General features: G+C 36.2%; 1 protein-coding gene and 2 long non-coding RNA genes across 3 annotated transcripts; 2 read left to right on the plus strand and 1 right to left on the minus strand.

Annotated features, from left to right (window-relative positions):
* Window positions 1-6,522: 6,522 nt before the first annotated feature.
* Window positions 6,523-31,306, plus strand: HPGD (15-hydroxyprostaglandin dehydrogenase). The gene is made up of 7 exons (XM_014883984.2): window positions 6,523-7,045; window positions 7,168-7,291; window positions 11,164-11,270; window positions 20,898-20,994; window positions 27,050-27,126; window positions 29,114-29,277; window positions 30,319-31,306. The coding sequence occupies exons 1-7, from the start codon at window positions 6,953-6,955 to the stop codon at window positions 30,455-30,457; spliced, it is 801 nt and encodes a 266-aa protein (XP_014739470.1). The 5' UTR covers window positions 6,523-6,952; the 3' UTR covers window positions 30,458-31,306.
* Window positions 25,636-49,356, minus strand: LOC148223941 (uncharacterized). Its single transcript, XR_015803157.1, has 8 exons — window positions 48,834-49,356; window positions 48,450-48,556; window positions 34,825-35,058; window positions 32,087-32,237; window positions 31,558-31,581; window positions 31,308-31,393; window positions 28,344-28,460; window positions 25,636-26,151 (listed from the first exon to the last, which is right to left on the minus strand). It is a non-coding gene; the product is annotated as an uncharacterized LOC148223941 (long non-coding RNA).
* LOC148223942 (uncharacterized) lies at window positions 39,474-55,454 on the plus strand. The gene is made up of 4 exons (XR_015803158.1): window positions 39,474-39,584; window positions 40,624-40,755; window positions 51,335-51,510; window positions 53,148-55,454. It is a non-coding gene; the product is annotated as an uncharacterized LOC148223942 (long non-coding RNA).
* The last annotated feature ends 14,495 nt before the right edge of the window (window positions 55,455-69,949 follow it).

Genomic DNA, 69,949 nt, shown 5'->3' on the forward strand with positions numbered 1-69,949 from the left:
ATGAGAAAGGTAAGACAGCTTCTTAGGTTGTGCTACCAACCCTGCTTATAGTTGCCCTCATAATTTCTAAGAAAATACTTTATGTTCTCTTTCATGAAGATCTTTGATTGTGAAAATGTAAAATATTTTTTGAACATGACTTTTTTAAGAAAATGGTTTTTACCCTCCATTAAATTCAGTTGTGAGAAAAATGAAATATTTCCTGCAAATATTTTTTTTAAATTTTCTCAATTTCAAAAACATACCGGAAATCTTTTCAAACAATTTTTCTATTTGCATACATAAAATAAAATAAGGTTATCTACCTTTGCTGCCTGATTTACCTCAGGATGGAATGAAACCAATAACCATTGAGGGTGTTGTAACTGTATTGTAACTACTAATAGGAAAATATTGAAACAGTGTATCAGTTACTTCTCTGTCAGAAATTGTTTCAACACAATTTTCCTTTGCATGTGGCATTCTTTAATTTAAAAGAATGAACTTCCTACAAGAAAAAGTGCCATGGTGTTTGCATCCGGGATTTTTGACTCATTTCTTCATTTCATTTAATGTGATAATATCTAGCAAGTATACATCAATCATAAAAATTTTACATCCTTTCTCATACCTTTTCTTTGGCTTTTTGTTCATTTTCCTTATTATTTCTGGGTGTCACTACCTCATTATTGTGACCAGTTGTTAATCTATAGCATACTACAAGTTTTATGTAGCACTTTCAAGTTTTTGCATTGTTTTCTTTACTCTAAAACTTTTCTTTCAGTAGTAGCAGATGTTCACTAAAACACGCATCTCACAATCACTCTTCAGCACAAAATAATCTGCCCCAACTCAAAAAAAACTCTGAATGTGATAGTTTTTTTCTTTAAACATGGCATTCACAAAGTGATGCACTTAGTGACTACCTTTATAGAAAAATGGAGGGAACCAAAACACTAGCTTGAAAGCTAGCTATCACTATCAGACCATACATAAAACTGGAGAGCAGAATAAGAGGATTGATTGATTGATTGATTTCATGGTTCCCCGCTAATTCCTTATTTTAAAGATTTGGAATGAATATAATCAAAACAATATTTCTTCTCAATTGGATAGTACTCAGAGAAAGAGAAAGTCGTATCTGTCAAATAAGATAATTAATAAGACTCCAGGATTTCAACAAATATCAAAATCCATACAACTCTGTGGTTAAAATCCTTTAAAGAAATATACAAGTCACTTGCACTAGAATTACACAGTTCTAAGAAACTCAAGTTACTTTACTGAGTGGCTTGAGTGGTTTTAATTGCTCACCCTAGCTTTTTAGGAAGCCCTTTACAATTTGAGTGTAAGAAAATGTACAACATTTTCTTTGCAAACATATAGATGTTTGCAGTGCTTGATGGGTTGATAATCAAAGTAGTAGGGAAGACAGTCAGTCCTGCATTATAGTGTGTTGCCAAACTTGCGAGAGGCATGGGAGGGGTTCACATATTTTGTTTTGGATTTGCTGCCAGCTGCCATACTGCTGTGGTGTTTAAAGACAGTGCCAAATACAGGGTTTTAAAGGTTCTCCTATAATTATATCAGATAGAGAAAGGGCAGGGCATGCTTTAACACTGAATCTTTCCTTATTCATTTAGAGCCGGTCTTGAGCCTTGAGAAGTTTTAACACCTTGCAGAACTGCCTTCCTAACAAGGCCTCATGCTCATGTTCTTGTTCTTCCAGCAGACTACATTTTTTTAAATGTTTTATTGATTTTCAAGCATGGGATTAACCCCAAATTCTCCTATCTAGTAACTTTATAAAAGTGATTTTATTAATAATGCTTCTATCCTCACTGAACATTTTGTTATCTTAATTGCTTTAAGCTTTTTAATTATTTTTTTTAACAGAATTAAGTATCTAAGGGGAAACACAAGTAGCTAAGTGTTCCCCAATTATATGCCTATATGCAGGACAATGGATTGAAAAATTTATCACTGTGATGCCTGAGACTGAATTAATGTTGAGCATGGCAGAGTAATTTGATCAAGGAAAGGTATGCTGGAGAGCTAGAAAACCTCTCTGAATAGGTACTCAGGACAGGATTTCTAAATCTTTTGTCCTTAGCTTCCTATGCAGCTATTTTCTTCACCTCTTTTCTAGATATTTGACACTACATTACTTTCTTTATTAAAAACTTTTCTCTCAGTAGTAGTGGATGTTTCCAAAATGACAGGAACCTCTCTCTCTTAACCTTTTTTCTCTAATGTCAATTAGAAGCAATCTAAAAACCAGTCATTGCCTCTCTTGTGTCTCATTTACTGTCACATCCTCCCATATGTTCTGACTCATGTTTTCACAAAAAACTGTATACATTTTAGACATTCTAAGGAATCAGGAAATTGCAGCGTACAAGTTTCTCTTTCTCTTTTTTATCATCTCCAGTGACTTCCCTTTTTTACTTTATAAAGCAAAGTGATCTAGTCTTCACTGTATGGGCATCCTTAAACTAATTAAAAAAGACTTTTTTTGTTCTCATCAGCTACCATTTTTATTATGACAGTACTACTAACCTCTATTGCTTGTATCTTCAAAACCCCCACATTACTTTTGAAAAGACAGACAACAACAGAACTGTTTGTTTTAGTGTCTTACTCCAAATCTCACCATGAAAGTCATGACATCTTGAGCATATAGAACAAGCACTATGAAAAAGGATTTTTGACAACTATTTTCTTGTACTCTACTTCGATGTACCCTGTTTTCTCTGATTTGGCCAAGTACATTACGTTTTTGTGCATGTCCTGCTGTTGTCCTGTGTGAACAAAATAATCTATCCACTCACTGTCATAAGCTGATATGATGCTGTCCTCTAAAAATCCATTTTGGTAAAATATATGAGACTGTAATTCATTCGTTTTCTTGCCCTCTGAGTTAGTTAGATACTTCTAGCAACCAGTCTATATCTTGAATTCTTTTGTATACACAGCTAAGTGTAATATCCGAAATGTAGCATAGCTGCATCAGCTTGTCTTCTTATGCAGTAATTTATGCCTTTCAACATAATACATGCAGAGAGAAAATACAGAAATTGCATTTTGAATAAGCCTCTTGGAGATGGAAAACTGTTTCATACTCACTGTAAGTTTCTTGTTAATGAAAAAAAAATACACCACATTAAGTATGTGGCCTTAATTACCCCATGCAAAGCTGGACATTTGTGGCATTTCTCTAGTTTTGTTTTCCACCTGCTCTTCTTAGTAGAAAGCTGGGAAAATGCAGTGAGCTACATACCAAAGCTCACATGCTGATTAGCTGTGCTTGTATGCCCTGCTACACACATTGCCTGATAATTCATTCACAGGTGTGATACCACTTAGTTTTTATAGCAACTTGGGTAACACCTTGCAGAGAATGAGAAGATGGTAACAAAAAATGAATGAACAGGGTGAAATATGACTAAGAGGTCATATTTGTGTCTACTCTACAAAAATAGATTAAAACTACCTGAAGCTCCTTCCCTTTGATGCCACTGTGGTCTATAAGGAACAGTGCAGCATAAGCCACAGACTTAGTAAATGGAGGTAAATGGAAGAGGAACCACAGACATAAAAGGAGAGCAAAAAAAGACTTATTGCTAGCCAAGAGGGTTACTAGAAAGCAATAAATGAAATTACATTCTGTACATAAACAATATGCAAAGGTTAATGAACATTCAACATTGCACCCTTGTGTAAGAGTTTGTATGGAAGATTTGACCTGAGCAGCTTCAGCATCTAAGACAATATCTAGTAGTATTATTATTTCTTAAATTTGAACAGAAAATGCATGGAATTACCTTTCTCTCAATGCACCAAAATCAAACATCATGGACTCATTTAGTATCTTTTCTTGCCTGTGATTTCAGATAAGAGTTGTATGTGATACTTTTGAGTCTAGCTAATGTATTACACAAAAACTCATTAGGACAAGTGTTAGTGCAAAGTTTCACTTTGGTGAAAAAAATCACAAATATGATAAGATTTGACTCTTGACCACTGAATAATGCATCATTATTAACTGTCTCACATTTCTTAAATCAGCATACCAGCTTAAATAAGCATATCAGTATACATAGAATAAGGTACCCAAGGCATATACTCAGTCTTCTGTAAATGGGCCACTTAGGAAGACTTATGGTGTGCTTATGGTATGCTACTACCTGATGTGACAGCTCTTCCAATTTTTTATGTGAGGCTGGGGACTTTTTTTCTTAAGGTTGGGTTATTTGAAAAGATGGACCACGAAAAAATTGATAATGGAACTCCTCATTCTTCCATGAAAGTTTTCTTTAAAATTGAAGGAAAGGTTCAAAAGTTCTCAATTTATGAATAAGAGAGAAAAATATTTCATAACTACGCCCTACCCCCCAAGTTTCACCAAGAAGACTGAGATGCTAACTCTGGATTTCTAACAGAGAAACAATGAGATTTTTCCTATAGTCAATATTTTATCTTTTATGCAGTTGGCCAAATTAAAAATTTGTGGTGGTAAAGGACTATGTGGCAACAAATTTCTTAAGAGTATCTGTAGTAGGCTGGCAACAAATCCAGTGCAGTTTGAAAGAGCAAAGCACACATATCCCTTACAGCCAAGCGATCTCTGCTGGCTCCCGGGGTAAATCACAGGGGTAAATCCTTCTATCACTTCCTCCTTTGGAGGATTGCCACATCCTGTTCTAGATAGGATATATCAAATATATTTCTCCAAAGTTATGGGTATCAGTGTGGATCCTTTTTTTGCCATCTTGGATGATGTGTCATTTAGATTCTTGAATGGAATAATGACAAGAATCTGTTCAGCCAACAAAAACAGGTTAGAAACCCTGGCTTAGTTTATCAGAATACTTCTAAACAATTTCAACCTATGATACCCAGGATTGTATTCAACCAAGCTGATCTCTGGACCCAGAATTATAAGCTTTTTTTATGGAAACAATGTGTGCACTCAGATCTTAAAGCATTCCAGCATTTCTAAAGAGTCCAGATTGTTCTTAACATTCATGCCAAATTATCAACAATTTAGAAAACTGTTGCCAAAGGTCATTCCAACTACAGCTGTTTGGAATACAGAGGAGTTTATTGATCTTTTCCTTTGCATAGCTCTTTAAAAAAATATTATATTATGGAAATAAAGACCGTGACAGATGTTGATCATTGCCATAGGGGAAGGAAGTAGTAGGAAGAAGGGACAGGGGCGTATCAGGGTTAAATTGAGGGTGAAAGACTCCATTACAATGCTATGGTTACGTCCCTATGTGGTAATACTCTTCTCATGATGTGACTTTAATCTGGCACTGTACTTGTGTCCCAACAAATTAGGGAAGCTGGCTCAGCTGGTTGGGACAGAGCTCATTAGGCATGGCACTTTAGGTGGCACAATTTTCACAGCTCCAAAGCAAATTGGAGTCCTCCCAGAAACACAGGTATCATATTCTAACAAATCACTTATCCCAGAGGCCATCTTTGACTGCTCTTTTGAAGTACGGTGAATCACGATCTTTAGGAAAACTTCATGGCATGGATCCAATTTAGCAGCTGGATTATATTAGTTCACATTTTTAAGGACAAAGGTTATAATAATGAGATCTTGTGTTATTTGATTTATTCAATTAGGTAACATAGTTACCTTAATGATTCTGTAACAGTTTGCTGGGTGTTAGGAGTGATGTAATTTCTTTCTTCTAGGTAATACAAAAGAAGGGAATTCCATAGATAAAGGCAGACTAGTAGAAAACAGAAGCGGGATAAGAGACAGGGCGAAATAGGAACACTTACTGAGAAACAAGGGGAAGTTACAAGACATTAATGATAGAGATGCAGTCTGAGTCAGAGTACTTTAGGGCCTTGAAAGCACAAGTAAAAAGTTTAAACCTGATACACCAGGCAAAAGAAAACAGAGAACATAAAAGACAAGCGAGTGTGTGTTAATACACACGCACACTTGCATGATGTACATGTTTATAGAGCTTAGGACTGAAACAATGGATTTTTCCTGCCTACCCAAAACTCCACGACATTGCATTTTCTATGGGACGACATTTGTGAATCCCATAACAAGCTAATGAACAAAGAGCATTTATTTCAGCTTTTACATGGTTAAGGGTGCTCTTATTTCTACTATATGGTCATATATATTTGTATTGAAGAATTTTAGTTGCATACAGTTCACATTAATAGCATACAGAATTTGACTTACAAGCTATAAAAGCAGTTAAACATGTTTTAAGATACAAACTACATTATCCGCAGACCTGAACATTTCTCAAAAGCTCTTATCTTGATATGTCTAATATCTGTAACGTTAAATGTTTCCTTTTTCATGCAAATAGATCCTGCTTACTAGGGGAATGAGAGGGAGAATGGTGGGTTGTTTTGAAGTGAGAAAAAGTGGCCTATGTTTGTTTTTTTGGAGGCTGTCCTCACCCTGCTCCTCATGCGGTTTGGGCCAACCAAAACTCACACAGCCTCAGGAGCTGCCAACAGCCCTTATCAAAGCTTGCAGCAGCTTCTCACGCGATTTACACACACACGCACACACAAATCCCCCTCTCCACCGAGCCGAGCTGTAGCTGCCCTGGGACCCTTTCTCCGGGGAAAGCGGAGAGCCTGTCCCCTCCAGAAAGCCTGGGGGTGGGAAGAAGGGATGAAGCTGGTCTTCTCTCTGGCTCTTGCTCTCCAGGGTTCATCCAGACACTCGGGAGGACGATTTAATGACCCGCTCCGCCCCTGCTTCCCCCCGCCCAGGCAGCTCGGGGAGGCTCTCGGTCACACGAGTGGGGAGCGGGAGGGGAATGAGCCGCTGTAGCGGCGGCAGGGGGAGGAGGAGAGAAGGAGGGAGGGCAGGAGGGAGGGCACGAAGGAGGGAGAAAAGAAACCGGGCAGGTGACACGGCGCGGTCTTGCTCCGGCTCGGCGGGCGCGGAGCGGGCGGCAGGAGCGCGGCGGCCATGCACGTCAATGGGAAGGTGGCTCTGGTCACCGGCGGGGCGCAGGGCATCGGCCGGGCTTTCGTCCAGGCGCTGCTGGGCAAGGGCGCCAAGGTAAGCCCCGGGAAGCGCGTCCTCCCTTTCCCTCCCTTTTGCCTCCAGCAGGCACCCGTGGCCGGGGGATGGTGGCAGCCCGCCCGCCATCCAGCCACTCATTTTCCTCCCTCCCCGCTTAGGTAGCCCTGCTGGACCGCAACTCCGAGGCCGGACAGGAGAGCAAGGCGGCCCTGGACGAGCAGTTTGAAGCGCAGAGGACGCTGTTCATCCCGTGCGATGTGACGGACCAGGAGCAGCTGAAAGGTAGGAGGGAGCCCTGAGCGCTGCGCTCCCGCGCAAGGCGCAGCGAGCGAGCGGAGCGCGCCCGGGCTGCAGCGCCGGTAAGCGCTCCGCCGAGAGTTCTGCGGGACAGCCTGCTCCCGACCGCTCCTGGCACTGACTCACAAACGATTTGTTCCTGAACCTGCAGATGTGAAATATTGCTACCGGCGTTAGTACCACAATTTCACTATGTTCCTTGGCGCATCGGAAAGAAAAGCCAAAGAAAGTCATTTCCATTGAGGGTTGTGTGTGATACTTTTGCATGAAAGCCTCTGCAGAAGATAATTGCTATTTTATGAGTAATATATATAAGCTTTAAAGCTCGGACTTGTTTTTTATGAGGTTTCAGTACAGATTCCAAGCTGCATTCCCTCGTAACAGGAGTAATAAATTCCGTGCTGGGTTGCAGTGCTCTTTCCATACAGTGCACTTACTTTCTTTGTGTGTTGCCACAGCTGAAAGCAGAACTGGCAAAAAGTGGCACACTACCTTATCATGGGGTTAGCTATACGGTGATAACAGTTCGCACACATTTTGTGAATGCATGGAATAAAAGCATAAACGATTCCCTCACGAACGATTTGCATTTCTGTTTTCACTTAGTGGATAAACTGTTCCCTACTGAGTATCTGTAACATTGATGTACCTTCACAAAATTTCATAACAGGCACATCACTTCATCAAAGTTTCATTATTAAATGGTACATTCATAGGTAGTGACTCAGATTCAGATTTTGACATCTCTTGTCGGTGCCCTTTCCCCACATTCATTTCTACCATGCTAGATGTGAGCAGTTTTGGTCTATTTTCATTCATGACACTTCACTGGTCACTTTCGCAACAGTGATCATTGACCATAGCCGTTCTTCTTTCAGAAAACATTGATGCTATTCCAGAATTCAGCAGTACTGTCCACTGTTCCAAGCTAGCATGATTATTCCTAATTCTATAGCTTTACTGATTGTAAGAAAGATGCTGGACTTTAAATCTGGGATCTGCTGTAATCAGCGAAGTTTTTATCAGCTAGGTTGGTTATTGACTTTTTCTCCAAGTGGGAGGAGTAAGGAGCAAGAAAAAGCATCCTAGGGGTAGGAATAAAATGTGCTGCTGCACGGGTGTTACCTCAGTGTGCCTTGTCTCCCACAACTCCTCCTCTCTTTAGTGCCAGGCGAGGGCAGGACCAACAGGGTGTGAACCGGGAGCTGGAGTGAGTAGGACAGGTCAGCAAGGGAGTTTTTGAAGCCAAGTTAGTAGGAAAAAAGCAATCGGAGTAAAACGGGAAGTGGTTCTTGCAAAGAAAAAGAGCAAGAACAGGAGGCTGCTGCTGCTAATGCCTCTACAATCATTGCATTAGTCCTGCTGCTGGTTTCTTACCATAAATTTGCAAGCATGTCTCACAATCCTTTGGGGATTCTGAGCTGGTTTTGGTGTTGTTTTGTTTTGTTTTGTTTTTAAGTGCTTTATTTTCATATTTTTCCACTTGCAATTGTAAACTACTACTTAACAAATTTAGATTAATTTCACTTCTAGGGTTTTAAAGGTCCTATCAGATGAAACAAGTCCTGTACTTTATGTTAAAGGTCATGGGTATGAATGAAGTTCCCCTTTTTTTTAAACTTTAGCCCTTAGATAGGAAGCAAATCTCAGTACTAGAACTAGAATTTCTGAGTACATGAGGCTTATGGGCAAGAAATCATCAGCTTAATCTACTTTCAGGTCTTGCCTGTACTTTTTTCACTGGTAGTTCTTTCACCTAATCACCATGCTTACTTTTGCCTTCCAGGGACATTTAGGAAGCTCACATATAACTGGTGTTTGTGCTGACTTTGCATTGTTTTTCTTACCTTTCCTTTAAAATTGATCCTTCTCTTAATTTTTCCTTCCCCACTCAATATTTCATACAATCATCTGCTTTTATTTTTTTATGGTTCCATAAGTGCTAATTAGTGTGCAATGCAAACAGAATTATTCTACATTTGAAGAGGGAAGAATAAATCAGCTTATACTGATGTGTAGGTGACAACTTTGCTAAGAATTTACAATAAGATTCTTCTTTTTGTGGATGGGATTACTGTCAGCAGATAAATTTTTCCCAGAAATATTCCAAACACAGATATGCAAAAACATTTTGTCTTTTCTCAATATATAAATTAGAAAACTCCAATTAGTCAAGTCTGTGTAAATTTAATTTAAAAATCATTGGCAAAATTGCTATTAAAATTACTATTATTACTGTATACTATTATTAATGAAAAAGGGAATTAGCCAGTTTCCAAAATTTGGAAGCTAAGGACCCAAATTGTACTTATTTTACTCGTTGGAAATAAGTTAAGTACTCACTTCTGCTTCTAATAAAGCCAGAGGTTTTCATTTGTCCTTGCTGATGCAGAATTAGGAAGATAAGTGACTGAAGAGTTGAGAAACCAGCGAATGAATTGGCAACAAACAAAAGAAAAGAAAAAAAGAGAACAGACCAAACCAGAAAATGTATTAATATTGCTATATTCTGGTGTAGAATAAGAATATTAGAAAAATCAGTACAATAAAGGCCGTTGGACAAATAAAACCTGTCCCATCAGCTGCCCAGCTCTTGGGTTAATCACAAGATGATGACTGTGACGGACCCGAAGCATTGAGGCAGAGAAAAGGCTGGTATAGGAAAAGCTTTGTAAACCCCTGCAACTGCTGTAGAAAAGGGTAGATGTCTGAAAGCTGATGCTGTGCATCTGATTGACATGAAGAACCAAGCACCAGAGATCAGAAAAGGAAGATGCTCCTGGGATCACCTTTCAGTGAAATAATTTCATCAAGGCCTGTCAAGCATAATTTCGGTATACTTGAATACTATTGATTTCAAGTCAAACACCAAACAATGTTTATTCAAACAATATTGGGCAGGTGGTGTCTTGGTTTACACAATAGTAAATATTTCGTGACAAGGAACATTATTTGGAGGGGAAAACAAGCAAGCTATATATACATGTCAGATAATGTCCTCAGTCCTGGAACATCTTAGTCTGGAATGAACATCTGGAAGTCATCTCATCCATCTTGTCAAAGCAAAGTCAGGCTTGAGGAGTTTGCTCCTCAGTATGATATCATCATGTTTTTCTATACACATCTTTTATCTCAGTTCTAATGCTGTCACCTGGGAAAACACAATGTCATTGTGGAAGTTTCCCAGTTCTTATTTTTAAATTCTTTGGAAGACAGATCACTATTTTTATCCCCAGAAAAAATGAATATTTGAATTTGAGAAACACATTGTTAAACTTACCTGACAAGTAGGATATATAATAACTTATCCATAAATAGATACATCTAAACAAGAATCATGATTAATTATTTGTAGTTGAAATATTCGTGTCAGTTATTAATTAAATAAAAACTGTGTTCTTGGGCTAAATTTGGACTGAATGATGAAAATTTTTCTGAACACTTGAAGCTTTTCTTTTTCATTCAAAATAGACGGTGTCAAATCTTGACCTTATTAGATATATCAAACTGCTACAAATCAAGCTATTAATGTTTAATTTATATAACTGGGGTGCCAAACATTCTATCTAATACAAAATATATAAGTGCTAAGAACTTACATTAGCTCCTGTTATCAGACATTTTCAAATTGAATGAAGAGGCAGCTATATTATCTTAATCCTTCCACTTTCCCTAAATACATCTAATGTTGGTGCATGTTAGATAAAGTATTTAATTGCATGTTGCTCACTAGTGCTTAAGAAAATAATTAAGAAATTTTGGTAGACTAATAAACCATTCATTTTTATGTATGCATTGTATTTTTATATCTTAATTTCCAAAGTTTGAAGAAATGTCACTCTTGGATCTTACTATAGGTGCTTTCAAAAAAGTAATTGAACATTTTGGAAGGCTGGATATTGTGGTTAATAATGCTGGAGTGAACAATGAGAAGGACTGGGAAAGCACTATACAAACTAACTTGGTAAGCATTATCTCCTTTCACGTGTCTATATCTCAGTATTTAATGTTGGAATACAGTTAACAGCCTGTGTTAACTGTACAGATTTTGCCAGATGATAGAACATTAATTATTGGATTGGTAAGTACAGCTATTGGAACAATCACCACATAAGTAAGTGTGTGGTGGGTCCCTAAAATTGTCTGTCCAAGATACACAGCATTGTGTAGAGGTGCTCAGGTTATCTATTACAAGACAACATTTTCTTCCAAGAAAATCCAATTAATTCCCAAACAGGCATAAGAATTGACTGCCCAAGGCAGTAGAGCTGCATCTACAGTAGGCCAGTGTGTTTATATGAATGTTTTAGAACATTTTAGTTACTTGTGGGGCTCAGCTGACCTGCATTAGAGTTGACATTCAGTGATAATACAAGTAAACTTGTTCTCCACACTTTCTTCAACAACCATGCCAGCATAAAATCTGAGTTTTTAATATAGGCCACTTCCCCATCATCACTGGTAGGAGCACATTGCTTGAGAGCACTTACTCAGTAAAATACAGTGTATTCAACAAGCCTGTAAAATTAATTTTCAAACAGTTTCCACTTCTTTGATATTTTCTGGTATCTTGTCAGATGAAACTATAATATCTGTTTCTCAGCTGAAAAGTTTAATTTCGAGTACACCTCTAGGACATTTAAGCTCCAAGGAATGACTTTTCTAGCATTAATAGAATTTCTAGGTTAATGTAATGCAGCTTGTAGTCTAACAAGTCCTGATTCAATGGTGATTCAGCAAGTCACCCCATGATCATAGTTACTGCAAAGAAAGTAGAAAAAGGAAGCATTGAAGAGTAAAATGTGAAGTTTTCCCATATAAAATTTGTCATGCAACAAGAAAGCTCAGAATATGAAAATTAGATGTGTTTTTGTCAAAAATTTTAAGGACAAAGATACCCTTTGTCAAGCACTGGAACAGGCTGCCCGGGAAAGTGGCTGAGACACTATTCCTAGAGGTGTTTAAAAGGCCTCCAGATGTGATGCTTGGGGTCATGGTTTAGTGGTGGACTTGCCAGTACTGGGCTAACAGTTGGATTTGATGATTTTAAAGGTGTTTTTCAATCTAAACGATTCCATGATTCTATCTTTTTTTTTTTATTATTACAAATAATTGAGCAGAAGAAGACCATAAGTGGTCTCCAGTAGCAGAAAATCTGAAATCCAAGTCTTAGAAATCTACATGCATATCAAGTTAGTCTCCTAATTTTTTTTAAGGGAATATTATATCGTTTATACATTATTGTATATGTAAGTTCACCATAAATGACCTAATAAATTGTTGAATGTTGAAAAATTTCATAAATACATGGTGGTGACTGGAAGATTATCTAAATGATCAAACAGAGTAGAAGTACAGTTATGTGGATTAAATCAAAGCCACTCTAAGATCCAAATAACTCCACTCACCTATTGATTTGATTGTTCTTTCCCTGTCTAACTGAGTCAACTAACTAGCTTATCTCCATAAGCATTTCTAACTAGTTACTGTAATTTCTGTAAAACAAGATACAACACTTTGTACTTTTTGCTTTTTTAATTAAAACAACAGAACAAATATAATAGCTGACGCATATAACATCTGTGTGTTGGTTTTATAAAATATTTTTCTATTTCTTGTAGAAAGGAGCAAAATACATATGAAAATACATATGAAATACATATTTAGGATAGTGTAAGCATTCTTTTTTTTATTCCTAAGAATAGAAATAGCTGCTATAGCCACACAGTGTGATACACATTATGCACATATTTTTTTATTTTAAAACAGGAAAAAATTGTCTACATGTCAGTCATTGTCTTAGTGATATCATTTATATATTGATATAAGAAATATTCCCTGCCCCAGTTTAAAGTACAAAGTACAAAAGTAGAGCAGTACAGAGCAAGACAAATCAGAGCAAACACATCTGGGGTGTGTTCTTTATGGCTAAAACAGTTCACAGAACCGGTTGGTCTTCAGGAACGTTTTTAAAGGAGTGTAAGGAAGTTGTCTGATTGTACTCCTTGAGAAAGCATGAAGAAGGTTGAAAAAGTGGGACTTAATTTGGAAGGAAAACGGAGTTAAACACAATTCCTACTGGTTTCCATTACAGTTTCCTGAGAGCAAGGAAAGACAACTTGATAAAGCCAGGAAGGGGGTATAGGAAGGACTACTGACTGCTAAAATGAAAAAATATAATTTCTATCATTTGTATCATTCTAAAGCATTGCAGTGCTTTCCACCATTTCACTACATTTTGTTCCAAACATCCATCTTTTCATTACTTTTTTAATGCATCTCATTTTTTCTTACTTAAGTATTCCATCTATGCCATCTATTTCTCACTCAAAACTCCAAATCTCATGATGTTTACTTGATTGATATCAGCTTGATCATCAGCAGCTTCAATTAGTGATACTCATACAAGGGTACACTCTTGTTATTATGGCACATAAAAAAATGAACTTGGTAACCATATAACAATTCCATTTCAAAGAGATACTACCAGTGTAGTTTCAGCAGTCTGTCACACACACATATTTGTGCACAGAATAGCACAAGGGTGTGTGACACATAAATTCTTATTAAGGGTCCTACCTACAGTCTTCCAGCATGACAGTCTTTATTGCATTCATAAAAACTTTTGCCTAAGGGACCCAGAAGTTTTATAATCCGAATTTTTCTATTCTTCAAATCCCTGAAGCAAGAAAAGGGCCCACATCTTTACAAGCCTTGAACATGTATGTTATTTGAAAACAGTTGGGTGTTCTAAGAAGTTTCAATAATCTCATCTTGTGTTGATGTTGCTTTCTGGAACCACTGTAATTAGAGTGGCCACTATAATTACATCATCTTTTTCATTTCAAATGCACTTAGCACATTTTATACTAAGGAAAATCCAAATTATATGCAGGGCCTCTTTTTATGTTTGTGTCAGAGGTTTCTGAACACTGACATAGGTTGCAGTATACAGTTAAATGTAGAAGTATTGGTATCACCTCTGCTTACAAATATTACCTGAATCAAAAGTTTAGAAGTACTTTATGCGGCATTTTGACTACTTTGTTGTTTTATTATGACAAAAAATTAATTGTGTGTATATATTTAAACCAATTCTCCAAATGAAATTATGAAAAAAATTGAAAGAAAAATCACAATTATCTTCTGTTGATGTGATAATTTTACAGTTTTTAACATCTTCTGGCAAAACTTTAAATTCAGGCCAGAGCCTGGGCACATCAAAACACTCCAGTCATATGACATTCAATTATTTATTTAAGTCTTGCCAGGAAGTAAGTAGAATTCAAATGCACACATAAAGTTTTTTCAGGTGCATGACAGTCTTACTCTTCATTACTAGCAAAATGTAGAAATATGCAACAATTCCAAGTTTTTACATTTTTCATGAGTTCGCACAATTTATTTCCACAAGTGACAGAACTAACAAATTTCCATGAATTTAGAAAAGTCCTTTGCTAAAATGAAGCCTACCAACATGGTTTCTCCCTGCAAAATACTTAGATTGGAACTACAGAGAAGATAATGCACCAGTGTATACTTATGTGTGACTCCTTTCAGTATAGCTTATGGTGAAATACATGTTCCAGCAACTAGCAAAACTTGCAAAACCAATATTTGCTTATCAGTAAGGATCTTCTTATCAGAAGGCCAATTAATGTTTCAGCAGAAACCAGAAGGGTAGCTAAGCAAACATCAGAAGTGATTAATTGAATTTGTTTTTGTGACAAAGACTTCATAATCATCACTGTGATGAACAAGGTTGTTCCACTGTGCAAGCCATACAAGGGAGTATGCTGCAACCTTCTTCTGGTCCATACACCTTGCTGGCTTTTCCCAGCCTACCAGGAGAAATGAGAAGGACAGAACTTTCATCCCAGAGTAATGTAACCTGGACACATAGCTGGATTCAGCAGCTGGACGTAACCTCTATGTCCCACAACAGGGACAAAGGCAAGCATCATTTCTCAGTGCCAGCAACAGAGAAACAAACCAAAGCAAATAGTGCTACTGTAGTAGAAGAAATTACATAGGTGACTGGTTTATTGACAAGCAGTGGCTATCTCAATGGCCTACTTGCCTATTCTTCAGAATAATTTGATGTCAGAGGACTAAGTGTCTAGGGACAGATGTGGCCAAAAAATGAGAAGTGGCACTTACCTTGAAATTAGAAGCACAAGGATCCATCCTCGAAGTACATAAAGAAGCCTCTAGGTATAATTTTTTTTTCTGTTTATACTGTACTAGGAAGGACACAATAACTTACCTTAATAGCACAGTAAGTCAATGAATTTTTTAGCTTTACTTCAACCAATGTTGAAGTATAATGAAAAGCAAAGGTTTTGAACTAAGAACATAAGACCAGCTATCAAAACGGAGTAATATTCCTATGTCCTACAGGAATGTGGAGGTGTATTGAAGGGAGGGAGGGAAATAAATAAATCTTCACCATAAAAAACTGAAGCATAGTTCCCACCTTGTAAAAAACCTATTGACTTGTAGCAAATTATCAAATTCTGTTATATATTCGTTTCTCCTTTTTGCCTCTTCCACTAAAGACTTCTTGTTTTCCACAGTTTGAGTTTGGAAATACATACTCAAGAGCTTGCAATTTCATTTCGTATAGCAATCAAACTAACCTATACCTAGGAATGCTAAGGAACTTGCATGCTTGCTCCAACTTGTCTACATCCTAGAAAATCTACATTGAAAAGAAATTAGTCCCATCTTCCTGTCCAACAGCAAAATGCTAAAACTTTCCATGGATATCACAAGCAGCACTTTTAGTTTCAGAATTTTGTCTTACACAGTTCACAAAGTACTTTTAAATGTTTCCTTATAGATAGTCATTGATTTGCAACATCACTGTATGAAAGGCAAATTATCTTGGGCCAAATTCCAGCTTTGTGCTTAATGGAACCACAAGTCAGTGGCTCTTCTATTTTTGTTCAGTACCCCTAGTACTGAACTATCTTATTTCAGGAACCTACATAAAATATTAGGATTGATTACTATTTTGTTTTCTCAAAGGAATTCATATTACCATATCACTTCAATATCAATATAGTGCTTATCTTCAGCATTGAAGATGTATTTTCTGATGATGTATTTTCTCAGCATGAATTACAAGATGTATCAGACAAGAGGTGGCAAGCAAAACCTTATTTTGTTATTACACCTTATCTTAAATGTGAGAAACTGTCAGTTGGAACAGCTGCCCTGAAACACTGGAAAGAAATGCACCATGTACTGGAAAGAAATGCACCATGTACTGTTATTTCCAAAGCAATTGTCACTCGAAAATAATGATGATTAATGATGTCCTGAGCACCATCAACAAAAAACTGTTTTTTTTTAATAGGTAAATCTAAAATGAAGCACAAAGTATGAAAACTGACAGATATAATGTTGGAATACAAGAACATACACATTTGCTGACACTGGTTCCTAAAGGTAGAAAAGTTAATTAGTGCTCTACTGAAGACTGAGCCTAATTAGAATCAGAGTTTCAACATATGATATCTTTTAGAATGATAAAAATAAAGCTATACTGCCAAAGGACACATTGAAATGTGAAGAATCAAAGATTTTGTAAGTTTCATTTCTGATTTTGACACTGGCAACTAAATTGCCATTTAAGAAACCATTAAATGAGTTACTGATTACTGATATGTTATTCTCAAAAGTAACTGCAAATATTTTGAGTATTTGCACAATTATTTTGCAATGTTTACCATGCTGTCAGATACCATATTGGATTTATTACTGCATGATACTTCAGCATGTCTGATCTCCTCTAATTTAAATCTGTAATTTATGTTAATTAATGCTAGGAGATATTCCCACACTCACCACTCTAACTTTATTTGAAAGAATCCTAAGTTTTATGCTGGCAGTTGAAGAGTAAAATTATCTCCCTTGAGAGCACACTCAGATGCACCTTAATGGCCCATCTTCATTATGTGCTGTGGTAAAACACTGTATTTTGGTAACAAAATAAACAGCATTGTTACTGAGATATCATATGTTTTTCAACATCTAGAAGAACAGTAATTTAGATTATTTTCTGTCTTCAAGAATACTAATTTTCCATAGCTAGGATTAAAAAAAAACCACCAAACCAACCAAACAAACAAAGAAAACAAAACCAAAAACAAACAAAAAAAGTCAGCCATACCAATTTTTTATTTACCTACATTTAGTTACAAAGCTGACTACTTCGATACTCCTTGTTCATGACATATTTATAAACAACATCCCTTGAGCTAAATGCAGTTGTAAACAAAGGAATCACAAAAAGTTCACCTCTAAAACTGTTTATTGTAGTCTCCCAGCATATTTTCATCTTAAGCTGAGCCAGACAATTTTTTTTTATTAGGTAATTTTAAATTTAAGTTTCCCAGAAGTTTTATTTAATAGATACTCTATGAATTTTTGTTGATTAAGAACATGGGATTAAATTATTAGTCTTAAAAGTAAAATTGAGGAACTGCACAATTTGAAAATTTAGTTCCTTTCATTTAATTGAAAGGAAATTACAGACATTTTCATCATAATCTACAACTGAGGAACTGGGTTCAGAAAGCACATAAATTTGAGAGGATTGGAGAGAGGTGGATTCTGGTGAGGGAATGGGAAATCCAGTGCACGATGCTTTAAATTATAAGTGCTGTCTGCTGAAAGTGCAGACAGGTTCTTCTCACCCTGGGTATGTGGTTCAGGGTTTGCTTGAGGAATTATTTATTTGTTTTTTATCAGCCCTATCATCATAAATAGCCATTTCACCCAAGATCAGCCCCACTCAGTGAGGTTTTGGCAAGGCTCACAGGTAAGGTTACAAGGCTATAGCAGGTGTAAAGGGCAAAGTCCAAACGGAAGTCTGCATTTATCTTGAAGACCATCTCTCACAATACTTTTATGTAAAGGAGAACATGTCTTCAGCACTTGAAGAAATATTAAGTTAATGGATTCCAGAGGGAGAAAAAGAACAATGCAGTAATTTTGATCGGACATCCAAGCTACCACTGTTTTCTTGGTTTATAATTGTGGTTTGGCCACGGACTCATCTAGCTCTATTATCTCTGAATTAGGAGGAATAGAAATGCCTTCAAGGAGCCCCAAGCTACTTCCTTCTTCAACGGATTTTTTTTCTCTCATCATCCTAAGTGGAATTCTCTTTTTCTGCTCAGCAGGCTGAGCCACTGCTCCAGGGCATGACAGGACCTGCACCTGCTCTCCAAAGACAGCATTAACCCCTTTCTTTCTAAAATATCTTCTGTACAGCCTATTATACATATAGGTATATTGAAAAACATATTCCATGCTTAAGTCCAAATCTGACTTTAATTAGGTGCCAGTAAATTTATGTTCAGAATAAATATACTTTATAACAACACAACCGGGCATTAACAGTCTTGGTTTTAAGAAATCAAACTTACATGTGAAAAACAACATTAAATAGCAATAGATTAACCTTTATAATGGCTCTGCTGCTTTCCAGGACATGCAAGAGAAATCTGATTTGGTTTGGTGTGTGTCAGGCAACTGAAGACATTTCTTTTGAAAGTTTCTGTTAAAGCATTTAATCAACAGCATCTTTTTTTAATTAATCAAAATATTTTTTTTAAATATGTTACTTTAAACAAGACCTTTCAAGAAGGAAAAAGGAATCTATTTATGGGAATTTTTTCTTTAAGAAAAATTTAAAATATTATTTCAGGATTTTGAAATATTCATATTTTGTGAAGTTTTACACTATTCCAGGAAACAGATATTATGGAAATATATTATTATAAAAATATCTCATTAAGTGCTGAAACCATAGAAAATGAGAAAAGATAATTCATTATCGAGATTTCAAAGCAAACTTGGTAATGAGGTCTAGGTTGCTTTGTCTCTGTCAAAGGGCAGCCTCATGTTACTTGAAAAATGAACCAGTGATATTAATAAAGTAGAACATGCATTCTTCCAAATCTGATTTCTATTAAAACCAAAAACCATGAAGGATAACTGAAATTGACTTAGAAGTACTACTTTATATTTTATAACATACATGTCTAAAAATATCATCTAATGAAAATATAATACCCATCTCAAGATTATTCCAACTTTGCTTTGAGAATTTAGATAGTGGCAGAAAAGTTGTTCACATTCTGATTTTAAAAGCGTTTCTTTTTTTCCCCCCGGTTTCTCTAATCTCTATCCATTATTTTTAGGCAAATACAGATTTTTCAGTGTTTTTTTTATATGGGTAATTTCTATCTCCATTCTGCAGACCTTCTCTGGTCAAAAATAGTGAAATAATCATACATGTCTCATATTTTGGACATCCTAGTATATTTGGGTCAATAAATAGCACTAAACAGTCATAATGTACAAACAAAGTTCTCATTTAAAAGCTGAAATAATACTTCCAAAAGACTAAAAGTGTGTCTCAATGCATTTGTCCATCCTAAGCAGAAATTGTAAAGCAGATATTAAACAATTACAGAGAGATGTAAAACAAATTGGTAAATACTTATGGAATTCATCACTAATGCAGCAATACTGGAGCATTTTTCTAAAGTTATTCTCTTCCACCAGTGCAGCCTGCCTGCTGCCCTTTTCTTACCATTCATTTCACTCTCAGGTAAAGTGACTTTCTGGGAGAAGATCTCATGATTCACCCCGGAGAATGTTAACCCAAGGCTTGGTGTGTCTTTGAACATCTCAGTTTAAAAGTCTGAAGTTCAGTGAGAGGAATCTCAGCAGAATTTCTGACTGCAGTAGGGTTCAAAAAAAGATTTTAAGGAATCATATGATACCGATCTCAGAAATTTTTTTCTCTCAAAGTTCTGTCTTTGAAAAAACAACAAAAAAAAAGATTTGTAAAAATCACAGCTAATATTACACTAACAACATCTCACATCTCTTAGAATGCTTTTTTTACCTTCTCTGTATTTGCCTGTGTGGACTAACTTTCAGCTGAGAGGAATGGTAAAACTTGTGTAACTTTAGTCAGAAAATAATATGCATTTTTAAATATCCTGGGACCAGAAATATATCATGGTACTTAATCCTAAAAAAGTGTGAATTTCTTTTGACTTGAGCCTTTTTAAGTACTAATGTTATCTTCAGACACAGTCAGTACATTTTTTATAATATAGAACAGATTATCTCAACAAAAATTATGGGATTTCGATCAGTTCATCTGCCACTTATATTTTTAGATAAGTTGTGTGTTTCATCTATTTACTTACTCTTTATTTCATTTCCTTCACAGCTCTTATTTCATATTTCAATATTTTAGTTTGTTCATTTGTATCTTATTAAGAGAAATAAGTAAACTGGTATTACTTCTATCTATTTCAATTGTGATTCTGAAGTTATTGAGTTGCAATACTGTGGAGTGGCTCTGCTTAAAAACTTCAAATTATAAATAAGATCACTGGTAAAGCAATATAGGTTCTAAGCACCACAATATAAGCAAGTTTCAGTTTGTAGAAGTACAATAAATATTTTTTTTAAATAACATCAATAATTCAGTAAAATATTTTGAATCGTTTCAAATAATCTTTGAGCATCTTCAATAATTCCTTCCTCTCTATACCAGACATCTGTGATTAGAGGAACCTACCTTGGCCTAGAATACATGAGAAAAGGAAACGGAGGCGATGGAGGAGTAATCATTAATATGTCGTCCTTGGCAGGTGAGAAAATTTTCTTCATAAACAATTTATGCTGGGTTTCTTCTTAAGTGAATAAATCATACTGATAAGTCTTATTTTTTCTTCTCTTTATGGCCCTTCCCAGTTTAGAAATATTTTGAACTAGTTTTCATCATAGCAACAGAAGAAATATCAAACAACCACAAATTTAATTTGCTTTTTTAAACACAATTCAATAGAAAAAAACCCAGTAATTTTCCTAACCTATCAGTCCTGTGTGTAAAATCTTGAGCCTGATGTAAATTCCTCCATTCAACTCCAGAGGAAAACAAATGTATGAATATCTAAGACTAGATTATACCTACTTTATTAACAAAGATTGTCACACACCCACTCTGTGTTCCAAGTCCTTTCAGATGTGATCTACCCGTACTTGAGAAGTCATAAAATTAACAGTCATATTTCACCAAGCTTAAGCAAGCACTTTCTTTGCTCACTTCTTATCTATGCTATAACTGTATTTCACTTTATCAGTATAAAAATAGAATTCTATGGATCCTACATCAGTTGTGAGAAATGCTGCCCTGCTGTGAGGCAGAATTCTGCACCATTTCCTGTAGGTATACTCAATGTTTCAGTGACTGGGCTCCCAGCAAAAAAGCACAGCTGAGGGGGAAGCTGTACACGGAGAATGAAGTCACCTGACAACCTTCCTCAAAAATACTGGGAGGAAGTACTTGCATTCTCTCTTTTTTCTTTGGGGAAGTTTCTCTCTCTTTCTACTGTCAGACTGTCTGTGAAAAATAATAAATATGCTACCCAACACTCGGATTGTCAGAGGGGCTTTTTTTGTATCTGTGCAGATTACCAAATTCTAGTCATTTAATTCCAGGATATTCCTACATGTTTTAACAATGAAAAGCCAGTTAAGATAGCACTGGTTATAATTACCTGACTGTGCATAGGTGTGGATGTTCTGAGTACTTTTAAGTTCTCCTATAAACCTTAGCTTTTGTAATAAAAAGTCCAGTTCCCCCTACTGGCATAATGCATATGGATCTTGAGGATCTGACTTAATACATGCACTTATGTCAAAAGGGTGTGGGGATCTTATCAAAAGACTCCATGCAGCCTTGAGTCAGCATTTATCACACTGCCTAACACATTGCCTGCTGACACCAGTAAGTTTCTCTATAGGCTGAAATGGACATTGTATTGGGTCCAAATTAACCTGAAGGAAATTGCTGTTTCTGTGCAAGAGGTCATCAACACAAGTAAAAGATTAAACATTTTCACAGAAACACAGATGCCCAAGGCAGTGCTTAAGAAAGGGTAGGGGTAGCAAGAGGTTTGATCCCTTTTCTGACTGGTATCAAATAAACACAAAATGATTTTGGTTTTGAGACCTAGAAGCTTGGCTGTTCTGTTTGTTAAGACAAACAACAGTTTCTTTGCTTTGTTTGGTTTTACATAGCTTGTGTTTAACAATTGTTTCCAAGGTCATAAGGAAAAACACACTCTAAAAGCTAACTATTTTTTATTGCTTATTTATTTACTACTTTTGTAAATTTGTGCTTTATGATTATAATTCTCCTTTCCAGTCTGAAGGCCTAAGTCCTGCAGTTTATTCTATATATGAAAGACAAACTTCCACTGGCTTGCTTCACATCTCCTTCCTCACTTCTCCTAAGTGTTTTCTTAGAGCTAGCTTCTGTTGATCATTAAACATTGGAGTGGTTTTGATCTCCACTGTCCAAGTTCTCTGTAAGACAGACAGCAAATCTTCCTATGTCTTTCTGAGCAACAAAAAGAATTGTACATAGTTCTTATGTGAAATTTGATAATATTTCCTTTGTACATCAATTAACTACCAGTGTATCACCATGGGAATTTTGCCAATGATTTGGACTAGAGACAGAATCAAGCCTTACAGTATTATATTTCCAAACACCCATGGATCTACCGAAATTATTTCTATGAAGTGGATGCTTAAAAGTGTTAATTCAGCTGGATCAGAGCCAGAGCCTGTCTATCTAGTAGTGAGTCTTCCTTTCTTTAGTCTTGACCCTGAACAGGACTTAAAAGAGAGAGAGAAATATGTGAGCACATGCAGCAAGCACTCAACTATGTCTCAGAGCTACAAAATTTAATTTTATTTGATTTGTGCATTCATATCAAGAATCAATTCTGCTAAACTGAGATAATGAGAAATGTGTTTTATTTCAAATTTGGCTCTATAAAAAACAATTTTAATGATTGCAGTGAACATAAATATTTCCATTTGCATTGGAATAGACTTAATTTTCAAATTCAAGTAATAAAATGTTCTAAATTTTTTTCTGTAGTAAGCTACACATCGTACCTTTAATTACATTTAATGGAATAGTTGCAACAGAGAAAGCATAAAGAACTAAAATTAAATCAAAAGGCTGTTTAAATTCTTAAACTTCACGTGATCTTTTACCTTGTGGTGGCTGGTACCTGTACCCTTTTTGCAAAAGGTAAAAGGGCAAAAGAAATTCAAGTATAGTCACACTTTTGTTTTGATGGCTTTTGTATTTTAAAGAAGGTTTTCTGTGAAACTGAATTTGTCTGCATTTTAGCAGACAAAAAAAGGTTAAAGTATTCACAGAGGGCTTAAAAAACATTAGAATTTGTTAGCATAGTATCATGCTACTTTTCTGAGAGGCTCTTCAGTGTGTCTGGGTACCTTTCTGCTGTTCAATGATTCTGGATACCTTTCTCCTGCACAGCCGTTTCAGTGGTTTGATTGCACTCAACTTCAGGCATTGAGATCCTGCAGACACCTGGTTTGTCTTCCCTTTATTGAAAGCTTCAGCCACAAAAAAATACTTAAAGTACCTGTCACATCAAACAAGCTTTTTTAGACCAGATCCTATATGTGTTACAGGAACAAAACTGAACATATGGTTGCATCACCAAGCAAGGACTCTCAGAGTGATACAGAGGAGCAGAAGTGTCAATAGCTGCACAACTGGGGCCTTGAGTTCAGCATCATGGCAGAGCTTCTGGTCCCTCCCCTTTATGAAAAGAAAAATGCTCTGCAGAATCTGCCAGAATGAGATTTTAAAAAGTTAGAAGCTATTCCCTTCAGACTTCAGTTCACTATAAAAAAAAATCATAGAAATGGCACAGCTTAGAATTTTTACTAGGATTTCTGTTTCACCTTTGTTTTGGCATTCAGGAAGACTACAGTGGTATCATGGGGGTATGCAGAGAGAAAATCAGAAAGGCCAAAGCTCATCTTGAAACTAAAAAAGCTAATAAATCATATTCAAAGAAAGGAACTTATTCAAATCTCTGAGGGCAACAGTGGGAGAGCATAACTAGGGAAAAATGCTTAATTCTGTTTCCCTCCAAGTTATTTGTTCCATCAAAGTGGAATGAAAAGAAATACTGGTTTCAGCAAAGCCTACGAATACAATTCGAACTTGTTGATGGAATTCTCTACCTCCAGTACTAATTTCTCAAGGTGTGGTTATTGAAGCTATTGACCATGATAAATAAGGAGCTGTGGTGAGACACCTGACACCATGTCTTCAATGGTGGAGAGATTTTGTCACCAACAAGGAGAGTAGAGTATAAGCAAGGGCAAGAATTGTCTCTCTCAGCCTGCCAGGAAACAGAGCAGTTAACACTGGAGCACAGGATTATTGTTGGTCTGCTTGAACTGCTTTTGGTAAACCAAAGAGCATCTTGAGTCATCACAAAGTCATTTGCAATTCACCATGCAGCAACATCTAGAGAGAGAAAAGTGTAGCCATAGCAGCTCCCTGCCCCTGTCTAAGGAACATTAAAACACAAATATATCACTTTCCAGAAGTGATACTGACCCATCACCATCCATTTGAATGCCCTCCTCTTCTCCCCACCATTATTTTGTGCATAATGGTCTCTAGTCTGTTTTACTGTCGTTCTGCTTTGCAGAAGATAATTAAATATTCACGGCAGCAGCAAATAGAATCCAGATTTTCTGACAAATGAATGCCCTAACTTATATGTTAGGAACTAATTTCTGCTCACTGGTTGAATAAATAAGTGGGCAGAGCAGACTCAATATGACACAGTGGTTCATCATAAAATACCAGCTAGGAGAGTCTCTGGGACACACCACTAACAGGGGCCCAGCTCTTCCTAAGGCAGGGAAGTGGCTCAGGGCTGGAAAGCCCACACGGTGGTTCTGAGGATTGAACTCAGGAGCAAAAGTGGGATAGGACTAGTACTGTTTTATGTGAGGAATGCTAGGACTAGTCTTAGATGCTTAATCCAAAGGTGAGATGATTTTTTTCTTCATTCTCCACTTCAGCAAAGATAATAATAATTTCAATTAGGAAAGAACACTGGTTTTCAAAAAAAAAAAGTGATTTGTTCCTCTCGTCCTGCCTAGTTATTCCTGCTGTCTTTGGCATTTAAGTAAGTCTTTGAACCTTATTCCACTTCATTATTGTGAGCTGTGCCCTTCCTTTGTTTATTTCTTGACTTTGTTTCTCCTCCCTCTCAAGTAAAAGGTAATTTTTCTTACTGTGGTTAAAAAATAAAAGTAAAATTACTTCTAAATTCTTCTTCAGTGTTTCCCAGTAGACGTTGTCTGTTTTATTTCTGTTAGCTGCAGCCTGATTAGAATTTCCTTTATTTAAAGCATGTAAAAGTACTTGAGAGTTTGGGATTTTTTTAAATAGTACTGTATTATTTCTAATGTGCCAGTATTTTATTTTTCCAATAATTTGAAGAATGGTGATCATCAAAAGTCAACAAACAGAGGAATATTAAGCATTTGTTGTGATCACAACCCCCAAGGGACAGTACAAAAGCCATTTCATAAGCTTAGTTCTAAAGCAGAAGCATAACACATTAATTCAAGTTAAGCAAATAAAAAAAGAACAACCAGGCAATAGGTTAAGCTCTTTATGTCCCAGTAATGAACAGTGCTGCTATCATAGGATCATCAAGGTAGCATTTAAATCAAGATAAAACCTTGAGGCTGTCAGGTTGGTAGTTAGAGCTTTCTGCTGTCTTAGAAAGTTCTTTCCTTCATACAAAATAGATTCCACAGCAAAGAGCCCAGGCAAGTCTGGCATATATAATTTTTCTGGCAAATCCATACTTAGAGCTAGATAGTGAATTCTTCATCTCCACTGAGTTAAGTCATACCCCTTCTTGAATGTATCACCTTAAGATCTGAAGTGTGAAAGATAAAAAAAATATGAGTTATTAATTGGGATTACTTCCATTAGAATCAAACTTAAGGCATTAAAATTGCTATCCAGTGTTACAATAACACATTCAGGAAAGCATTTTATCCTCTAGCTTTCAGGCAGGCTGAATGAAGTTTGCTATTCATAAGGGCCTAATTTTCAGGTGGATCTACATCATCTAATGGGTCCAGTTCAGATTTCATTGTATAGTAGAAATTTTTGGCATAACTGGCAGAAATTAATATGCACTCCTGGTCTGTAATTTCTTTTTGACTAGCTCTTGGACATCAACTCACTCTTACCAGAATTAACTTCATCATTTTCTTCCAAAACCTCTCTTCTTTCTCTCTTCTTTCTCTACTATAAATAAACATTTTGTGCTCTCCCATTTAGATCATAAAGGTTCACAGTGCTAGCAGAAAAAATTTATTTCGCTTCTCCTATTCCCACATTTCCTCCCTGAACACACTGTAAATGATTTCAGATGTACAGTTCACACATTATATATCAAAGCCTATTTAAAATACTTTGCTCTTCAACATCTTTTAAATATTTTACTTATTTATAGAAGATGCCTCAGAAATCTCATTCTTGAGTTTTTTCTTCCAGATTGTGTCCTCTATTTTAATTCACACTTGATATGTACAACTTTTCCTTTTAAAAGTTGTGCTTTTATATTACTCTTATTTTGCCTGCACATTTTTATCCATGTCATTTTTTCCTAGCCTATCCCAGATTAGAAAATATAACTTACAAATGTCTACTAACTCATTTTCTTGCGTCTCTGTCACAAATTTTTTTATACTATAGGCCTGTGTGTTTAATGTAATGACAAATTAGGAATATTCGACATCTTCATCAGTTACCTTTTTATTTTAAAGGACTCATGCCTGCTGCATTCCAGCCTGTGTACTGTGCTACAAAGCACGGTGTAATTGGATTCACACGGTCCATAGCAGTAAGTATGCATTTTCCAAAAGAGTATCAGCAGCTCCTTGGGAACATGCTTAAGTTTTTCATGGTCCTTCACTATAGCCACACAACTGGAATTAGTTTTATGAAAAAAAACAAAGTGTGTAAAGCAGTGGAGGTTCCCTCCTTTCACAAAGGGAATCCAAAGATGGAATAAGTATGGTATCTGTGTGGTGTGACTGATTTGAGGTTTGGAGAGCATGGAAGAAAAATGTTGAAGTGTAATTTAAGGACAGTGCGAGGAGTCCAAAAGCCAAATTCTAATCCAAGTTTTAAAAATACTTTTTCAGAACCCTGTTGCAGTTATTTAACATTTTGGTTTCCTTATTTCCTAAGTCAGGTCAATGACCTAAGTCCCAGTCAATGACTATAGGCACTGAAGTGTACAAAAGCAACTTGAACACATTATTTATTCTTACTGACTCTTTATACTCTGAAAATGCAAAATGACACATTCAGTATGGAGCATGTAAGATGACCATATTATAAATCTCAGTCTCTAATTCCAAAACCTTCTAGTTAAATCGAACAAGCCCTGTAATAAAACAACTTGGAGGGAGAAAATACAACTACACTTTAATAGATTAAAGATAATCTACCCACGTAAGATTTTCAATCTGATTTCCATAATTATTCACCTGAAATTATACTTTGAACACTCTATCCATATTTTATGCCTCCATCCCCACAAAAACAACTCATTTTCAGATTAACATAAAGAGGGTTCTATGGATGAGTGTCGCATGTACCATATTAAACATATCATAACATCAAGAACATGACACCTATTTTTCCATTTTTGTTTTCTCATTATAAATACAAATATCACCATCTAAGTAGAAAAGTAAGTAAGAGGAAATGCTGTCTTTAAGGAACACAGGAATGCCATGGGAGAAAAGAATAATAAACATATTGAACGACAGTATTTAGCAGGAAAAGCCATACAGCCTGATGGTGGGCAGGTCTGATACATTACATCTAGGACTTCAGTTTCTTGTCTCCCCAGACCAAAAGGGCAGGCTACCATACCATGAAAATGACATGTGACTTACATAATAGAGGCCCCGTTCAATGTTAAAATAAATAGAATGCAGTTATGCATTCTATGCATAATAACAGTTATGGTTATTCTTGGATATATCATACATAGTCGATCAATTCTGTGCTATTGCTAAAAAAGTTCATCCCGGTTTTGACACATACCTGGATGTGGATCAGACTTCTTTGCTGCATGCACACTTCGGAAGAACCACAAACAAGGGATCCTACTTCTCCCAAACAACTTGTGCTTCTTTTCTCATTATGTTCCTGAGCTTCTTCCTGAAAAATAATCAGTTCACAGGGACTTTCCAGTGGAGATGCTCAGTGATAGATTCATACCTTGGCAAGGACAACAGAGCCACTAGAAAGGTTTAGCATTACAGTGGTAAGGATAGAGAACATATTGTATTTCTGCTGATGTGAGTAAGGTAACTACAGAATCTTAAAGGTATTTCTTTATTTATTTCAGAGCTTCCTTTTGATCAAAAAGAAAGCTCTTATAAGATTGGAAGCATACATTTGGGAGAACTTTTTCTTGTTTTTGCTTAGATTTATATCATCATCCTAGAATACTGTTAAGGACAGTACTCTTAAGACACTCTTAAGAACACTAATACTAACACTAATACTTCTTAATACTCATAAGAACACTAAGAACAAAAAAGTATTTGAAAAAACAGCTTCATGGAAAGAGTTCTGATTTCTTCTAGAATTGTTATCCTAACAAATGAAATGTGCTTTTTATTCTACTAATCTAGTAGGATTACTAGAGAAAACTTGCTTCAAACTTAGTTGTTAAAAGTCAGTAGTAAAAATCTCCTTACTTAGCAAGGCTGGTAAGTACTTTGTGGTAAATCTCATAATTTGAAAATTTGCTTACAATACTGTCTTAAAATGTTGATGACAAATGCCTACCCCTTTCTCTTTTCTAGCTAGCTGCTAATATGGAAAACTATGGCGTGAGACTCAACACAATTTGTCCAGGATTTGTCAACACACCAATTCTTCAGTCAATAGACAAAGAAGAGAATATGGGACAATACTATTCATACAAGGATGAGATAAAAAATATGATGCAGTTCTATGGCGTGATGGAGTAAGTCAAGTCAGATACAGTGCAGTTTTTGCACTTTGTTGATAAAGAACAAAGACACACTTTCAGTGAAATTAAAAGGGAAATGCTGCCTCAGATAAAAGACTATCAAATGCATTATCTGTATAGAAAGAAAAAATGGCAGATATCTAAGCCTAAGAGCACCATCTGCACAGTGATATATGCCTTTATGCATTCTCATGTCCCAGCAAAGTCCAAATCAAATTAGCAAGTTAAATATAGTGATTTTAGTTTTTAATAGCCTTTGGTGCTTCCTCATGAATTTGTTTAATCAAACTTGTTGTGAGATACAGGATATATAATTTGCACTGGATTTCACAAAATTTTCAAGTGAACTAAGATGGAAATCAGACCTGACAAAACTGGATTAAGAGCACAGTAGCAACTACCATGGATCAGACCAAAGAGTTACCTGGCCCATTACAGTCTTGCCAGCAAAGGCCAAAAGCAGGCAGCTTGGACAGACTCTGAAAACATGACAAGCATAAAGTGATATTTTTTAACACTTTCTTAGCTTCTAACAATTAGCTTCCAAGATGCTTCTGCACAAGGGAAATTGTATAACTGTATTGTTTTACCCACACTTTTCTTTATGGAAAGTATTTTGCACCTATTGACCACAGCAAACTGCATGTGAAATTATGCTAATTTGAATGTCAGCTCTGCTACAGAAGCAGGATAAATCAACAGCAAAGAGCTGCAGAGAATTTAAGGATTACTTCTGTCCATTTCCCTGACAGAGAAAACTTTGATAGGAAGCCCGGTGGCAGCTGGATGTCCAGAGGCATTTATCAGAAACTAGAGCAAATAAATGATGATTTGTAAAGTAGCAACTTCAGATGTAAGTTCTGATTGAGGTGAATACATATCTCTCCTGAAACACTCATACCACCTCTGCTTTTCCTCAAAATAAATTTGTTCAAATGCCAATTTTTAAAATTTTCAGATATATAGACTTACATTGAGTTTCTTGTCCTCTTTACGTGTTCTATTATATGATGACTCTGAAATATTTTTTTTCAGCCCATCAATAATTGCTGAGGGATTGATAACAATAATTGAAGATGATACTCTAAATGGAGAAGTTATGAAGATCACAGCATCCCAAGGAATTCATTTTCAGCAATATGGCCAAACACCTTTTACATCATCCAAGAGATAAATAATTGTTTTGCACTAGTTAATTTTAGCTTTTCTTAAATAGAAAAAATTTTGAAAAGAGTAATTTGGGGGGAAAAAAGATTAGTGTTGTTTCTAGATCAGTGACAGTGTTCAAACATTTGCATCCTAATAACAAAGAGATAGGAGAGAAAATCAGTTGTGAGAAGATGTTACCAGCCTATTCTTATTCTATAAGCACTAGTAACAGTATTTATTTAGTAGAATAAACATATGGCTCTGAAGCCTTTTTTTATAATTATTTAGTAGTAGGGGCCACTTTTTTTCATTCTGGTTGTTCTGGTCTACATATTCCAAGCATAGTTTAGTTGATCTGACTTACTTTGTTATAATTCTTTTCACTGTAGTGCCTACTAATTTACATCTTGAATTCTTCAGACTAGGAATTCAGTTCAGGAACCTAGATCACAAATGTAGCCATAAGGAATTAAGAATTAACTTTCTCTTGTGAAATGTTGCATATGTGCAACTTAGCATATTGTATACTGTATAAGGAAGTACTGATTTTTAACTTTTTGGATTTTAGATATTTATAAAATATTTCAGAAATATTTTTGTTTTCTTTTATAATATATATATATGTGAATTTTCTCACTCTGTATATACAAGAATGAATATTTTGGCATTGATTGAAATGTTTGCTTGCCTTTTAAATCTTATTTTCTAAACCTTTAATTTCTTGCCTTCATCAAGTATAATTTCAATTCAATCCTGAATAATCTGGTTTTTATGCTGTTATATACATGTGCCTTTTACTTGTATTTTTTCACGTGCATATTCTCAGAAGTAGCATGTTATATGGTAGCAATCAAAATAAAAATTGAGCTTCCTACCTCCTGAGCAGTACTGGACCTTCTGAATCCAGGTCAAACCTCAGCTGCATTTATGCAAAAATCTTCATACTTCCTGGGTTACATGCCTAACAAGAATAATTTTTTGCATGGTAATTTAATTAGGCTCATAGTATAAGAAGATTTAATAGCTCCTGGGAAAGCTGGAAAGTGAATATTCACCCTTCTTAGGAGTACTGACTTTCATTTCACTGATCTTTGTTACTGAAAGAGTGGAAACAATAGTTCTTACCTTCTGTGGAAGGGAGTAATAAGTCTGTGGGGAGAAGAAAAGAAACAGAAACACATGCTTTGAATTGCTCATCATTCTCCCAGTGCCTCCATTTTTGGATATGTTTATGCTATTTTTAAACCCATTTTGAATGCACACAGAATGCTAGGCACACCTTTAGCATCCCTGACAGCATCTGTATATCCTTCTGGATTAAAAACTGTTATCTGATTTGATAGTTTTAGTTTCTATGTCTGTCTCATTAAAATCAGACCATTTCCCAATACATGGCAGAATAGTGTAAAAGATGTGAAGAAAACTTGAAGTCAGCATGTGTTAGTTAGGTCCTAAAGCTGATTATCATCTACTTCTGTGTGTCTCCTTGTTAAGCAGGATTTCAATGCAGTCTAGAAACTAGGGAAGGTTTAATAATAATGATTGTACATTCAAAACATGAAACCACCAAACACCACACTAGGACAGGAACTCAGTAGCTCCTCTTAGTAACACACTTCAAATAACTATAGGAATATTGTTGATGGTGCATTACTTGCTTGATTGCTTTTGCTCATCTCTGCTCCTTGATGCCCCAAAAGAAATTTCTGCTAAAGAGGGTGGGTTGACTTTCCCAGGGGATCAATGAAAGAATAAATAATGTAATAACGTTAGTAATAAAAGACCAGGCGTCCAACATATTCTCCCTGAAGGAAGAAAACAAGAAAGAAATGTAAAGTTAATTACAGCTAATCATTTTAGTCATTGCTCAATTAACTTGTGATATTACACTTCTACAAAATTCTAATTCTATGAATTGGCATTATTCTAAGCTTCCATTTATGTGGTATATCAAAGTCATGCAAGAAAAAATTAAATTCATAAAATATGCAATTAGACTCTAGGACACCAGAAAAATCTAAGCCTATATCTGGGAAAGAATTTAAGTCATATCTTACATGTATAGGTCTTTTCTTCTGGATTAATTTTGTAACTCAAAAGACAGATGTTTTCAAATCAAAGCCATACAGAAAATTCCATTAAAAGCATATACTGCACTGATTTCCATCTGATGATCTGATAAGGAAGCCTCAGAATCAAATAAACATTTAAACTAAGATAAATCTCAAATTATTAGCACATCTGGAAGCTACTGGATGAAATATGTACAGTGAAGCAAAATCCTTGATGCAAATCATAATGTGAGAAATAGCCATCAAATTTCTACTTTTTTATTAAAAAGTGCCCCAAACCAAATAAAGCTTTCCAGTTTCAGATAGTCTGAATTTAAACACATCTGAGGCTTTTATCTGCACAGGAAGAATAAGTCCTGGTTCCTATGTTTTGGAAGGGTTTCCTGTAAGACTTCCCCCCAAACTTTGGAAGTCTTCCAGTCAGAAAGAAAGAGAGCATATGTTTGACTTAGAGAGAGAAACACCAGAGGAGCAGTAGGTAGAAAGATGAGTTGAAGGGGGAAAATGAGTTTCATTTTTTTGCACAAAGACTGTTTTGAAACTTCATCTTCAGTTAGAAATCTTGACATAATTCCAAGACTTAATTTATTTTGCCTGAGAGACCTCATTTTAAAGACAACTGTTCCAGTGTTGTAGAGAAACCCAGCCAAAAGGAAAAATAAATATTTCAAATGAGATACACTAATTGCCAAGAACATAAAATAACAAGTAATATTCTAGACTCATATAATGATCATTATTTGGAATGAACACTCAACCCCATGTGACACAAGTTTACTTTTCAGTGTGTCCTTAGAGTTTCAAGTGGTATTTTTCTTAGGGGTAAAGAATAAATATTACTAATGAACTCCATTTTTTTCAGTGCTTATGATCCAACACAAAAGCCCAAATCATAAGGCCTTTCAAATGCTTTGTTACATGACAGTTAGATAATTTATATTATTTAATTCCTTAATTCAAGGCATTTAAGAGATAGATAATCTACAGAATTGTGTGGATTGTTCATTGCATTCTGTAGAGTTTAGAATGACATGGAATTAACTTGTATTACAAGTACCATAAAATCATATTTGTATCAATTTTGTTATTGATGGGGTGAACCATGGAGTAACAAATCCTTCTCATAGTTTTCTGAAATTGAGGAACCCTAGATATGAGAGTCTAGATCTTTTTTTCTTGTTTGAAACATAAGCTTTGCAAACAGTAAACCAAAAATAAACGTAGATAAAACCAAAATCTGATTTCCCTGAAATAGTGTATATGAGACTAATCTTTAAAGGAACAGCATTAGCTATCTAAAGCTATGGCTTTTGGGCAGGATGGGGCTCTTCTGACTGATGATGATGATTTCCTTCCTCCAGTGTTGAACTGCTCTAAACTTTCTACAAGATGATTCTCCAGCTTGAACTTCCCTTTTAGCTAAGTCTATTTGCTTTGCATCAAGAAACGTTGACAGTTTTCAGCTCCAGCTCCAGGAATCCAGATGGTGCAATGAAAGAGAAGGATAATACCATATGACTTAGATTTCTTTTCCCCTCCAGTGCATAAAGGAAGAGCTTAATGTCAGGCCAAATTTAAAATTAAAACCGAAAGGGACACTAAACAAGAAGCATTATGCTCTTACTCTGATGGAGACAGTAAACAAGAAGAGAATAGATCAGGTAAAAATAAGGTGTGAAGAGGCTAAACCTGGAACATCTTTAAAATAAATAACTTCAACCCCACTGTTTAAGTGAAAGGCCATTACTATGCACTGTGGCCGAATTTTAAATCTGGATGTTTTCTGATTTGTATAAAGACAGTCTAACACACTATTCTCTCAGCGATTCAGAGGATAAAATCAGGATCTTCACAGTAAAAATTAATCTTAATGAAAAAAATTTGAAAAATTTCAAGCAATCATTTAGCAGTGAAGCATTTGAAACAGTTATATATTCAGGTCCTTTTATTTTTCACAAGCTCTGTGTTAATTCACTGCTGGCATCTGCTGGGCAAACTTCACAGAGATTATTACTACTGCAGAGGTGGAATTAATTTCTTGCTACAAGAATTGCACTTTTTTAGCTTTCACTTTCATCAGATGGTTCCTAGCCCTCCTCCTTTCACACAGAAGAGAGGCTGCACAGAACAGGATGATCATCTGGTGACAGGTCTGACATCTAGTCCAGGAATCCTGAATGCCTGAAAGGCTCTGGATTTAGCCTCATCCAGCAGAGATTTATTGTTGTGACATCCAAACAGAATGGAAAAGATTTACCTAATCCCCTATTTTTCACCCTGACCCTGCCAACTCCCTCTCTTCATCTTCACATCGGACTACCTTAAACACGAGCATTTTGGAAGTGAACCACACTCCAGCTACACCAAAACAGCTGTGCTTCTTCAGCCGCCGCCAAGAACACATTCACTTAGCACATCACTCATTTCACTCATTTCAGAGAAACTGTAAGGCCAGTTTATTAGTTCTCATGATGCTCCACATCAAAGAAATGGCTCAAGGTATCTCAGCAGCTTTTTTCTCTTTGCAATGGAACCTTTCCTCAGCAGCCACAATCTTGAGAAAGAAAAGAAAGAAGAACAGGAAGGAAATCAGGCTCTCAGTGACACAGCTTTGAACTCTTTATTATAGGACATGGGGATAAGCACATTCTGCTTGCTTGCAGGGAAAAAAAGCACATAGATAACTTTCAGTGCACTTTCCCACAGCTGCAAACAAAACCTACAGAAGTGAAGTGGAAATAAAGATGTTTTTGTGTGGGCACACAGATTGAGAAAGCAAGAAAATTACAGCCTGAAAAATATTCCAGGCCAGAGCTTCTGAACTCTGTTCCCAGCCGATAAGCTGGTGCAGCTGAAGGCTAGGGAGAATTACTCCCAGGGTGATAACTTGGTCAAAATAGAAAGGAATTAATAACAAAGATAGAACACCTGTTGTGGTGTGTGACCAGGCCCTGGGAATGGGGTGTCTTCTCTCTGAACCAATCATCTTTTTCTACTTTTGGAGTTGCAAGTCATGCTATAAAAACAAGTGTGCTTCTGAATAAACTTGTCTCTCTTTCTTTCCTATCATGAAAGACAACCATGTAGCTGTGTATTTCCGCCGCATTTAAAGGGTTAATACTCCTTTCCACGGCTACATTTTTTGGAATACAGGAATGTAGAACTCCTCAGAAAAAAAATAGCTGTATTTTGGTTCATCTAGCTATTTGGATTTACTTAGTTTAAATGACTAACGCTTCAGAATCTTGTACATTTGACCTTGAAGCATTATTTCAGCAATTAATACTACCAGCATTTAACATCATTTATACACGAACAGTGCAGTTCTCAAGAAAGACCTAGAGATGGGCAATGAATCCTGAATTCTCTACTACTTATTCTGGAACAGCTCTTAAAAAAATGAAAGAGCTTCCTTGTACAAAATCCTTCTGGCAATTTCACTTCAAAAAGATATAGTGCTCCTTTATGGAACTTTTATCCTTCTCTGCATTTGTAAATCTGTTTAAATAGACTGCCCTCAGCAATGCTTGCAAATTAGCTGACACTTATCAAAACTATTGCTCTTGGTTTGATTTAAGGGAGTTACTGTACTGGTACATATTAATGAAATACTTGAGAAAATGCAGTTAGCATTTTTTTTATATATTTATCTATATATATGTATATATGTACATATATGAACCTACTACACACTCACAACTTACACATACAATAGAAATCTTTTATTTTAGAGCAATAGTCACTATCTGCATGCCCCTGGAAACAGTAGCTTTCACAAAAGTTGTGAAGCATTATTTCTCAGTGATGTTTATCTCCCAAATCTGGTGTCTTAAGATCATGAAATAAGCTTAAATCTGTATAAATTACATTTTCTTGAGAATATTTTACCTAGTTGAGTTTGCAGTTTCATTTTTCTTCTCAGTTTCTGAAATATATCAAAATTAGATTTGCTCTTTAATTTAAATGATCATACACTAGCTGATGTATAATCTTTGACTTATTATGGATCCCTCAAATGCCACCTGCTGAGGCAAATCTATGCTCTTACCTACTATAATTTCTTTTATATTATTTTATATACTATCATAGATAATCACAGTCACTGGAAGGTTTGTGATGCTATACATGGGATACTTCCCAAATATTTAATGACAGAGTCTTTAGAATTGTAGAATCACTTAGGTTGGAAAAGATATTTAAGACCATTTATTTAAGACCATTATGGCAGGGCAAATTTATATTTTTTCATATGGGTTTTCCTTCTTTTTTTATGCTGCTAGCATTATTAATTTTTACTTGCAGAAGAGGCAACCAAAATGAAAAAAATAATGTCAAGACTCAAAAAGGGCATAAAAGAACATACATTGCCATTTCAGTTATTGAACAGGACTGTGCACTGAATGCAACAGTGGGCTCTGGTTAAAAAGAACAACTGTGCTATGCTGTGGCCAAAACCAAAAATGTGGTCACTAGGCCAACCTCTGAGATTGCGTTCCTTGAAAAATCATCAAATACATCATCTGAGTAGTCTCATTATTCCTTGTCATTCCCCATTATGTCTAATATATCAAACACTAAAAAAAACCAAAACAAAACCAGAAACATGGAACAAAATGTTTCTATAAAGTACAAAGCTTGTTCTATTCAACTGATCTGAAGATAAATAGCTGTATCTTGCAGTACAGATATTTGTCAATGACATGAACATGGTACACTCTGTGTCTGAAAGAGTAAGGTTCACTCCTATGAACAAAGAAGAGCCTGTATAAATATTAGTATGGATAGTAAGTTTCCTATTGCCCAGTATTTTCCCCTCAATTTGTCATTGTGCCATATTGTTAGGAAAAAATATTATTTAAGCAGCTTAAGGAAGAAAAATTATTCAGTTCTCACTCTACACATTGGAGTGAAATTCAAACTTCATTTCCAATGAGTGTCTTAAAACAGTTGACCCTAAAAAGGTATTTGTAGCATAAATTAAAATACTCCATGGTGCAAACACCGATCTGTGGAGTCTGTTTAAAAGACATAAGGACTAAAACCTCATTAGACATTGGTTTTGGCCTCTTCAATTAGCAGCAGCTTGAAAAGTAATCACAACATTTTAAATAAACTAAATGTGTTTAATTTCTGTAAATTTCAAGCCTTGGTGCTGCATTTATAACGGAGCACTTTTGTTCTCAAGTTAAATGTCACTTCAGCACTGCAGCGTTTGTCATACTGGGGAAACATCTGTATTTAAGGCAGGATTTGCATGCTAAGCTTCAGGGAAATGGTGAGATGTCATCAACTTCAGTGAGCCTGAACCAGCCTACAAGTCAGCTGAATCTGTGCTAGACAAAAACTAATGGCATAGCATATAGCAATGAGGCATTCACTGCATTAACTGCAAATTGGTCCTGATGGAGTCTTCCTTCTTTGCCAAATCTTTGTGTGAAGACTAAGAATTTTGGACTGCCCTTGTAGTCAGGGAAGGTGAAAACTATGCAAGAATCCCCCGAAGAAACAAGATGGAATTTTCTGCCTCTCTCCAAGACCTCCCTCCTGCATGGCATTGTTCTCCCCCTTCTGCATAAAAGTGAGCTGCATTAGCTGTCTTAGTTTGTTAGCTCTTTGTTTCAGTATCCCTTAATTTCTTGATATTCCAAGAAACATTCAGTTAAAGGTCATTTTGGCCTATCCTATAAAACTAAAATTAATCTCCATATGTATTGGTTTACAGCTTCTGAGCTGCACAGTTCTGGAGAAAAATGCAGAAGAAATTAATTAACATGGACTTAGGAACTATCTAACAGGAAATGCTGCTCCAGAGCATGTGATAAACTCTGAAGATTTACTAAGAGGAGTTGAAAATATGCATAAACTGAGTTCTCACTCGATTTCTAAATGAAATGCTAATGTCTAGCCAAATTGACCACAAATACTTTTCGATCCCCTCAAGGCGGAGGTGATTGAGTCCTTAGTTCTGGAAGTCAAAAAACAGCATTCCAGAAGAATTGAAAAGAGAAAGAAACATGAGACTTTACAGTCACAGGTGCAGATTAGCACAAGTCTACCTATAAAGACTGCAGCATTGTAGCACAGTAATCATTCTACATTTTCAGTATTGAGATTTTCTAAAGGGGGCTTGTGATCCAGCAAAGGACAGCAGTTGTTGAGTCTCCTCAACAACAGTTAATGCTTTACACTCATTGTCCTTATCTGTGGAGTATAAATGCATTTTACACTTCTAGAAACTGGCAAATAATTGCTAATCAGCAGCATGACTACTCTGTCTTAGAACTTGGCTACCTCCATAGTATTGCAACTTTGAGGAAGGATCTGACCTGCAGAATCATAGTTATGGTTAATTCTTTACTTTTATTCTCCTTGCATTTCAGTAGGTTTTGAATATTTAAAGCACTCAGAATATATAAGCAGGGCTCTAATCACCTTTAAAGCAACTATGACTACTGGATCTTCAATATTTACCTGATACTCAAAAATTTTTCAGGTGATCAAAAGTTCTGGCATTGGTGTTTGGCTGACGTCCAAAGCAGAAATGGAAATTACTAAGAGAATGCATTTTGATTTGCAAATCTTTGGTTTAGATTTAATATGTAGTCATATCTGATTAAAACTCAGAGCCTGAAATTCAACTATTATAATTGAATTTCTAAAGCCTAGTCTAATTTTTCAAATCATTAGTAATTCATGCATTTTGATCAAATTTTCACTCTCTAGTAATTCTTTACAGTGTATCTTGAAAGTGAGCTGCATAAAAAGCTTCATGATTAGACAGATTCAACCAATTCAGTAGCTTTGTTTATAGGGCAGCTGCCAAGATGTGAGTCACCAAGTCAGCCTGTGACATGCCCGCTTGTATAACTTGTATTCTTTGGCAGCTTTTGAGGGGTTTGCATATCTCTTATTGGATACATAACTCCACTCACATATCAAAAAAATAAATAGAGTGACAAATTTGTATAAAATTAGTTTTAAAACTGTACTCATTAAATCCAGTGGAGATCAGTGTATTTTTTTACATCCTGCACCACCCTCTAACTTGGCGGTCAAAGAAAAGGCAAGAACTTGAAGCTGGTAAGACACAAATTTCTTGCCTTACATCAGATTTTAATCAAAAGAACAGATTTAAAATCCATGAGGATAGTTTATCTTTTATCAGAGGCTGGCAGATATACCAAAAAAGCAAATTTAATCACAGGATTTTGATTGTCACAAGAACTATCGACTTCAGCCTGCTGCATAGTGATAGCCAGATATCTATGTGGAGAAAGAAATCACATTCTCTCTTTCTTTCCATCTACTTAATCGAATTAGGGAAAGGACAGTGCAAAGGGTAATAAACTTCAAGCACATCTGTTTGCTCTTTAAGCTTAAGTTGGATGCAATAGCAAAATAATTGGTCTCCACCATTCAGAGATCTGTTCTGCTATTTTTGTGCAGTTTTTATGCCTCTGAGAGTTGTTTCCTAGTTAAATGGCTCGAACAATAAACACTTTGAGAGATTATTTGTTTTGCTTGCTCTAACATCTAGAAAATGGTTAGGCTTTTTAAACTTCTTAGTCTGATACACCACATTTTAGCTCTGGATTGAAAGAGTTCCTGGTCACCAACTGTTACTTTTTTGCTCCTAAATAAGGTTTATTTAGTGGAACAACCAAGTCTCAACAACTCTGGCGTCCTGTTTAGGTGGTATAATACAATCAAATTTCATATCTGATTTTAAAGCTTGTCAGGACTTGCTTAGATATTCCTATTTATCTTTCTCTGGAAAAGAAAGGAAATGTTTTGTTTGCTTTCTCATATCATTTTGCCTCGGAGGATTCAATTAGGTCAGTTTGAAATCCAGAATATTTATTACCTTATATACACCATTACCTCAACATGATCTGGAGGAAACATATTTTTCTGGGCTTCCTGTTCTAAATGATGTGGTTTCAGATAGAACATTTGATAGTTGAGGACTAGGGCCTTTCTACAAGCAGTAAGTTCTTCCTTATCAAGTAAAGCATTGTTCTTAATTTCATGTTCTGTTAGTGCCAGGCTGAAATGAACACTATTTTTCATATTTGACCTTTCCACATCTAAAACTTCATCTTTTTACATTTTGACATAGGGTGTCTGATGGTCAAGGATGAGAAGGTGAGGTAAAGGAAGCCATCAAGGAAGAGACGCTCTAGAGCCTGAGAGCACCTTAGAGACACAGAATCAGTGTTTCCCCTGCTCTTTGTAATCAGACTGGTATTGGGTAAGTCTCAATAGAATTCTGGTGAAACACATTCATCAGATATCTAAACAGAGAAGAACGTGAAAAGAAATTTGTCACCCATTGGTTGTAAATTAGTCCACAGCCTGAGAGGTGAAGTGTCAGCATTCTAATGAGGGAACAAAAGCCAGTCAAGGGGGTAAAGGATAAGGCGACAGGCAAGAATCCATACAAGCTGCAGGAAAGCCTTCTTAGGGGCATCTCCTGTGGGGAAAAGAGCTCTCTGATGCTCTAGAGTATTTGATAATCTCATCTATGCTCCATTTCCGATTAAAGGTTGGAGCAGATGGTTTTGTTTCTTCTAACCTGGCCTGTTCTGTGACTCTGCACATTGCTTTTTTAATACCCTCTACATAGGCTATACTGTGGTGCTTCTGGCACTGCTCATTTTCAGACCACCATGACACCCCACAACCAGTCTGAACTCTAATCTGTTGACAAACAGCTCATGTCAAATGGTGGCAAGCAATGGCATAAAGACCCAACAGTGACAGTGTATGGCTGGGAATTTCCTTCCTAAAGAGAAATCAAGTTTTATCAATTTTTCTCCTTTTTTTTTTATTTCTCTTGTAATCACTGAGTGTGACTGCATAGTTCTACTTTCCATGACCAGATCCAGAGTTTTAGAAATTATACACATAGAATGGGCTGCAGGATTTTATCTTGTAATGAGTGACTGATAACTCTGCTAACTGTAGTGTAATGGGAAGGAAAATTTACACAGAATCCTGAAACTGCCTGTGAGGTCAGCCTCTGCCTGAAACAGCAGAGGCTCTACTTCCATGTGCACATCCTGATGAAAGAAGGGAAATTTCTGTTTATGGTAGAAAAAACCCAGTGCTGTTAGCAGCATAGGGGACCAGACACAATGTTTTCATTGCTTCCGAGTTACCCTTGGTGAACAGAAAGAACACATCTAGTCTAGTCTGAGAAAAGGAGGGTTTTGTCCTACACTGGCCTAGAAATGGCTGTGGAGACAAGGTATCTAATATATCAGAGGACTGATATGCTGCTACACTGACAGACAGGGATGGAATGGAATAATCTGAATGCTTGTGTATCCCTTCAACACCAATTCTGCCCAGAAGGAGATTTGGGGATTTTAATGAACCTGCCTTTCTCATCCTCTTTCTTGGTCTATGAACTATCAGGAATTGTTCAGCTGGTCTGGACTATGAAGCAAATGTATCTCTAGGTGGTCCTAATGATACAGCTTGAAAATCGTACCAGAGAACCACAATTCCAAGTTTGGAAAGCAACAGGCGAAATGGACTGAAAGGCTAAGGAAGGAACTTAGAGGACACTGGTGCAGAATTTACGGAGATATGGCATTTTTTGTCTTTGCAGAAGCAGACAATTTTCAAAATGGGAAGCAAATTACACAATCATAAAGATATTAAGGTTGGAAAAGTCTATTAAGATCATCAGGTCTAACTGTTAACCCAGCTACATCACCACATTCACCATTAAAACCATGGTGAATTATGCCATAAAAACCAAGACATGGTAAACTATGGTGAACAATGCCATATCCACATGTTTTCCGAATACTTCCAGGAATGGTGACTCCACTACACTCCTGGGAAGCCTGTTCCAGTGCCTAACAATCCTTTCAGCAAAGAAATTAAATGAGATTACTTTATTGAGGCAGGATTCCTCACACTAAAACACCAAATTCTAAATTAAATATTTTCATATCTCTGATTTCCCTGTGATTTCTAAGAGAATATTGTTTTCTGTCCTAGCATCATGCTGAAAAGGCTTTTACATTTTTTGCATTAAGGGGAAACTCAGAACCACATCACATAAAAATTTTATTTTCAGTGATAAACACAGTCCTGAATTTTTTTAATCTCTTTCAGATGAGGAGCATTAGATGCAATTACTAACTATGCAATTGCTAATTATTTTCCTTTGCAGGTAGGGAGCTCAGGCCAAAATACTTCTATTTCAATGGTAATGTATGTTGTTTCACCATAGAAAGCATTTCTACCATTCTTGGCCTGACCTCATATTGTTTTTTCTCAAGAATCTATGACGTCTTTAAAACTGAAACTCACTTTGACAGTGCATAATTAAGAGCTGTGACTACCTTATTGTGCAGGGGTAGCAATTTTATTTTTTAACTAGTAACTGATACTCAAATACAATTTCTATTTTTTCATGAATACTAGTTTTCATACAGATATCATACTACATTGCAAACAGATTAGGCTTCAAAGTACAAAACATTTTATAAGGAAAGAAACTTATTTGGTGAAGAGTTGAGAGATTCTTTCTATTAATATTTAAAAACATCTGTGTAACAGCACGCCATCCATTCTCTCTTGTAAACACTTGAAGTAGCCAGACAGGTTTTTGAAGGTCACATTGCATTACTATGAATGAAGCTCCATAAAAAGGCCGAATTACCGTGTTTCTGCTATCATTTGTGGCAACGTGTAGTAACAAACTGTAGCACCTGTGATTCCTAAGTTTTTTCAAAAAGAAACATTAGCTAGATCAATATATGTGCATGTTCGTTTGGGATTTTTTCCAGCTCATAGAAATCAATTTTACTACATACGCTCCATGAGAAAAAATGCAACAAAAGTATACCACTTTCTGTTTCCTGTGTAAAAAAAACAAAGAGAAAAGCAACAAAAGTGGGCTTACTGAAAAGCCACAGCTTTGGAGGACATGCTTAAATACACAGGTAGTATTGAAATTTAGGATGGCTGGTTAAAAGGGAAAAGACACTGGAATCAAGAACGTGCCTGTACCCATGCTGCCCACTGCCAGATGCTCATCCCATTTGGTCCTGTTGCAGGATTCCTCAATGAGTTGTTCCTCTAAACAAGCCAGCTGCTGGCAAAGCGCTGAGTCTTTTTACCTCACAACATGTGACAACTTTCAGGAGGTTGAGCCAGTTCATATCAGCAGGGAATACTGACATCAGCACTGGTGTGGATCATGGAAGCACAAGGATGACTGGCAAACCCACATCCTGATCTCGCAGAAAGATGTTTGTAAGCACATGACCAGGCTTGCATGTTCTGCATACAGCTGGCCTGAGGAGAAAAGCCTATTGGATTAACAAAATATTTCATTTCCAAACCATAGATGGCATTTGCTGATTTATGGCTGCTGAATTTTTGAGGGAATTAAATTGTACATTTATAATTTTTTCTCCTTTAGCTCGAGGTTTTTTTCTCTGCCTTTTAGCTGTCTGTTGCTGGTTTATTATAAGAAAAAAATCCTTTCATTTCTCTGCACTTGCATGTTCTGAATCAGAGGATTCCATGTATCATTAATTTCCAAAAAGTTTGCAATTTCTGGTACACTATGAAACCATTTTTTAACAAATATGAATGTCCTCTTTCTCACTAGAGGCCCCCCACCAGCCAGTGCTACAGAAGCATATGAAAGAACTATGAACCAACTAAAAAGAAAATATGGAGAGAAACATTGCAAGCAAAATGCCTTGTGAATTCCTTACTTTCTGGGACATTTCTATGTGCAATTTATTCTCAGAAGAAATATTATGGTGTAAAATCAGTAGCCCTAGTTTGAGTAAAAAAAGTTTGCTTCAGAAAAATTGCATCTATTATAAATCCTGACTTCCTGTTATAAGATTGGCAGAAATTACCTACTTAGAGTGTGTATGGAAAACCAGGGAAAATTGATGAAGTACTATGTGTTTTTTAGGCAGTGGTAGGCTGTCCTGTCTTTGTCTTCTACCAAGTTCTTCTCAGCCAAAGACAGAACTAGAAAATGAAAACTCTTTGTGTTTACAGGAGCAGGCAACCCCTTTTCTTCTCCTATTTTTTTTGCTACAGCACACTCAAGTGCCTCTTCATTCAGGAACTTATTGGAGGCCTTTTACTCTGTCCTTGGGTCAATCAAACCACTGACATTGATCCCAAACTGCTTCCTCAAAATGCCCCTTAGTGAAGAAGAGGAACTTGTAGAAGTTAGTACCAGCAGCTTCTGTCTGGGATTGGCAAAGGGACTTGAAAATCTAACTAGAAAACAGAGTGAAAAATGGAGGTCAAAATAAATAAAACCTGAAATTCCAAATAGCAACAGGAGTTACAGTAGAAATATTACACAATGGTTTCTGATTTTTTCTCTTACTCAGCTCATGTTTTGACATAACCCCTAAACCTTTACGTGATTAATGCCACAACAGAACCAACTCTTTCTCTTAGCAAGAAAACACTGTCCAAGAACTCCTTTTTCAGAAACACAGTTTTTGCTGAATATGGATTATGTAGGTGCGCCTTTTCTAGGAAAAGCAGCCTAGAGTTAAAGCCAAATTCCCGTCATTCCAATGTGCATCAAACCACAGGATCATCTGTGGAAGGGACCCAGAAGGATGACCAAGTCAAACTCTTACATGAACGGATCATATTAGTTTTATTTTTTAATTTAATGATTCAACTTAAACATTTTTCTTCACTTGAGATAAAAATTAACTGCCAGCTTTTGTTCGTATACTGGTCAACACAATTTCTAACCCCTAATGAAATGAAATATGCATTTCTTAATTTGCTTGCATACTTTCCCCCAGAGTCCACTGTATGATTTCTGGAATGCTAATTGCTCCATAATTTTTCTTTTTACTATCCTCAATTTTGTTTGGGATCCAGACAGAGAGAAATTTAAGCAAAATTAAATACATTGGAGAAAGCTCCATCTTGTAATCACATTCTGCACTGCTATGTTATATTTTAATACAGTACCTATTCTCACATGAATGAAGCATAGTTTTAAGTTTCTATGCTTGATTGTACAGAAATTGATTTCTCCAATTTACAGTGGAGCACTTGAAGCAGGGAGACATTAAAGATTAAGTCCCACCTTCAAGAAGTCTATCTGCTTTTGCAGTTTTCTCTAAAGGACAAAGTATTTTGTATGGACAAATTCATAAGGGTGGCTGTGGAGCGTTGTAAAAAACTTCTGGGTAGCTCTTTAACCACTTTAACTGTCCTTTTTCTACAAACCAGTGCTGCTCTTTGCACCTAGCAAGCATTTATTTAGAGGAGGAACGCAAAATAGCACTTTCTTTAGGAAACACTGAGAAATGAAACAACCTGCAAGATTACCACCAAGACCAAAACCCTTTTCCCAGCTAGACAGAAGACTATTTCACTCTAAGTGCTGAGATTTCATGTTCTAAGAACTTCAATTTGCAGATTGAAATTTACAGGAAGAGTTCCTGTAATGTGTAAACCTTATATGTCACCAGAGTTTCACTCCTGTTTGTTTTGGAAGATGCTTGTCTGAATCTAAAATGAAGGCAATGGGTTTGCCCTCAGGGTTTAGTTATTAAATTAATTATTTCCAACAAAGAAAGATGTGGGAAATAATTAATTTAAAATGCAGAATAAATAGTAAGGTAAAAAATGTTTACAAATAAAATATTTTTTTAAATCATAAAAATCAGACAACTGCAGGAAATATGCAACTGGAAAATGACATGGCCAGATAAGCAATAAACTATATTTTTCTGCTGAACATGATGCCAATTTTAATTTGCAAAAATTAACTGTGAAATATAACTGAAAAATGTAATTGAGTCAAAAACACAATAGCAAGATTTGCAACTAAATTTTAGCCCCCAAAAAAGTCCTTCTAAGGAACATATTTAGAGAGAGATTAAAGAGCACGTGTATAATATACAAATGTAAATGTTAACAAAGTGAGAGCACTGTTAGTTTTGCTGTAAAAAAAACACAACTGGTAATTACCTATTAATCATAGGAAAAAAACCTCTCATAAACATATAAAATGTGCATGTAGAGAGAAACATATATACTATTTGATCTGTACTAAAGAAGAAGGTAGTGTTCTGGACTTTTTTTTAAAATTTATTTATTATCTCAGCAGGGTTAATTTGTTTCATATACATGGTGTTTGTCTGGGATTTTTAATGAATCCTGACAGTTCTCCAGTTAATTATTAAAGTGCCTAAAGCTTCTGCATGTAGTTCTTGTAGCTGACATAATGGAAACAGAACTGCAGAGATTTTCCTAAGTAATTTTGTGAACATACTGTTCAGACCATAAGAACAGGGACATCCTACTACATTATTTGACTGTTAAGAAAGGAAGTACTATTAAGAAGTTATGTAATTTTATCAGAGATGCTGGTGGTTTAGCGGTAGCATCCTAAAAAAATTTAACAATTAGGAGTTATGAATTCATATGCATGCACCTTCATTCTATTACCCAGATATTTATGACTTTTCAGTATCTTCCACACATTATACCTTCGATCATCAGACTTTTACTTTGTTCCTATATTTAAAAAGGATCCAGGAGGAAAATTACTTCCTGCATTTATGGCCACAAGTCAGAATAGCCTTGAGCTATGTTCATAATGACATTCCTTATCTGTCGCAATCTTGGCTTCCTTTTGTTTGCTGGGCTTTTTGGGAACACTCTGTATAGTAGTTACTCTAATCTTGTTCTTTTTCCTAAAACACTTCCACATTTTTAAAAAAAGTGCAATGCAATGCAATGCAGGGTGATAAATTTATACTGAAACAAGTCCAACAAACTTGGAAAATCTATCAGTTTCAGTCACTGTAAACAGGGCAGATCCTAAGCACCAAAACTGACTACAGTTTGGCAGAGTACATTAATGGGAATATTCAGCAGCTATTTTACAGTGTTTGGATTTTTTTAAACAGAAAAACAGGGATCAAAATTATTATGAAATCCCTGAAATTGAGACAGCAATGTGTTTTGTGTTCCATCCTCCTACAGGGTGAGGAGAGAAAAAAATATTTAAAAAGTTACACATCTGAAATGCATGCAGCTTCTCCTGCATATTTAATGAAGAATTTTTCTGGCACACAAGCTTTTCGTTTAGTCTCTTTGGACCTTTTCTCCATGAAAACTACAAGCAGGGCAGAGTGAAAGTATTTCCCCCTGATTTACGTAAACAGTGGATGTATGAGAGTACACAGGAACTGTCAAACTTCCACATCCTGTTTCTGATAGCAGTCACTATCACTGTCAGAAGAAAGCAGACAACAGTAACAAGATATCCCTATCAACATAGACAGCTGTTCCCACCCTCTATGTCTAGAAGATAACTAACATCAAAACAACTGTAAAAAAATACAAATAATCTTGCTACCTCTACAAAGCAGCAGCCTGTTCTTTAGTTCTTTGGCTTTGATGTTACATGAAAATTCTTGACCTCCTAGTATATTTCCAAGAGAATATCTCATTTCTCCATCACATCACAAGATCTCATCTCTTACTCAATTTTATTGCCTAATGATAGAAGAACGTTCTTTATCCCAGGCAAAAGACAGACTTCTAGTGCAGGATTGCCAGTGGCAGCATACAGAAACAAATTGTACCAGGTTCCTACTCTAGAACCACCCCCAAGATACATCAATGATGTTCAAATTATGCAATGTATTTGGCCAGCATAAATATTCCGAATTTATTAGATAATATTACACAACTTTCTATGCAAATGTACTAGCAATATCCAAGTAGATTCCCTCACACTCTTTACTTTATTAGTGAACCTAGTGCTGCTCTACAGCATGAGACAACACAATTTGGAAAAGTCATTGAGACCTTTCGAAAATGCATATAATTCTTAAGGCATGATGTGAAACCAACCAAAAGAACAATTTAGCTTTTTTTCCACAGTCCTAGTACTCTGCTTACCTGTAAGAAGTCATGACTTCTTCAACGTAATCTCAAATGTGATTTGAAAAAGAAAGTTGAAAAAGGAGCTTTTTCAATGTGAATATTGAATATTTCCACTGACAAAACTGAAAAGAAAATTAAGCATAAAATAAGTTTAAATAAGCTTTATAATGACATCATCCTTTGCAAATTCATGTAACTTACTCCATCAAAAGCTTCAAAAGTATTATTCACCGATATCTGATATTACGTGAATAAAATTTCTGATGAAAACATCATAGTTTTCAAAAAAGGTTAGGAAAAGTTACAGTGAAAAATTGTTCTTGCATTGGATGAGAAATAAGCAAACTAATAGAAGCATTTAGATGAAATTTTGGAGAGAGTTTTAATTTAGCAGTTCACCTTAATACCGGTTTACGTTCCTCTTGTTGCTGAGCATTATCATATCAGATGATTAAAACAGTAACATAGGATTTCAAAGTTAACTTTTCTCCTTATCTTTTGCAGCCAGTCCTTCTATAGCTTTCCAAAAAAGAAAGACAGACCCTGCTGGGTTAGATCATCCAGCATATCTCCATACAGACAGGACTTTCCAGACAAGATTGTTTGTTCTACAAAAATCTACCATGTTGGGATTTCCACAACTCCTATCAAAGGTCCCTTTCGTCATAGATTTCACTCTCAAGAAGATTTCATATATTCAAATCTGAATTGTATTTTACAGACTTCATCCTGTTGTACCGGATTCCAGCTCAGTGGATTATACTAAATAATTCTTCATTGTTACATCTGAACTAATAGTATTGTGACAGAGATGCAGGCCATGTCACAGCTGAGTGCCCAAAAAAGAGAGACAGAAAAGAGAGAGGCCACTAAGTGCTCTAAAAGTGAAAGAAAATTTCTCACAGTTAGTGAGAGATACTCTGGGAACCAGCACAGCAATGCAAACCTCCAAAATAACTGACACTGCCAACTCTTATCTTTAATAAATAGTTAGTAATGGACTAATGTACTTTAAATTTCCAAACTAAGAGCAATAGGAAGGCTTCTTTCACAACAGAAGGAGGAGGAGTATAATGTTTACATCCTTTTCATGTGGCAGTATCATTTTATGCGGAACTAGATGAATAAAAATAGACCATGTAAAAAGAATCTGAGGAGCACTGTTCAATCTTACAGGATGCTGGATATCTACATTATTTTCACTGTAAGTATGTTGATTAGTTCAGGATTCTCACAAAGGAGAGTCTTACAATGAATCACCTCAAGTCTGGCTTTCACAAGGCCACAGGAATGTTCCCACTCCGAAACGTACATTTAATTGGAAGTTATTAGTCTACTGTTTAAAGTAGGAAAAAAAAACACAGTAGACTCCATCTGCCTGAGAGCTCAATATTAAATTGTCTTGCAGTTTTCTGACCCTTTCTCTACCTTACTAGGAATCTGGTATATCTTCAGCATAAAGAAAACTGGATTCTCATTTCTCTCACCTGTTTTTCTTTCCCTTATTTCCCACTCCATGTTCAACAATGTGAACTTTGTTATGTGTATATAGATGTTGTTAATTATTGTCTGAGAACTATTTATCCAGAAATCCTAACATGGTTACAGTTTTTGCCATTAAATCATTCAAGCTGCAACCTTTCCACAAAGGAAGGTTTCCACCCCTACACAGATGTGTAGTGGTACCTGGCAAATCCCGTTACTTCCAGAACATGAATGGGTTAAACTTTAATTTGTTATGATGGAGGCCAGTAGTGCAGAGTCATCCCACAATGGAAAGAAACACCACATTGCAACACAAAGGTCTCTGAACACTCTGTACAATTGTCAGTGGATATCACGTCAATGCTAATTAAACAGAGTTGAGTTCTTTTGTAAGAAGGTATGGAGAAAGATGCCTCAACCTGGGAAAACTGCATAGTTTTCTTGAGTAACATACAGTTTTGGGAAGTATCTGATTTATATAACACTTGCCAGTTCTACTGGGAAAAAGAGAAGTGGTACACGTGTGTATCCCAATACGAAAGGGAAAGAAAGTTAATCTGCTTGAATGCCACTGAAATAACATATAATAAGTAGATAGTGTGAGAAATGAAAAATAAAATACTTGTACAAAATAGTTTAGCTTCCAAGGCAGAAGGATTCCTAGTGCCCGTGGTGGACAGAAATTCACTAATATTACACATGTTATTACAATAATACAACTCTCTTTTCTGCAGAGTTGTTAGACAGGACAAAACTATTGATTTCATAAAACCTGAGGCACAACAAAAGTATTGGTTTACATTTCTTTTTTTAAAAAATAATACTTACATGTTCTTAATTCCATCTGTTTTACAGATAACCTGTTCTTAATTCCATCTGTCTTACACTGTGCTATCTTATGTGGTAGCTACTCATAAGCTCTCTGAATATTTTCCATGCTAACAGGTTATTCATTGAAGCCAAACACTGCCTTTCATATCTTCTTTTGTGGAGTAGGTATTGGCCAACTTAAATGCCTGATACTAAAAAGAAAATTAATAAATAATTTTCAAAAAATCAAGGGCATGAAGAAGCATGGCCAGTGAAAGTATCACCAGTGCTTTCTCTCCTGTTTCTGTTTCTAAAAAAAAAAAAAAGATAAGTTATTAGTTTACACAATTAAATCCTTTTGGGTGGACAAAGAGCAGTGGCCACCATGGTCTAAGGCACTGCACAGGCAACAAAAGCAGCAGTTGTATGTTCATTAAATATAACAGGAAAAGATGACAGTTTATGACACACCAGACTGTCTCCCACTCTGAGCAATGGGTAGGGAGGAACAAAATTCCTGAGAGCAGAAAACTCTCTGGATACCAATTGGAGTTTATCATGATACTCTCGAATCTGACTCCTAGCTGTGTCTTTCCTTGGACCAGATAAAACCAGTCCAAACACACGGAGTGACTAGAAAACAAAAGCCGTCTTGCAAGTGGCCACACCAGCAAGGAAGCCAAGAACACTGCCTGACAGCTGAGCAAAGCCAGCATCACACTGTTTTTCACCTGAAGCAAGCAAGTTCTCCATGAGCTGGGAGAATGTGGTCAAGAGTCAGGTACAGTTCAGCATTTTATTGTGAAGATGGCTTCGGGGCAGTAGAGGATTCAAGAGTGGCTGTCACAACAAGGCACTGGGGGTTGGTTCAGAATGAATGTCAAAGAAGGAGGCAGAGAGCATGAGGTCCCAATTAAAATGATTTGGCAGAGATGCGAAGAGGAGGAGCAAACACATCCACTCTGTGGAGAATAAATTCATTCCACTGTTATCTGAGTATATGGTTATTATTCTCCTGTTATCTGAGTCATTTGCCTCTTAAAATACTATAAATTAGCATAGGTGTTGTTGATATGCACTTAGCATCCAGAAACCCGAAGAAACACCCAGCAAATCTCAAGTACAAAAGAACAGCACTAAGGACTGTGAAAAAAGCTCCCACAGTAGTAAAACCAGCAAGGTTTTTTGCTGTATCTTGACAGTAGAGAGTGCCAATATCTACAGCAGTGACAAATCAACATGAATAAGTCATTGATCATAAAACTGCTGCTAGTGTTACATTCTCAGTTCCTCATGTTGCTTCCTCAGTGTCTACAGCGAGTGCTGGAATGCTGCAAACAAAACTGACTGTCTATCAATGTTTATTAGCAGCTTCTCTTTATTTCAGAGGATGAATCATCTCTTGGCTCCCCGAAACTCTGAGTTAATCTTAGCCACTCCTGCACTGACTCATACTCACTATTATTATTATTATTTTTATTATTATTATTATTAGTCCAGTGAGACACTCCAGTTCATATTACTAGTGCCATAACACATGTGATTCATCCCAAAGAGTATATTGTCTGTGAACACTGTATGATACCAGGATGTATGGGAAAATTGAAACATAAAGTCAGAAATATGAAATATATTTGTTAAAATATTAACAACCAGACAAGACACTTGATAGCTCTCAACAATATATTGCTGTTGAGTGATTGAGATTGAATTAGAAAATCAGAGCCTTACAAAGTTCTAAGGAAACAGAAAAGGAAATCATTCACTTCCAAGCAGGACATCATCAACAAGGAGCTTTGTCATTTGTTCTCTTGATTTAGGGAAAACAAGGGGAAATGCACTGTGGCCTTTAGAGATCATTTTCGTCATTCCGTTTTCTCCAGAATTTTGAAGGACATATTGTAAATGTGTGCATTCCTGGTAATAAAGGATGATGCTATGACCCTACTCTACCACATATGAGAGGTGCTTATAATAAGATCCAGAGCAAGCCAGGATTGTTGCATGAGTCCATATATGAGTCTTTACAACTCCAGAACTACTTTACTAGAAACACACAAAATAAAGGGTGCTGTTCTTAAGACCTATTAGTTAAACACCCCTTTGCTTAGGATTTCAGGAACCACAGAAGCAAAAAATGCAATAGCATGATTCCTTAATGGACTGTTTAGCTTCAGGTTACAAATCTCCTGCTGTGACTCCCATCAAAGTACAGTACTCTCAACAGGTACAAAATACAGCCACAACCCCTACCCAGCTCTAATAAATACATGATCTCTGCTCTAAACTAACATCCCACGCCTGCAGAGCTGGTTTCTTGGGTTTGCTGATATTTTTTGTGTTGGGATTTTTTCTTTTAATTTCTTTTAATTGAAGTGAAATTTACATTTCTTGTTTCTCACTAAATTTTGCCCCTAGGAATCTGAAAAGGAGAATAACATGTGAGTCCATCAATCCACAAGCTGGGAAGGTCGTCTGAATTAAAACATACTCCTGAGCATGCTTTGACTGCAATGCACAAACCTCTTGGAAGTGTTATTCTGATTGAAGTGACCTGAATGTGAAAAATAGTTAAATAAAAGAGCATAATTCTATTCTATTGGACATGGAGCTGGAAAGTAGAAGAAAAAGTGAAGAAATAACTTTTTCCTAATTCTTAAAAAAAATATGTATTTTTCACTGCTTCTCATATCTCCTTTAGTAAAAGTCAAAAATTTGCTACTGAATTTAACATCAATACCAGACCTGATGGTTTACCTGCCTTATTGCACTCAATATTCACAAACATAGTTACTGTAGAGGATAAACCTAATTGCTAGTAATTATCCCTCTTCCCTCTCACAGTGAAAAGCAGACTTTATTTTATTCCAAGAAATTACCTTCATTAAGTCTGATGTCCTGTTCTGTGCAGGGACCATATGCATATTCTCTCATGCTCTGGATCACTCAATAATCATAGCATCATTTAAGTTGGAAAAGACTTTTAAGAACATCTATTACAATCCTTAACCCAGCACTTCTAAGTCCACCACTAAACCATTACTCCAAGCACCACACCAACACCTCTTTTAAATACCTCTGGGGATGTTGACTTCACCATTTCTCTGGGCAGCCTGCTCCAACGATTGGTCTTTGGTGAGGAAATTTTTCATCATATCCAATCTCAACCTCCCCTGGCACAACTTGAGGCCATTTCCTCTTGTACTATAGCTTGTTACCTGGGAGAAGAGACTGAGCCCCACCTGGCTACAACCTCCCTTCAGGTAATTGTAGAGAGTGATTTGCTTTTCTTCTACCCTATACACCATGTTCCCTTTGTGAAAAGGCTCTCTAAGACTTCCTTCTTACCATTTTGTTCCAGTGCCTACCCTTTTCAACTATTCTGAAGGTTCTTCCTTCTACTTACCAGTGTTTAAAAGTAGTTTGCTTTTGCTCTTTGAAATTCACGTCAGCAAAGCACCTGGAGCTACTTATCTGGGTTTTGTAATCCAAAATTCCTTTTACAAGCTCTTGAGCGTAAAAAGATTCTTTCCTTAGAGCACATAGCTTTCCCCTTCAAATTTCTTTTCTCTTCTGATGAAGCTTTTGTCATCTGAACAAATGAGAATATTTGAAGATGAATGAGGCAAATCTGGATTTAGTCAATTCATCTACCTTATTAATCTTCAAATTTGAAAATAAAGAAACAAATTATTGTTTGTATTTTGTTTATCTTTTCCATCTAACTGCACAAAGTCAATATAAATCTGTTCAGTAAAACTGAACAAGAATTGAGGTGACCTTGACAATGTATCTCTAACAATTTTGTGACATAGGTAACAATGGTTTTTACTGACAAAACATTCAATTTATGTACAGTAATTCTCTGTAAGTGATAAAATACATCAGTATCAGTGTTGGATGAGATAGGAAAGGACAGCTTTAAGTCTGATTAAAATTCAATGCCCAATTTTAGCCACATAACTGTGCAGGACTTGCACTTGAATGCTCTGTGAAGTACAGACACTGGTGTGATGAAATAGTGTGTTCGGAAATAGAGAAAACTGAGAATCAAGCAGGCTAGCTTTGAGCTTGCCAAAAAATTGGCACACTTTGTGACTCAGCTCCAGGACTGGGCCTCATTGACCCAATAAACTAAATGAAACAAATTGCTTTCAGGAAAAAAATCTATTCTGAAGGCAATCAAAAAAGTAATTTCCCACACAAAGGTCATATCAGTTCTTTCATCAAAATGCTGAAGAATAACTGAAAAACTCTTAGTATTAAACATTAATTCTCTCGTCCTGACTTTTATAGACAATACTGAAGCTCAACCCTTTCTGGGCCACTTCTCTGTGTAAACAGCTTGCTTTGAATAATCAATAATCCTATCTCCAACTTTTATATCATTTTTTAATATAAAAATCTGCTCCTTTTAAAGCTTTCACTAGGCAATGAAAGCAACCTCGTTTTCCACATCATTCCTCTGGTCCTTATCCCAATTTAATTTGACCTGTATTTAATTTATAAATTCGAATTATTTTCACTGGCTCACTAACGCTGGAATGCAAGTTATATGCTATCTGTCATGCTTGATGTGTCATGTTTGGTTTGGCTAACAATTTTCAGCCAAGCAAACTAAATGTGAGTTTGTTATCTGTATGTATCTTTGGTTGTAAATTCCTCAGGCAGTGACTGAAACCTCAACAAGGTACTGAAATCTATTAAACAAACATCAGTAGTTAACCTGTACAGTAAATTTCCATGACTTCACTGACAAACATATCACCAAATACTTTTCAGTACAATAATCGTCAGTCAACTAGCAAAATTCCTGAACATCAGAAGGTGATATAAATTGAAGAAGCATATTGAAGCTGTATGATAACCTAAGTAACATAACATAAATCCAACTGAGCACCAAAATAATAAGCACTTTTGCACAAAGTCACTGGTTGTTAGGATTAATCAAACATATTCTATCTTCCATACACTGTCAAGTTGTTCCTTCCACCCTCACTACACTTGTGGAGATATATAATACACAAAATAGCTGTATTGCTAATCAGCAACATACCTCTGTAAAGCACTAAAAGCCTCAACACTTCCCTGAAACCCACACAGATTTGGCTGTGCCAGCCAGATAAGAAATAGGCTAAAAGGAAAAAGATAAACTTGTTAGGCCTCCAAGACTGCAGAATAGATTTTGTGAACAGCTACAGCATGGCAAGATATTCAACAGACATGAACACCATTGCATTTTACATGGTGATGAAAGATGGTTCCTCCTTACTGAAGAACCCCTCCATTTTTTTCCAGTTTCCCATGGCTCCAATCAAATTAAGTTGTAGGAAGCCTAAGTTTTCACATTCTGGCTTTTCATTATTGCTACCCTCAACTTGGAGCAAACCAGCTTAACAGCAATTTAATGGGATTTTAAAACACAATTGAATTTGTTACACTGACAGATTGCATTGTGTAGCAATCATATAGTACCCATACATTCCTCAAAAAGAAAAAAATCTTAGAAACTTTCTATCACTTCAATGATAATTTTGCAAACTGATATCAACAGAAATTGTACACTGGAGATTCAATACACTCTTAATGCCCTATTTGGACAAGGAACACTGACTGTTGTTTGACCTTTATTCTTTTCCAGCCTTTTCAAGTACTTGGGAAAACAGGTGGGGGGAGCTCAGTTTATTTAAATTCCAGAAAATTAAATAACTTACATTTTAAAAATATGATCCCTTAACAGCAAATGCTCTATCACTGTATGCAAAATCACTTATGAGCGAAAAATTTTTATTATACTGAATAGAGAAATACATCACCAAGTTAACATTATGCATTTAGGAAAAAAAAAAAAAAAGCCAAAAAAAACATGAACCCAAGCAGCATGCAGGGAATGGTTTCAAATCACACTTTCCATTATTTAAGAGGATTCAGCATCCTACCTTGCTTTTAAACTTGTAACAAAGACAGCAATTAATAACAAGTAGGGGATTGAAGGCATTATGAGGCCTTTAAGAATTCACACACAGATAAATGGGTATCCAAGGAAAGGACCACAGCTCTACACACACAGAAATTCTGACTATTCAATGATGCACATAAGTCTGTTTTCAAATATTTGGTGAATCAAATTCAGCCAAAAAGTAGCATTAACTCTCCAGCTTGCAAGATCTGACTTTTTCAGATATTGTCAAAATATAATGTGCTCATGGCTTAGAGTGGTTATGGCTTAGAGTGGTTATGTCTTCCAACCACAAAACAAATGGCAAGAAAACAGCTATATGTATTTTAAATAAATGATACTAAAACCCAGTGGTAATGGAAGTCACTGAAATTCTGTATCACCCAGAATACTACTAATAACTACATTAATACAACATTTAGTAATTATTTTGTAGTCATAAATAGCTAATTTACCACTAATCCTCTCTTGGGTTTTGCAGAACAATTTATTTTAGCTCAGGAAAGTTTAAAAAAAAATGCACCTACACTGCCATCTTGTGGAAAGTATCCATTTTCCATTGATTAAATTTCTTGGATGAAACACCCACTCTAAAGGAAATTTCCCTTTCTTTTAGTACACTGCTCTTACCTATTAGACAGGTAAACATTTTCATTTTCTTTAAATATTAGTTTAACTTCAACTAATTATTCTATATAACATAAAAATGATGAGACAAACTCTGCACCAAACTAGTTTTTCAAAGATTAACTCAGATAAAACCAGCAACTCAGAGAGAAAAAAATCATATTACCCTGAATGCAGCTGTGACCAACTGGAATGTTCTCATTTTTCAGAACCATATTTTAAAAATCCCCCTTTTAAGCACATCCTCTCACCTACAATTTAAAGAGCACCTGTTCAGCATGTCAAATAATGCCCCAATAACACCTGTACAATATTTCTCACCCTTGGAGGAGCTGTCACTGAGCAGAATTCACGGTCAGAGTGGGAATAGCTCCACTGCAAACATGAAGGAAGCACTTCATCACATTTTAGGTGACAGGTTAAAACCCACTTCCATTCCACTGTAGGCTACAAGAACCACAAGGTATGTAGTTTTCACTCAGGGCTGGTAAATATTAATCAGTTTCAAATCATGTTGTATCAGATAGACTCAACAGAAGAAAGACAACTTGCTTCATTTTTTATCTTCATTTATTTTTTTATATTGCGATTGATTATCATGAAGGGACCACCCACAAAAGTTAAAAAAACAAAATACCACAACACAGGGTATTAAACTCTGCAGCAGGAACAATAACTGCAGCAGAACTGCAGCTGGGATCAAGTCTGAAGTTTTGCAAACGTGCTCTGATGCCTCTTCTTTGGGCTGTGAGTTCAATATGTTTAAAAAAACATGTATTCCAGTCTTCCACACTTTTACCTGGACCTTCTCCATCTTCAAGCCAATCTTCTTAAATCTTCTCCCTTATCCCTCTCGACCACATTTCCACAGGCCATTATGAATATTAATCTCTCTCGGTGCACATTATATTCCCCAAACAGCCATAAAAAATATATTGCCATACTTGAGCTCATGAAGAGTATATAGCATTTTATTAATAGAATGTTCCTCTATTGTCCTCATCAGGAAGATTATTGAATTCTAAGATCCTGAATGCCACAAAAGAGACAATTTTGGTCCTGTTTGCCCCCAAAACACAAACAAACCAACTTTTCTCCATCATGTATGGGGCAGAGAAGAGTACTGGCCTGGCCAAAAGGGGTGGAAAATTGCAACAATCAATAAGACCCTTCTTAATTATGATGAACCATATGAGAGTCAACTAACAGGCTTAAACAGACCAGAAATAATATTCACTACTGGAAGAGCAAAGAGATCTTCTATGTCATTAAGTGGAGAGTTCAAGTATGTAGCATAACAATTAGCTGCTATGACATAGTATTTTATGACATTAAAATTGATTAAGAGACCTTAAAATCTTAATAAAATTCTGTCCACCTCAGTGTGGTACATTTCAGAATGAGAAAAACAACAATAAATTTTCTGACTGAAAGCTGTCAAGGCTTTTACAATCAGAATTTAATCTAAAATGAAAGTTGGAATCATCCTTATGACATATAGGAGGACCACATGCCTGGAGAGAGGTGAAATTCCCAATCACAAAAATCCAGCTATTTTTGATTTCAACCACACATTTAAAAACCAAAAACAAAACTCAAGAAACACACAAGCAGTTCTCTATCCAAAAGTCGTTGATTTAATAGGGAACTTCAGTGAATTAATTTCTTTTACAGCTGCTGGGTTGAGCTGGAGCTTGTATTAGCAACAAGTACAGTTCTATCAAAAATATGCTGGTTTTATCCTGCAAATATAAGACCTTCTTTTGCATAGCCTATTAAGTTGGCCTGCCTATTAAATTTGCATGTCTGTTAAAATGGAGAAATCAATGTGCTCTACAATTAAGTGGAAAGGTAAAATTTCTGCTTCCAAAGACTAATACTACATTACAGTTTTTAAAAACTGTAAAGCTGCTTAAATGCTTTTAATTATAAGAAATAACTCTAAATGGTTACTTATCTAAGGACGTGAATTATTCTGTACCCATACTGGTCTTCTTCCCTCCTCTCTCCTCAGGCTCTTCTCAAGGGCAGCTGCAGCACCACATCCTGGCCCAAGTCAGAAATCCTAATTCCCCCCTGCAGCAGGCCCAGTTGTGAGAAACAGCCACAAAATCATAGGAAAGTTTTATGCAATAAGTTTTCTTGTTTAAATAAATATTATTCAATTAATGATATGTGAATATTATATAGCATGAAGTTATTTTTTCAGAGACACTTTGGGGAATGTACTGTTATCCAAGATAGGTCGATACCCAAAGTAGCCTGGGATTTTTAGCACAAGAGAGGAAAGTGAAGTGGAACTAGATTATGGGGGAGTTTCAAGTGAAGATAGAATAAATCCAGGTAGAAATGTGAGAAATTCTGAACCCATCTGTTTATTAAATTTCAGTAAATGGTAACAAGCATGAAAATAATTGCTTAATAGAAACACCCAATATTTTGAAACAATGTATACCCGTAAATGTATATCTGCACATTTCATCTAAGACCAAATACTTTCTGTACCTCAACATGCCAGCTATCTTTGTCTTTGTCTTGGCCAATGTATAACATGCTTTAATAGTGTACATAAAAAAATCTTCATCAAATAATTTCCACTTCAAACACAGGACTTGGCACTATATAAGTAAGAAACATATGTGTAGCACACCAGCACAGAAAATGGTAGGTCTGCAAATGTGCAGCATCCTCCTGATAACTATTATCACTGTATAAGCCCAGTATTCATACATAAATATTTGAAGATCTATTTTTATTGCCTTGGAGCTCTCAACTCAGTGTGTTTAAAAGGACCAGGTCTCCGTGAGCTGTTCAATAAGGATTTGATGTTAGTTCACAATTTCTCTGTATTATTTAAACATCCACCTTTAGGGGGCTTTGTGCCCCTTTCCCCCAGAGTATACTTGCCTAATTTCTCTCAGATTCTTGGGAACTCATAAAAGTTTTATATATGTATGTCAAGATGAAAACCACTTTCAGGTAAGAAAAAGTAATGCCTGCTCTGAAAAGCTGTAGACATCAAGAGAGCTTAGCATTTCTGGGCTGTTTTAAGGCCTTGACTTTGCAGTTATGTATATATGTATCTCAGAAAAATTCCTATGTGTTGCTTATATTAATGGAAAAATGATACACTCAATATCTTCAGTGCTATACTCTTGGACATTGAACAATTTTTCAGAATGCAGAAACCAGAAACCTTCTTTGAAATATTTATTTTTTTAAGCATTCCTCCTAGAATTTTACTTTTTTTCTGAGGAGGTTGATAAATATACATTGAGCCTTCAAATTCTCTAAAATATGAAATGACTGTGGTGTCCTTTTAAAGAGAAATTGTACAGTTTATTCAAAGTCAGTGATTAGTGAACAAGACAATATCAGCACAGACTTCAGTGGTGCAGTATCAGGCCTTATAACAGCAGTCATTCCTGCCTTTTCTATGACTTTTAAATTAAAATTATTTTATTGGCAGTTTTCTTAGAAAAGTTTCATTTTTGCACATTAAAAGTATTTAAAATGTTCAAAATATTAATCAATAAAATAATTAAGTATATCTCACAATGTCAATTTATTTAGACACTATTCAAAAGACATAAGATCACAGTATTTATGCTCATTAAATATTTAAAGTAATCAAGACAAAAGTTTTTATTTAAAAGTTTATATATTATTCTTTATTCTTTCCACATATGCAAATTTATTTATCTGTTTATCTCTCTCTTTTACAGTCCAGCTTAAAAAATACAGAATGAGCTATGAATGAAAAGACAAGAAGAGATAAAGCAGCAGTGATAGTTCTGAATCGCAATCGATATCCCTGAAAAGTTTTCCTCGTGTCTCCCTCTCTTATTTTTGAATGTTGGTTAAAATTTCTTGAGGTGTTCATAAAATGTGTCAGAACACATTTATAGGTCTGTACCCCTGAAAAAATACAAACATGTTCATTGTCTTGCTAATGGTCCTCTTTTGAGCCAAGGATATGCTCATGCAATAGTGATACATATCAGACAAAAATATTGCATATAAATAATAAACTAGTTGAATTAAGGATTGTACAAGAGCTCTGAGACTTTAAAGAAAATCCAATAAGCAATTTCCTCAAATAACAGGACTTTTAATTATTATACTCTTACATACCATTCACTTACTATGCAAGGAATGACCTGCCTTAGAGTTTTTTACACATAATAAAAGAAGGAGTTAAATCTGTGAGTATTGGTACTTAAACAACCTTAAAAACTTGTGCAAGACTGAAATGGCTATAAAAACTCCGTTCACCACTAATAAATCATTCCCTCTCTTTATCTTAATAGCACCAGCATAAAACCAAATGATAACAGTTCCTGTCCAGATTTACAGTGATGTAACTGAGGTCAGCACTTGGATCCATATGTTTTAGTGCACGCTTATTTCCGTGCATACTTAGAACTATCAACCACACAGAACTAAAGAGGCTGCAAACAAAAGAGAATAAAGTTCCACTTATAATTTGTCTATATGCCCAATACAGAGCACCTGTGAACAGAGACAGGTCTCTCTATAGCAGAGCTAGTCTGAAGTTTAGATTTAAAGGCATATACTAAGCAGGGAGAAAGGAAGTGCATAGTATAACACAAAATGACAAACTGACTTTCACTGCTGTCCTGCTCTGCCTCTGAACAGGCAAGTGACACTAAATTGCATAGCAAAAATGATGTGCAATTTCAAGAGGTCAAGTGGAACAGAAAGCAGAAGACCCCATAGCTCAGTTCTAGAAAGAAAATCAAAGTCATATTGAACTAGATCAAATCGATAAACACCACAAAACACAAAACTCTTTTGAACATACACAAATCAATTGCAGAAATGTTATAGTTTAATTTAGCTGGGGAAAAAAAAAAAGCTATAATTTTTTGTTAGGAGCACTGCATTTCATTTCACGTGGGATAATGGAAAGATGACAGAGAAAGGGAAGGAGACCAAAACTATTTTTCTCTGTTCTCTCTGGTAGGGAATTGGGGACATGTGCTCTGTGCTGCCAACAGAGACAGTCAGATCACATGCCCTCTAAAAAGATATTTGTCTATAGCTTATTTCAAACTCCAGCATTTACTGTACACATGTATTGCCATGTATGGTAGGACATGTCAGCAGAACTTAAATTAAACCAAATTGACAAATCCCTTTTAAGTGTCCTAGTTTAACACAGGAGAATTATGCTGGTGTGCCACCAAGAAGGTCCTTCTACTGTAAGTTTATTGTCCAACCACATTATTACAACTAACAAATGGAGATAAAGTTCACAATGTAAAATGTGACTGACTCTATTATTACACATCAGCTGTTAGATTCTAAGCTTTTTTTAATAGCATCTACTTTCTTTTCTTTTTGTATCCACAAAGAACATAAGACAACAAAGCCTGGTGTGTTTAACAGAATCTGAAAACACTCCTGGAAGGAAAGGAAAGCACATGAAATTACAGCTTCTGGAGCACTTAATTTTGCATCCAAATCAAAGCTTCTCTGTGTCTTGTTCAAACTTTCAAAACTTTCTTCAAACATCTAGAAAAAAATTCCATAAACACACCTTTCACACATGGATAGAGAACAATCATCAACTGCTTTCAAAAACATTTTTGAAGAAAGATAATTTTCTTTTGCTCTCAAGTTTACACACAGAACCATGGTATTTTCAATAGGTCTTGTATGTCTACCATGACTAGGCCACAGGCTCAAAGTACTGCATAAAATGTTGCCAAATGGAATTTCCATATTTCTTTCCAAATGCATTTTGTTTATAAAGAAAAATAATCAGAAGATCTCCTAGGCCTCCAATAGTCCCCTCACCAAGCTGGCATTTACCCTTCCACACCAGTTTCTCAAAAGTGGAAGGATTCCAGAAAGTCTCCAAGGACAAATTTTAGAAGGAGGTCCTAGTTAAAATATTGGCAGCACATAAATTTGTCTTTTTAATGGCAACCACTTTACATTGTTTAGCACATTCAGCAGGATTTAAAGATGAATTTATTATACTCACAAACTCTCAGAAAAAGCCTGTGAGGTGGAGGGGAAAAAAAATGGTGAGAGATGAAACATATAGTCACTGCCAACAGGTCTTGAGCAAGCACTGCATGAGCAGGTGAAAAAAAATCTAGTGACTGTGAAGAACTTGATGACAGCTCTGGGTCTGCTCCCCTTATTCAACTGTTTCCACTTATATTCACTTCTGCATCTGTTATATATTATGGGGTGTTTTTATTAGTAGCTTTGGATCCTCTAAAGCAGGTGAGCATGTGTTCAAAAGACCACTGGAAAAAATAAGACATTAGAAAGAAAATATGAAACAGTTCAGAGGAAAGCAGAACAAAGTGTGTTCCTTGCAAATAAAGGCATCCTCATTTTAACTGCCTGTGCCATTTGAATGGAGACAAAAATTAGTAAAACATTTAAATTTAAATTAAATCAGGGAAAGTAGTTGATGCACATAAAATCTCTCGGTGAGGAATGCTCAAGAAGAAGAACAGCAAATATACACATAACCTGCAAGTATCTATCATAAAATGATATTCCTTAAACAATTTTCCCCATTTTCCCATCCTTCTCCTTTAAGCAATTATTTACAACTCACTTGATAATCTTTCCCATTTTCCTCTGTATTTATGCATTGACAGAGGTCCCAAGTCAGGAAAGCATTTGAGATCCAAGTGTATAGTGACAGAGAGAATAGTTCATTCCCCACAAAATGTCTTCCCTGGATATGAACTCTTTGGCCAAGGGTGATGAATTTATGCATTTGATTTAAAACTGTTCTGGAGGGAAAAGGAAAAGGAAAAAATGTAACCCACAGACTTGTATCCAAAGTACTTCTTATCTCTTGAGTTATATGTGAATTGGGTTTTGTAGAGGTTATTTTTCATAATTTCCTGTGGTTTTTTTTAATCTATATTACCTATATTTTAATACTTTAATTGCTGGTTATGAAAATATGTAGCTTTATATTTGGGACTTTATGCAAAGGTATTAAATAATAATGATTAATTTTTTTTTTTTACTGCTGAGAGTACATAATTCTGATCGGGACTGTGAAGCGCTCCACAGTCCAATAAATTGTAATTTCACATCTAAAAAATTTAGAGGTGCTGCAGAAACACTTAAGCACTTGACCAGCTCCTCCCTCAAAGGAATACAAACATCTGTATTATAGTGCAGTTACATGATTCATTGTTTTGTCTTCAGACAATATAGCCAGTTTAAGATGTTCCCATGCATTTCCTCCCTGACTCCAGCCATTCCTCACTTCCTTTATGCTGCTCCCTGAAATAAGAAATAGAAAACTCTTAAAAAAAACCCAACTTTGGTGCTTAAGTGTTTTACCTACAGTTAAATGCCTCTCTCTATTTGTGATCACAGAAGAAAACACTCTCTAAGTTACAGGTACCGACTTATTTTTGGAAGGAAGATATTTTTCTCTTGAAACACATGTGGTGATGACATCTATAAAGCAATCCAGAGGAAATTGTCTGGGCCACAATGACAAAAAAATCCATGAAATTCTGGTCTAGTCATCAGGAAGCTCTCAAAGAGAGTTTACATTCCATTTGCTTTTCCCAAGACTGCTTACCTTGTAGCTGTACCTATAATGCAATAAGAAGTGAAAAGTTTTGTGAAGCAGGAAAAAAAAATAACAAACCACATTTCTTCTTAAGAAATTCTATAGACTGGTGGTTAAGAAAACTCCTGAAAGTAGAGACACATATTTGCATTACCACTGCTGAGAAAACTACTAGGTGTCCTAAACCATAACACAAAAGGCAAGTCACAGAATCAGAATCATTTAAGTTGCAAACAACCTCCAGGATCACCAAGTTTAACCTTTGACCAGTCACCACCTTGTCAACTAGATGGGAGCACTAAGTGCCACATCCAGCTCCTTCTTGAACACTCACCACCTCCCTGGTGGTGTTAAGTGTTCCAACGCTTAACAACGCTTTCCATGAAGGAATTCCTTCTGATGCCTCACGTTAACTCCGGTTATGCAGCTTGAGGGCATTTCCTCTTGTCCTGTCACTTTTTGCTAGGGAGAGGAGGCCAACCCCTACCAGGCTACACCCTCCTCTCAGAGTGTTGTAGACAGAGCAAAAAGGTCCCCCCCGAGCTTCCTTTTCTCCAGGCTAAACACCCCCAGCTCCCTCAGCCACTCCTTACAAGATCTCTCCTCCAGACCCTTCACCAGCTCCATTGCCCTTCTCTGGACACACTCCAGCCCCTCAGTGTCCCCTGTGCAGTGAGGGGCCCAGAACTGGACACGGTACATGAGGTGCAGCCTCACCAGCCCTCCCCAGTACAGGGGGACAAGCTCTGCCTGCTCCTGCTGGCCACCCTATGCTGATCCAGGCCAGGATGCCATTGGCCTTCTCGGCCACCTGCACACAGCTGGCTCATGTTCAGATGCTGCCAACCAGCTCTTCCAAGTTCTTTTCCTCTGGGCAGCTTCCCAACTAGTCTGCCCCAGCCCGTAGTGCTGCATGGGGTGTTGTGACCCAAGGGTACGACCTGGCACTTGGCTTTGTTGGACTTCTGATAATTGGCCTTGGCCCATGACCCAGTCTGTTCAGATCCCTCTGTATAATCTGCTGGCTCTGCAGCAGATCAATATTCCCTCACACCTCAGTGTCACCCAATCCCCTCACCCAGACAGATACTAAACAGGACACGCCCTGGGGGGACACTGCTGGTGACTGTCTGAAAACTGGATGTAGCATCATTCACCACCACTCTGTTCCTGAACATCCAGCCAGCTCTTCACCCAGTGAAATGTGCATCTGTCCAATCTGTGGGATGCCAGCTTTTTCCCAGGAGGATGCTGTGGAAGACAGTATCAAAGGCTTTGCTGAAGACCAGGTAGATGTCCACAGCCTTTCCCTCATGTAATCCTGCCCCTAGTCTTGCTTGATTGGTGCACTAAGTGGGCTCCAAGGACATCTATCAGACCAATCCCCAAGGAAATATGTGTAAATGAGCTGGAGGGTTTTGGATCATGACTGGGGGAAAAGCTTCTCAGTACTGGTTAGAACTGTACAAAAAGAGATGTTCAAATTGATGGAGCTCTAGATTATATGAATTTATATTTCAATATTTCATTTGAATTCTAGTGGCTCTTGAGAGACAGCTTTGCGCTTAGGCATCCTTATTGAGGTTGATCATCATTTTGGTCAAATTTTACAGCCACAATGTAAAAATAAAGTACAAACAATCATAACATTATAATGTATACTATCAAATTAATTTCGTACTAACTGCATGCTAGCCTCACAAGTGGAACTAGATTTGTTTTCATTTTTTGTCACTTATTTGGAAAATTTACATATACCTCTGAAACATTAAATGGGTCAGATTTAATAAAAGCAACAGTTTGCCAGCTGCTGGATGTGGGAGAGCTAAACCATTCAAACTACTGACAGGTATTCAGTTTATTTGGACAGATTGGGTCTAATCCAAATCAGAGCATGCAGACTATACACCATAGGGTCACATTGGCTGCAAAGGAGAAAAACCTGTCCAGAACACAAACTAGGATAGGGGCAGAAAGAATACAGGTTGAGGCGACAAGATAATGTATGAATGTCATCATGGTGATTCAGGCAAAAAAAGACAAGTGTATAGTCTGTTTAAATAAGATTTGTCAACTTTTGTCAGGTCACTCTAATACCTGAAAAAAATTGGTTTTTGGTTTTCTCCAGAACATATTTATTGAGGCAGACAAAAATAATGCGTCACAGTATTGTCATTAAAATAAATAAATAAATAAATAAATAAATCCAAACACATAATTTTTTGTGGAGATTTTTAACAGGAAAAGTTTTATCATTTTCAAGGAAGTTACAAAACCAACTTTTGCTGACTGTCCTAATAGAATTCGCTTGCCCCTTTTGTGTAACCATAATTCATCACCTTCATTTTGATGTGCAAATCATTCCACACAGCTGCAAAAGCAGCGGGAACACTTGTTGCTTTCAAGTTCCTGAAGGTGTTTTAAACAAGCATATCTTGAATAGAAGAGATTATCCCAAGACTTATTCGTTTCTTATCAGAACGTAACCCATCTTACTTAGTCAAAATATTCAAATACAAGAACAGAGGCCTCTAAATGGTGCTGTTATGATCAAATCTAAATTCTGCTTCATAAAAAGACAAGTATTATATTCTTAACAGATGTAGTGTTGGAATGGTTTTATATTCTTGAGAGAATGTAGAGTATGATTTATCACCCTGACTCAAGTGAAATGATACTGAATGGAGTGCTGTCAGTGATGAACAACAATTCCAGCTGATTGAAATTTTCTAAAGAAAGCAAAAGATGGCATCATTTCACTATTTAACAGTTTGGAAAAGCAGGCTGGAGTGCTGAAACCTGCCAGAACTTCTATAACTTGTGGCCTTCTGCTATATATTTCAAGCAAGGGTATTACACAGTGTAGATTATGGGACCTGAGGCTAGACACTGTTATTTTCATCATTCCTAAGGAAGAATTTAAATATGTGTACAACTTTATGCAGACACAATTTTTCTAGATTATATAGCATTAGTATACAGAAGCACTCAAAGCTAGATGTTTTCAAATCCTTTCAGCTTGAAATTTAGATTTCCAACTTACTGGGTCTGAATCTCTCTGGCACAAGAAAAAGCTAACCAAAGGATAATTTTCAGTGAAATATTTCAGTTGAGAAGTACATCAGTTTCAAAGTCTGTGACTGGTGGACATAAGCTGTCAGGCTTTAAAATATTCATACTTATTCCAGTGAAATAACTTCTACAGAGACTTGAGGTCTTTACTTTTCATACCAGATCAGCAGCAAATAAAGAAGCAAACCTTGTTCACATTACTATGATGTCTCTCAAATGCTTTTAAACTTGACTACTTCTTAAATAAAGGAGAATAAGTAATTTCCCAATAACAAATATTGAAATTTATTCCCCCTCCTCTCCTTTTTTTTTTTTTTGACATTTTAACATTAATATTTGAGGAGGTTAAGTTCTAGTCAGCATTGCATTAACTGTTGCTCTAACAAGTGTTAATGCAGTTCCTGCCTTTCCTCTAAAGAGCTTTAAAAACACACTACTTTCAAAATTTAGGTAAAGACGTAAATCTTAGCTCCAGGTGTTCCTGAATCACTCCATAATCTGAAATGAAACTAGTCTTGACCAACTCTGAATGAAGTTTGAATGCAGTATAGATTTGTACAAAGTTAAACTACCTGAAGAACGAGTACGTAAAACAAACCAAAACTTACTGACATATTTACTTTCTGGAAGGCATGTTAAATGAACTTTAATACCAGATTTAAAAATCCAGCTGTAAAATGGGTATGCAAACATGATTAATGAGTGTTGAACACCATCCAGATCACATACTTGTAAGAACTACAACAAGCAAGTAAAATTTCCACCCTTAAGTAACAATTCAATTTAAATTAGAATTGCAGTTACTCTTCCATTTTAAGCCAGTAGTTATTCTATAGTTGCCATATATCAGAAGAACTTGCTCAGTGAGAGGATAAAACAGTTTAGTACAACAAACTTAAGCAACAACCTTTTCAAATATCATTCCTGAGTGCAGAGTGTACAACTCCTTCACTGCCAAGCCTAACACAAATCCTTCTGAGTCTGTGCCCACTAATCATGTTTCTACTTTCAAGGAATTTCTGAACGTCTCCCCTATCCCCCAACCACCACTACCACTCACTAGAAAATCCTCCCTCATTATCTTGACTGATTGCTTCAATTAGTGAGCAACCCAGTCACTTACATTATGTTCTATGTTTCAATTCCAGGAAAGTAAACCTTCACTGATATACTTCAGGTATACTTAATTAGAAAGTAAATTAACTTAAATGCTCTACAGACACAGTGTTGGTTAGACTGCCTGAATAACGCTGATGAACTTGCCAAGACCTTCTTTGATCACAGATTGCTTTCCCTGGTTGACAAGAAGCTCAACATGACCCAGACGTGCACTTGCAGCCCAGAAAGCCAAGCACACCCTGGGCTCCATCAAAAGCCCTGTGACCAGCAAGCTGAGGGAGGGGATTGTGCCCCTCTGCTCTGCTATGGTGACACTCCACCTAGAATGCTGCATCCAGCTCTGGGATCCCAAAACAAGGACATGGACCTGTTGGAGCAAGTACAGTAGAGATTACAAGGCTGCTCAGTGGACTGGAGCACCTCTCCTATGGAGATGGGCTGACAGAGTTGGGGTTGGTCAGCCTGGAGAAGAGGAGGCCCCGAGGAGACCTTAGAGCAGACTTCCAGTACCTCAAGGGGGCCTGCAAGAGAGCTGGAGAGAGACTTTTAATGTCACTGTTAGGTCACACTTGACATATACACACACACACACACATATATATATATATATATATATATATATATACACACACACTTGAGCAGAATAATAACGGCGTCTGTTTTCTCTAGTGCGTTCTTTAGTTTATATATTTTTAACAAAGCGTGATCTTAAGTCACTGATTACATCATAATAGTTTATTATATTAATTGGTGCAAAGGAATTAGCATCAATATATTTGGTAAAAGTTTTGCAAAAATTTAATAAGGCACATATACACATTTATTTATGCACAGAGTCTAACTACAAAAATCTTT

The sequence above is a fragment of the Sturnus vulgaris genome, chromosome 4, assembly GCF_052056855.1.
Source record: "Sturnus vulgaris isolate bStuVul1 chromosome 4, bStuVul1.hap1, whole genome shotgun sequence".
In the NCBI taxonomy this organism is placed as follows: domain Eukaryota; kingdom Metazoa; phylum Chordata; class Aves; order Passeriformes; family Sturnidae; genus Sturnus; species Sturnus vulgaris.

What these genes read in the sequence shown, in the direction of transcription:
- HPGD (XM_014883984.2), top strand. Translation starts at nt 6,953, where the DNA reads ATGCACGTCAATGGGAAGGTGGCTCTGGTCACCGGCGGGGCGCAGGGC. An exon ending in TGCTGGGCAAGGGCGCCAAG is followed by an intron (nt 7,046 to 7,167) that starts GTAAGCCCCGGG and finishes CTCCCCGCTTAG; the next exon opens with GTAGCCCTGCTGGACCGCAA. An exon ending in GGACCAGGAGCAGCTGAAAG is followed by an intron (nt 7,292 to 11,163) that starts GTAGGAGGGAGC and finishes ATCTTACTATAG; the next exon opens with GTGCTTTCAAAAAAGTAATT.